Source organism: Pinus tabuliformis, chromosome X (genome assembly GCF_031772625.1).
Source record: "Pinus tabuliformis cultivar Carrire ecotype Pingquan chromosome X, CPIR1, whole genome shotgun sequence".
Lineage (NCBI taxonomy): Eukaryota > Viridiplantae > Streptophyta > Pinopsida > Pinales > Pinaceae > Pinus > Pinus tabuliformis.
The window spans coordinates 983,263,512-983,335,600 of NC_142308.1; the positions used below are offsets into that span (position 1 = coordinate 983,263,512).

Consider the following 72,089-nt stretch of genomic DNA (forward strand, 5'->3'; position numbering starts at 1 on the left):
CTTGGTATTTTTTTTTCTTTCTTAGCCAACATATTTGCTTCTACTCCTATATCATTAATCTACATTGCCTCCAAGGTAGAAGGATTACTCCCTTTGAGTTGACAAGCTAGTTCAACATAAAAACTATTGGGATAGTCCAACAAAGCTAAACCAAGGGGGGTTTATTTCAGAAAGGATCAAATTGTAAACACTATTGAACCTTTCTATGAATTCTTGAGCTGTCTCCCCTGGGTTCCTTTTTACATTCTCATATTCAGCTAATATTTGCAAAGGATTTTTGTTCACTTTCCACCTAACGAGGGTTCTTCAAGCTGTTGGAAATTAGTAATGCTTGATGTTGCTAAAGCTCTAAATTGTTTCTTAGCATACCCTGATAGTCTTTGTCCAGAAATTCTAAATTTAAAATTCTCATGATCTGCCTCCTCTAGATCAATGAAATTGTTCATCTTGTCTACATGTTGTTGAACTATGAAGGGTCATGTGCCATAAAATTTAAGTAAATGTTTTCTGTAGTTCAAAATAATATCATGTAGTAGGGATGGAAGATTAAGAGTGGAATGTATAACAACCATAGTTGTGCGAGATGAGATTAAACTGACAATATGGATTTGGAAAGAAGATGTCAATGGTAATGAAGTTATTGTTGTGATAGTTGATGAGATAGGAGTATGAAATCCCATAGGAACTAGAGGACTAGTTGAGGCAGAGAATGATTGAATAAAAAGTGGAAAATTTGGGGATTTGGATGCAGCTATCTAAATTTCATGAACTACATTTTCGAATTTTTGGTTTTGCAACCAAATTTCTTGATCTTCTGGAAACAAATATAGTTCTTGACTAATAGAACTAAAAATAAAAGTTTCAAATTTGGTCTCATCAAATACAATATCTGAAAGATTAACATCAGACTTAGATCTAAATATAGTTTGTTCAAATTTGGTGTTAAACTTTATATCGTCAACAGATTCAACCTTTTTAGGTAGTGCATATGACCTCTCTAAATGAACCATACCTGATTTTTTGTGAACAAATTCTTCTTATTAACTACCTCTCCAGACTTGACAAATTTTGTGGTTGATTTGGATCAAGGTTTCTTCGAGTGAAACACATATATGGGCCATAATTTTTTTAATAGGATCACCTTAAATATCAAACTGGAGTCCCCAAAGAAAAAATATTGCAACCAAAACTGAAGTCCAAATCTTCATTTTCCCTTAGAGATATGATATAAATAATAAAATGGTTCGGGGAGAATGTATCCTTCGATGTCCCTGACAATGGTGCTAAGAATTTTATCACTTAGAGAAAACCCAAGTTGTAAGGGAAAAAAATCTATGGTAACCTCTAACCAATCTTTTGAATTGAAAGCCAACCCTTTCAATTCAAAGGAGGATTCCTTCTATAACTTAGTTAAATTTGAATGGTTATGTACTTAGAACAATGGTTATATCAAATTAGATCATATGAAATTGTTTTGGAAAAGAAAGGTAAGACCATTGGGCATGGAGTCTATGATACAAATACACTAGCTACAGGTCGCACAAATCAGTCTAACAAAGGCAAGATAGTTGCAGGTTTCTTAGAACAATGATGAATGAGATATGGTAGGAGACGGTAGAAGTAAACATAAAAAATAGATAAACCATGTGAATTATACAATTGACATTTAAGTTTAAAAACATGTAAGAAATATTAATAACCTAAAACATAGCATTTACACAGAATTCTATATCATAACCTTTATTCAAATTTATTGAAGATCAATGGATTCAAGTTTTAACGAAGAAAGAGGAAAAATACAATAGTAAACTGACTAGAAACTTTCAACACGTGAATCTCTGAAATTATGCAATATATCTTTCAATGAGTTCTATTAATAAAAAAAATAATATACACCAAGTCTGATTTTCAAAAAAATATCGAACCCTTCTTCCTTCTACAAAGCTTGTCTTTATAGAAAAGATTACAAACTAACAACATGTTTCTTGTATGCAATTAATTACAAATCTCTAAAGATAAAGAGATAAATAGTATACGTTGAATACATGCATATGAGACATAATTTTATAAATATATGTATCTAAAGATAAGACAATATATTGGAATCTTGACCAAAAACTAGGATCAAAAGCATTGACTAATATCAAGCCTAAGGATGTGGACCTAATTTCCATATTTTGATTTGATGCCCAAGTCGAATATAATGAGTTGGATCTCCAACTAAAAGTAGATTAGGCATTTTTTAAATATAGAAAAAAATAATTTTAGCGAATTCTTGACAATAGGCTACAAATATCCATTCGAATCTCTCAAACAATTATATGTGTAAACATTGAGAGAGGTTTTTCTTAATGGGTTTGCTTTCGACAAAAGCCTCTTTTAGAGTTGGAAAACTCATTTCCATTTGTTCATAAACTATGCCTGAAGTTATTGTATTTTACATGAAAAAACAGAGGAACACTGAGTCTTTCGTTGACATCTTCTTAGTCAACTCTCATTTGATAGATGGTTGTTCATTTTCTAACGTGTGGTCCATCACCACATATTTTTTACATAAGATAAAAAAAAATGAATTTATGCTTTTGGTACTGATACCCTAAATGTCAGTGCATTATTTTTTTTGTTTTATATTAGAACATAAAATAGCATTGATACTCCCATTGTCAGTACTTTAACCTTGTTTATTTCAAATTCGCGGTGAAACTACCATTTTTTGCACTTTAAAATTTATAGACTAAACATGTGAGAACATGAATGATCAATTCTCATAACTGTTATGGGTTGTTTTATAGTTTTTATTGAACAAAACCCCTCCTATGTTTCCCAACAGCATCCTGAATTTTATTATGAAAAATAAATCCAAATTGTTCCTCTGAAATGGAATTAGATAGTGTTTTTTTTATTTTGTTTCCAATGGAATTTGATAAAATATTGTAGATAAGATTGCAATGGGATATGGTTATGAAATCATTGAAGGTGAAAGTTCATTAATTTTTGAATTAAGTGTTATAAAATCCCCTAATATATTTCCACATATTCTTCCTTACTAAATCACCCCAATAAACTTATCCTACAAGAAGTTGTGGAATCATAAGAAGAATTCCACAATCCAAAAATCAACGTGTGGAATTTTTGCCATCAGAAAAGTCTTGAGAATATGTTTTAATTCCTTTATTTTTCCTATAACTCTGTAAATTCATTCATCTCATCATTAAAGAATATAGGAAAAAATCTAACCATTTTCATAATCTCTCTTATATTAGCTACATCACTCTCCTTAAACAAGGATTGGAAGTGTTGTTTACTTACATGGGAAATATCCTTAAAGGATGAGACCTGTGAACCATATAGACCTATCAACTCCAAAATATGGTTAAATTTCCTTCTATAGGAAACATATTTTTGAAAAAACTTCATATTATTATCTCCTCAAAAAGATAGATAGATTTTAAATGTCCACTTAGTTTCTTCCATCTTGAAAACGAATTTCTTTTTACCTTGAAGGTATTTTAACCATTCATCCTCATTGTCATTGAAAATACCACTATTATTTTGGTCAAAAAAATCCTATGTCATTGCATCGACAACCTTCAAGTCTTCTTGGTATTCTTTCGCTTCTACCTTTTCCCAAACTGTGGCCACCTTCTTAACTCTAATAAAGTTGTTAGAGAATTTAAGAATTACTTAGAATTAAATGTCTAAATCTTTCCTCCAAGACACAAGAGTGATTAAACCTAAATGGAAATGAGGAATTTTTCACGCTAAGTATCCCTTGTATGTTCAATTATTTTCCTACCTTTAACTCCCTTTAGGCCTTCAATTTCTTTTTTAAGATATATGATTTTCTCCTCTTTGGATCCAGTTTATAATGCATCAAACCTAAAGCACCCTTCATCCTTCCTCCTTCATTTTCCAAGCTATATTTCCTATAGGAAAAATGAGATAGGAGATAAAAAAGTTAATTATTTAATTATCCACAACTTGCTCAAGATTATTGAGTGGCCACCCTTAATGCAACTCTAGAGATGCATTCAAAACCATATTCAAGGATCAATAGTTCTCCAACTTTCATTAATGAATTACCACTAGGTATAAAAACTATTTGAAGCTTGTTAGAAATCAATTAATGAAGCAATGAAACACAGAAAAATATTGCGGAAACATAAACACAGAAACACATATAACAAGAGAGACAAAGATATATGTGGTTTACCCAATTTGGGCTACATCCACGGAGAAACAACCAATCTTTCCTTTTATGTTATTGTTGTCACCAAAAAATGATCAATTATCTATTTCTATCTACGTGGATCGAAATACACCATGTCCATTTAACTTTACCATAGTAAAATCACTTTCACTCTAGAAAATAATTTAGTAAACCACTTATATTAAATTATTTTATGATTTAAATCAAAAAACCCCATGAGAATAATTAGATAAATTGTTATTTATTTAATTTTCTCTAGGAATTATTATTAAATCATTATTTAATAATTATTCCTTGTCACATTTGACTAAATCCCTTAGGAATATTTAAATAGATCATTAATTACTTGAATTTCCTTATTTCTGTTATTAGAATAATTATTAAATCACTATTTAATGATGATTTTGATTTCACACATTTCGTGTTTCTCCCAAAATAATTAATAAATCATTTTATTTGTTAATTATTTCTAAATAAAGGAATTTAACCATTTTAAATTCCTCTTCCCTCTCTAATAAATATAATAAAGTATTCCAAGTAGTTAGATATGAATCTAGTCAATATTATTTCATTATTCTCCATTTGCGAGATAAACTCTATACTTTGTTATATAAAGGAGGGCTTTTCATCCATTTTTCACCATGATCATTATCATCATCAACATTATCATCATTTTCTTGAGCTCCCATTTGAGTTCTTCACTATGTTTAGGTTTTTTGCACAATTGAGAGAGGGAATTCTATTTATGAAGCATCAAGGATATCAAAGGACCCATCCCACGAAGGGGGACTTACAGACCAATCTATAGATCTCCTTCGCCAAGTGTTATCAATAAAGATTTATTAATTTAAAATAGTTTTTCCACTTGGGTTATTGTTCTGGATACATTATTTTGTTGCAATTTGTTTTGGATCTTGTTTTCTTTTATTGCAGATTTTCCAATTGTATTGCAGATCTAGAATGACAACAACCATCCAATTTTTTTAGGGTAACTTGTTACCGAGTGACTTAAGTGAGGATTTTTGGTACACCTTCTACGAATTTTCACATTAACGGTTATCTAGAAAAATGAAGAAAAATAACACACAACCACAATAAAATTACCTCATATAAAACGATGGTTTCCTTCTATGGAAAAATACCCTAAATTAACATAACTTCTACTGTCATATCATCTACCTAATGAATGGCCCAGATCAACTACGAAATTACAATATTTTTCAAGGAAAGCTTAAATCTATTTTTAGTTGACAACAAACATACCAGTGTCGTTGCCGCCCCATTAGGAATAGGAATCCAATGCAGCTAAAACAAAAAAAACTTATGAATAATCGAGAAGATAATTAGGGTCCACACCCAACAAATATTCCCCTCACAAACCTCTCCTTTAGGTGATAAGGACTCTTCATTAAAAAAATTGAGGTTGTGAATCCAAATAAAGAGACTCATTTCCTTTATATGCACCAAATGAAGCTGAATCCTTATGGGACTCCCCATTTTTAGTTGAGAATTCTTGTCTCTAGTTGGGCGAGTTAGGTTGATGTCAACACCCTAAATGGGTGACATTCTTCCTTTTGTTTCTTCTTGATCCAATAGAGTCTAATCATTGAGGACATCTCATTTTCTAATCCACCACCTCCTCTTAGGCTACCATTAAGGTCTTCAGTTGCTACAGTCCCTCCACAAAGAGTCTTCTCAATGACATGTTAACTAATGAAACAATTATAGTAGTCTAATCATTAAATTAGTGATGATTCCCCCCTAAAAAAAATAATTTATGTTGACAACCTATCTATAAGATGAACTTAATGAGAACTTTATCCATTCATTTGTTAAAGGAGTTCTAGATATTTTCCTTAACCATATGAGACATGTTAGATTTCAAGCTACTGTGGAATTTTTTTGTAGCATGATCCAGATTACCCACAGTTTCTAGTTCATTCTGCCGACGTTTCAAACCCAAAAGGGGGTCCATCATCAGGACAAATCAGATAGAAAATGAATGAAAGATTATTGTTACGTCCAATTAGTTGTAAAACTACTTCATTCCATAATTCTAGTGTTATCCCAAGGATAAGCATTCAAACATGTTGTATACTCAATAGTTCATAATGGGGGTCAAACCCTAGCTTCCAACTATGCAGTACTAAAGTGGAAGGCCCCTACAACTAGTCATTTTTAAATATTATAGTATTATCCTTTGCTCTATTGAATTTGAAGGATATCCATCCCATGACCATCAACTTATATTGGGAGGAATATCCATGAATCTTTCACCATCTTGCTTCTAACCAAAGTATCAGAGTATTTTCTTTTAACAGTTTTCCACTTATCTTGATGATCAAGAGTTTCTTCATTAAGACTTCGACCCTATCCATACTACATCAAGTTTGAGCACTAGTTTCACCTTGTCCTTTCTATATCTAATACATTTTTTTCCTTTTCTAAGTGTTAATTCATATTGGATTGACTTTGTCTCTAAGATGCATGCTTTAGAATTGGACCTTAGCTCCATCCCTAATAACACCTCTCTCACTCCTTCCACAACTTGACTAGAGTTAAGGACTTTAAACTTTACAATATGATCTATACCCAAAATTATAGATATCAAAGGCTCTAACACTTGTAGTACATCAATCCCTACTTCAATGCCTTTATGGTTGGAGTGAGATGACCTTATCTCATGATCTCTATCATTGATCAATGGAATGTCTAGCTTGACCATTGGCTTGCCATCTGTCACTATATGTCTAGGAAATAAAGGCATCACCTAATAGACTAGATCCCCCTTAAAAACTTATGCGTTTCTCTAGATTTTAACCAAATAATTATGAATCTAAAAGAGGAATAACAAATTCCACGAGTCATCCTTCCAATTGACTACTGTGTCTAGATTTTGAGCCATGGGTTTCATGATAGAGTAGGCCAAAACTCTAGAGTTTAAATAGATAGCAAGTAAACAATCCAAAAACCCTAGGATGACCCATTACCTTCATTAGAAGACTCCAAACATATCCCTCAAGTATTTTATTCTTAAAATGGACACCATCATCTAATATAATATACCCATAAAGGATAACATAATAAATGATATAAAAATATATTTACTAACATATTAATGGATATAACATAATATTTACTATTAATGCAACATATATTATATCATTTAATACATTAATAATTTTTTAATTATATCTTTACTAAAGGCTCATAACTTTAGTTTTAATTATAATTTTAACATCGCCATTATATTATTAACAAGACAACTCTTTTTAGTGTTTTACAATTTATTGGTTTACTTAGTAAATGTAAGTGTCTTCCATCCCAACAATACATATAAGTGATTTGTTTATCAAATCCATTATCTTATTCTTTAACTCTCTTAATGATGAATCTTGGTATGGATTTGAAATGTGAAGACTATGGCTACCAATGTGAATAATTTAGAAGCTTTACATTATAAAACAACTCACCAAGAAAATAATAAAATACAACATTAAACAATAAATATTTTCAAAAATTGTGAAATTTTTGAAAAACAACATTGGATAAAAAGAATTATTGATACATTATGACTAAAAAGATTCTAAATATGAAAAGAATAAGTTGAAAAAATTGGTGATTTTAGAGTACCTCTTCTTAAACAAATACAAAACTAAAATCAATCAATAAATATGATATTTCATCTCAAAAATCAAGAATTCTAAAAACTTCCCATTAAATAAATATTTATGTATTCTCAACCTTTATATCTATATAATATATTTTTTTTCTAATGATTTTTCATATATTCTTATTCATATCAATTTTCATTTTCCAATTTTAATTTTATTAGTAAACTCAATTTTATTCTTCATTTCTAATTTAATAGGAAATATTTTGACAAAAATCCTTGTATTTAAAAAAAGAAAAAGAAAAAGTTTTGATGACATAAAATTTCACTTTAATATTCTTTATGTATATTGACAATGCTTGTTATGGGCAGAAGGAACTTGTTTGAAGAAGGCTTACCAACACAAAGGCTTGAAGTCAATTTATATAATAAGCGGTTATGGTAATGTTATATGGATTAGTATAGTGCACACACACCCAATATAAACTAACATATCTATAATAAAAACTTAGGTTTTTTATATTTTTTTTTATTCAAAACATTCTAAAAAGTTAATTATACAATTTACTTAAAAAGCTAAACTATAATTTAATAAAAGAAAGTACAACATTATAAAATAAAATCATTATAAATATTATTGTAAATATTTTTCCTATAATATTAAAATCTCAATTAACTAGAAGATATTTTTAGAAAAATATTTAAATTTATAATACACACTTCATACTTTATAAGCATTAATTACATCTATATACATGTTTATTTTGGAATATGGATTTCACAATTTTAGTTTAATTATCAATAATCATTAGTTAATCTTCATAGAATATTTATAGTAGTATACACCAATTAATTTTTTAAATTTATCTCCAAAGTAGTTATGTTATTTTCACTCTTTTAATTAAATTGATTAATTAAATCAAAATTTCATATGAACAAGTGTCATGTAGGACCAGTTATGGTATTTTAGGCATGTGTTATTGAAAAGTCACGATGTTTATTGAATTTAGGCTTTTGTGATCCATAACAAGTTTATTGAGAAGGTTTTCAGCGATAATCACATCAAAATTCATTTTTCGACGCGTTTCGAACTAGAAAGTGTGGTTCATTGTCAAAAAAATAAAGAGATTTGGCTCTTTATCTCGTCTTGACGGTGAACCACACTTGATGGCTTGAAAGACATTGACAAATGAATTTTGATGTGATTATCGCTGAAACCCTATGATATTGTAACAAAGTTTATTTACAAATTAAAAATCTCCATGGTAAATGTTTAACTTGCATATTAATTCATTTTATAATAATAATAATAAAGTTATAATTTAGTTAGGCTTTATTATTTTATTTATTTATTTTAACAATGTGAAATGTATCATGAAGTGTTATGATGCAAGCATTTTGCGGCTTATTATAGATTGATGTTTATCTATATTATTTAATTTATATGGCTGACTTAGTAATATATCAAAATTCATATGTCAATTTTTTTTTTTTTCTCAATTAGTCTACTCCTATATTCATACAAAAAAGTTACAGCGAGGCTGGCCTCAAGATTTCATGCCATGAGGTTGGCATATAGCAAAAAAACTTGACATCCTGACTGTAGAACCATCAAAATGACTTACATTAGTGAGAATAATTTCCAAGAACATTGAACATACCAGACAGACACAAAAAACTGACCCAAACAACGATATCGGACTGAGTGAAACACTGTTGTTTCAAGGATCGATTTTTACATAGATATAAGCATAAAAAGACCCTGACCTGTGTCATAAACAAAAGCCTGAGACAGGCATGAACCCTGTGGATCAAAAAGGAGGAGAGCTTTAACTTCGGAGGCAAAACCATAGAACCAGAGCTGCTGACTGTCTCAATCTTCATCTGAAGTGGATGGCTATTCCTCTAAAACTCTACAGCCAAAATGACCGGAGTCCATCGAGTCAGAGGAGCGGATTGCAGAGCTGGAAGGCTCTCCTCTCGTGCTTGGGCCGACGTTGGCCTTAGAGTGCGTGGTGGGCATGCTTCCGGTGCCTTGGCGTGGGGTGGCAGTTTGACTTGCCACCTTCTGTTCCTCCGTAGCCCTTTGATGAACAGCACCCGAACTCGAGTTGTGCTCACATCTTTCGATGGTCACAGATACGATGAAAGAGGAATTTGCCAGTGAACAGGGAATGCGATAGTGGGCAGTGGGATGCACATGATGCAGACAGGCTTCACCTCTATCCTGCCCTCGACCTCGGCCTCTGCCACTTCTGGTTGCTGGGTAGGCCGACGCATCTTCAGAGGGGTCCAGAGAGGTGGAGGTATGTTGGGCGGTGGCTCGACCACGTGAACCGCCGCGCCTGCTGATCATTCTCAGCCTTTCTTTCGGCATGATTATGGGATGGGAACAATTAAACGGAGGAGGGAAGGCAGATGATCGACTGAGGGACGAAATCACTGAGAGAGCAGGAAACTGAGCCCGTGAAAAGCAGAAAGCTTTAGGAATTGGAGCTGAAGGGAGTCCGGAGAAGATGAAGGCGTAAATAGCTCTGCAGAGCAAGACCAACCGGGAAGAATTCTCGGCATTCACCAGTGCCGAAAGGGAGCAGGCAGGCAGACTTTCGCTTGGAGAGAAGCCCAAGACCGCGACCTGGACTGAGCCGAAAGCAAACCAAAGAACAGCAGCAATGAGAATGAGACAGAGCGCCATCGTGCCTATGACCAAAAGCAGGGTAGGCAGAGTTAATGCTGCCTTAAATGCATATGTTCGAGGCCTGTCATCCATGCCAAGAGTCATACGCTTCACGCAGATGGGCTGCCACTTGCCCATCTTGTGCGCCTCCAACGTACCCTTGTAACTATCAATCACCCACATCCGAGAGTGAGTAGTCTTATTGCACCAGAGAAGTGCATTCATGTTTAAGTTGTTCATCATCTGAGTCGCCGAGAGGACCTGAGAAGTAAGGGATCTGTTGGTTAACCCCTTGATTGGCCAATCTATCTGCTACTCTGTTGGCACTGCGTCCTACATGCTTGAAGGTGATGCTTTGGGGGTTCCGAAGCCAATCCTCCAATAGTTCGAATCTGCTGAGTAGCCTCCAGCTAGAAGCTATCTTGGCTGCCGGGGTGCCTGCTTGAATCCTGATAGCTGCTGTTATTAGGATAAGGGAGTCTCCCTCGACCTCTAATGGGAAGAAGTTTTTTTGATCTGCTATGCAAATCCCTTTCCATAGTCCTTCCAATTCAGCAGCGTTGATGGTATCTTTGCCAATGGTTCCATAGTATACATGCAATGTTGCGCCCACATCATTCCTGAAGACCCCCCCAAAGCCCGTCGTCCCAGGATTGCCCTTGGCTACGCCATCGAAATTCAATTTGAAGGAGTTGGATGCTGGAGGAGACCAAGTGAGAGGAGAGGCAGAGCTAATTGGAGGATGAGCTTTGACATGGGCCAGAAAAGACAGATCCAAATTCCAGCCGTTCATGATGAGGCATTCCTGAGGTGATTCTGGCAGATCCGTGTCATGCCAATGTCTGATAGCTAGATTTTCTTGGAGATTTTGCTTCAGAAGAAGCCATAGAGTATCAATAGGCCTGCTGATATTGTTAAAAATTCGGTTGTTCCTTTCCTTCCAAAGAATCTAATAGAGAAAGCCCGGTATTAGAGTCCACAGAGAGTTTAAAAGATGGCTTTGAAAAGGGTTCATTGGCCTTTTTCTGATGGTATCTATTATATCTCCCATCCGTTCTCCCGATCTTCGATTGCATTGGTTAGTTTTCTCCCATAACTGAGTAGCTAGAGGACAGGTCTCCATGACATGCGTAATGGATTCAGAGTTGAGATTGCAGTTGGGACATCTCGATGGGCCAATGAATCCCCTTTTTTGCAAATTGTCCCAAGTGAGGATACACCTCTTTCTTAACAGCCAAAGAAAGGTGGAGATCTTAGGCCATATTCGTGGTTTCCAAATCTGTTCCCAGAGCTGATCCTTGTCTATCTGAATGGCTGAGTAGCGAAGCTGGTAAGCTTCCTTGGTGGTGAACATCCCCCTTGGTGTATGTCCCCATCTCAGTTTGTCCTGCTGATCTGAGCATTTGATTCTTCTATGGTTTAACTCCTGATCGATCTCGGTGAAGGTTTCCCCTTGCCAATTGGCTTGCCAAGTACTGGCGGGTTTCCAAAGGTGAAAGTCTTAGGGTGCTTGTTGCTGCCAGAATTGATGGACATGGGTAAGATTTGCTTGCTGCATCGAAACCTGCCAGATTGGCTTGTGGAAGAGAGAGGCTAGTTTTGGGAGTTGTTGCCAAGAGTCCTCCCAGAACCTAGCTGTGGTGCCTGAATGAATTTCCCAGAAGCTATGCTCTTGAATGAAGGCGTTGTGGAGCTTGGCAGCATTCCAGATCAAAGAGCCTAGGGTTGTAGTGCTAATTCTTATGAGGTCGTTCCCTTGGCTTCCTGGTGCATATTTTGCTTGCCATAGCCACGCCCAGGGTATTTGTGGTTTGGAGATCCAATTCCACCAAATGCGGGCACCCATTGTATTCTTGCTTTGGAGAGGATCCCTTAATCCAAGCCCTCCCTCTGATTTTGGCTGGCAGACCTCCTTCCAATTAACAAGAGCCCATTTCCTATTGAGACCAGAAGATCCCCACAGAAAGTTTCTCTGTAGATTGCGAATTTCCTTAAGGACCCATTTTGGTGCTGCCAAGATAGAGAAAAGATACAGAGGCATGGCTTGGAGAACAGATTTGATCAAAATGAGTCTGTCGGCTATATTGAGAGAGTGGTAAGTCCAGGATGAGAGCCTTGAATCCAATTTGTCGAGAAGAGTCCTCCAGGAGGCATGTTTTATGGCTGAGTCCAACAAAGGAGCTCCCAGGTATTTCGAGGGCAGCGCTACTGTAGATAATCCCAGAATACGAGCGATGTTCCTTTGAGTGGTGGTTGGGGTGTTAAAAAAGAAGAGTTTAGATTTGGAGGCATTGATAGAGGTACCTGAGGCTTCAGAGAAGAGAGAGAGCAGATTTTTGAAGGCTTTAGCCTCTTGAGAGGAGGGGTGGCCAAAAAGCATAGTATCGTCTACAAATTGTTGGTGGGATAAGGGATGAAGACCATGGAGAGAAATGCCTTTTAGATCTTGAGAGGAAACGGCAGAGTGAAGCAAACAACTGAGCCCTTCTGCCAGGAGGACAAAAAGGAAGGGGGATAGGGGATCCCCTTGACGAATACCATGTGAGGGGCCGAAGGGCGATGAGGGGGTGCCATTGAGCAGGACCGAGAAATAGGGAGAGGAGATGAGCAGGGAAAATTTTAAGAACCCCCCCTAAATTTATAAATATAATAAATGGGCGAATCTCCATGGTATATAGGAAAAATGGAAGGCGATTTTATCAATAATATAATATGTATATATAATTTTTTGGCGAATCTCTCACTAGGCATGGCGAATATTTTACTTAATTATAATATTGGCGAGTCTTTCACTAAATAATAAAACTTTGTAAAGTCCTAGTGAATCTTAGCATAGGCTACATGCTGGTTTAATTCCCCCATTTAAATAGGCTACATTCCAGGTGAATACCATGGGTCAATACCATGTGTCATTTTGGTGAATACCATGGGTCAATACCATGTGCCATTTTTATTTTTATTAATTCTAATCTTAGGGTTAATAATGGTTTTTTGCATGGTATGAATAACAATCTAGTCCATGGTATTTGTCCCATAGTATTTTGGCCATAGGTTTCACCTAAATATAACCCATCTTTTGAGTGTTCTTAAATATAAGGTTACTTATGGAGTAAATATAAAAAAATGTTTTATTTGTTTACCATACCTCTCGTTTATTTATATTTTTATTAATTTACCATACCTCTTTTACAAATATGGTATTTGGCCCATAGGATTCACTTAAATAAAACATCTTTCTTGAGCCTTCATAAATAAAACGAGGGTTATGGACTAAATATAAAAAGAGGTTTTATTTATTTACGATACGTCTAGTTTATTTATATTTTTATTTATTTACCATACCTTTTGAGTAAGTATAAAAAGACGTTTTATTTATTTACCATACCTCCACTTTACTTACATTTTTATTTGTTTACACCCTTACATGTATATAAGGTGACTTATGGAGTAAATATAAAAAATGGTTTATTTATTTACCATACCTCTCATTTATTTATATTTTTATTAATTTACCATACCTCTTTTATAAATATGGTATTTGGCCCATAGGATTCACTTAAATAAAACCTATTCTTGAAAATGGGCGAATGGATTCACTTAAATAAAACCTATTCTTGAAAATGGGCGAATGGAAGGTTGTAAGTCCTAATTTCAAGGGCTAAATTTACCTTTTTTACCCTCTCCCTTAAAATAAGGTGGGCTATTTGAGGTGATTTGTAAAAATGCACTATGATAAAAAATATTCGCCAACTAAAAATTTAAAACCCCTTAATTTCGCCAAAGGGCGAACATTCACCCCTAAAATTATCCTTAGAGATGAGGTTCATGATCCATCTTGTCCAGGTGGAATTGAAGCCAAATGCCAATAACATTTGATGAATATAGTTGCAGCTGAGTTTGTCAAAAGCTTTAGATAAATCAAGCTTTAGAATCATACCTGGCTTTTTCAGAATCTTCAGGAAATGGATTACCTCATTTGAAAGAATGATGCCGTCCATTATCTGACGCCCTTCTACTTATCCAGTCTGCTCCGGCGAGATGAGAAGAGGGAGGAGAGGTTTGAGCCTATTCACCAGTACTTTAGAGATGAGCTTGTCGATGACGTTGCATTATGCAATCGTCCTGTATTTGTCGGGCGTATATGGTTCATCCCCTTTAGGTACTAGCACTAAGAAAGTGGCATTTAGGGAGGGGAGAATCCAATGCATAGATCTTGATTCCTCCACTAATTCCCATACCTCTATCTTGATGAGCTCCCAAAACTCGTGAAAGAAATTGGCTATAAAACCATCAGGACCAGGTGCCTTACCATCCTTGAGTTGGGCCATCACAGCTTCCACTTCCTGCAGTGAAATAGATTGGAGCAGTTTATTGTTATGATCCTCCGTTATGATTTTAGGGATGTGCTGCATGATGGTTCTAATGGCTTGATCTCTGCTTCCTGGAGGCTCCCTGAGAATTTCCTGAAAGTAATCTTTAAATTCCTTTTCCATGTCTTCGTGCACTTCTAATCTTTCCCCTTGTTTGTTGTTGATGAATGCAATATTGTTGTGCATTCTTCTTTGGATGGCCGATCTATGGAAGAATTTTGTATTCTTCTCCCCTTCCTTGAGCCACCGGATTCTGGACTTTTGTCACCACAGAATTTCTTCTTGCTGCCTACAAGCCTCAATTTTAGTCCAAAGGTTCTGCTCCTGATGCACCTGCTCTTCTGTCCTGCCCTCCAAAATGATAGTCTGTTGAAGTGAGCTCATTTGTTGTTCCAACTTTTTTCGATTCTCGAAAATGTTGCCAAACTGAGTGCGGTTCCAAGCTTTGAGAACTTGTTTCAGGTTTTTTAGTTTCTGTTGGAATTGAAACATTTTGGCTCCTTCAGGTGGGATAAAGGATTGCCAGGCCTCATTGACCACTGTTTTGAAGTTAGGATTTGAGAACCAGAAGGCTTCAAATCGAAAAGGTCTGTTGCATCTTGTACCTGGCCGTGACCATTGTAACATAATGGGCCAGTGATCGGATCCTCCTTGGGGCAATATGGAAGCATGAAAGTCCCCTCCCAGGTGTATGGCATTGTCCGAGATGAGGAATCGATCTAGCTTGGAAGCAATATGTTGAGTACCCCTCCGCTTATTGGTCCAGGTATATACACCATTGGAAGTCTGAATATCCATTAATTGATTACTTTGAATAAATTCTTTGAAGCCGCTGCTATCACCTTCTAACCTTGATCTGCCGCCGTGTTTCTCCTCCAGCGACGTTATGATGTTGAAATCGCCACCACCAATCAAGAGGGGGAATTTCCTATTGGAATTTAGAATGGTGAGAGTATCCAATAGTTCCAGTTTTTGCTGTAAATTTTGTGGAAAATATACATTAGAGAGATGCCCATGAATGTTTGTTCCTATGAGATGGAAGGACGCTTGGATGAGGAAATGGGTAGCATGAAAGTCTTGAAGAGTGAGAACCTGCAGGTTCCACATAATTGCCAGTCCTCCAGAAGCCCCAGAGGCATCTACTGAAACTGAGCAGCTGCCTGACCAGACCTTATTGAGGATTCTTTCTATAGCAGTATTATTACTTTTCGTTTCTTGAAGAAAAACTAGTGATGGTTTTTCTTGCTGGATCAAGTTTTTTAACATTCTATGTTTTGAGGGGCTATTGAGCCCTCTCACATTCCAAGAGATGAGCTTCATGAGAAACAGTGGGGTTTGGGTTTGTAGAACTTTGTCAACTTAGGGAATCGCCCGGATTCCATAAGTATTTCTCCTACGATAATGGTCCTTTGCAAATCTGTTTTGCCCCCTCTTTTCTTCGTTTCTTTTAGAATTTTTTTTCCATCCTAGGGGCTTCCTGCTTGTATACCTAGACATTTATTGTGCTGATCTTTGGTGAGAACTCCTTCCAGCCTGTCGATTTTCCATGGGGGTATTGAATTGTATTCTTTCTTCTTGCTTGCCATTTCCAATTTGAGGATGTCCAAACCATCCAAGCTAATATTCTCTGGATCCTCAACCATTATTGTGGGAGTATTATGATCTTACATGTATGTGATATCATGTAGACTAAGAGCTAGAGCTGCATCTAGCTCCATTGAAGAAGACTGCTGACCTGACTTTGCAACAGTTTTCTCTAAGGTAGAGGGATTTAGGCTAGAATCTGGAACAGGTTTCTCCGAGTCAGAGGATATTAGTAAGCTGGAGGGATCGGAGGCGAAGGATGGCCAAGAAACTTTGATAATCTGGGAGGATGAGGGTGGGGAGGGGATTGCCTGAGGATCGGAGCTTTCATTCTCTAAGGGATCTTGAGAAGAGAGTAAAATGAATCTGTTCTGGGTCTCAGGCTTTTTGGGGCTTTCTGGGGCAGCAGGATTTTTCTTTGCATGCCTCCAGAGATTAGGGACTTTAATGAATCCTTCAGAGTCTTTGCTAGATTCATTAGCAGAGGTTTTGGGCTGGGAATTCAGAGGACAATCCCAGAAGATATGGTTGTGTTCATGGCATTTCGGACAACAAAAAGGGATATGCTAGTAGTCTAATGGTTGGATCCATTCAAAATCATCATGAAAGAGACTTACCGAGTCTGCAAGAGCTTTGGTCAAGTGCATCTGGACACAGATCCTGGCATATGAGGTGTATCGACGGGTTTTGGTTTCCTCAACAACTTTGATGAAGACCCCCAATTTGTTGCCGATGTCCGCTAGCGTTTCCTCTTTCCAGTGTTCCACAGGAAGGGAGTACATACGTATCCATACTGGAGCCCAACTGAAATCTTCCTTATCTGGGTTAAACCTAGCTTTCCAGTCCCAAAGGTATAGACCTGAGGAGTTAAAGAAGTATGGGCCGCCTTCAAATATGCAAGATTTGTCCTCCACACAGTGGAAAATGGCCGTGAAGAAGCCTTTGGGGCCCAGTTGCAGAGTGACTTGTCCTTTGGGCTTGCATTTTGAAACTATCCAACCCTACAAAACGTTTTCAGTTGGCCAAAATCCTAGGAATTTGCCTATGAGCGCGTGGTCCTACATAAATTGGATTTCGTTGTTGATTCGATGACTAGGGAGGTCGAATTTGATTCGTTCTGCTGCTTTCAGGATGCATGTTGCCAAGGTCGCCTTTGGCTGTGACGTTGGGGACTTTTGGTTCACGCCTTTGTCTTTGTCATCCGCTTCACGTGCTGCTGAGGGGTCAGCTTCATTGTTGACATGTTTGGATCCCTGATCTGTTTCTGGGAAACCGCCAGGAGGGGACATAGGTGCTGCAGGCTTTAAATGTCAGAGGCGGAAGCGTTGAAAGGAGGGGGGGCGGATCCTGCCCCTCTCGAGGGCACATCCATGGGAAAGAGGTCAGTAGGTGCGCTGTGGCGTGAGCTATGAAAACCAAAAGTATGCAGGGATTAGGGTTTTCTCGTTCTGAGCAGTGCGCGACATTCGCAGAGCCTCGTTCCATATGTCAACTTTTATCCTATTAGTTTTGAACTTAATATATAGAAGTTGTGCCTAACAATATTAGTCTCACTCACAAAGTCAACATTTTTGTACAATTAATAAGGTTAAAGATATGGTAACAAAAAAAACATAAAACAATAAAAAAATGTTATATGCTTTTACATATGTAGTACTTTAATTTTAAATATATTCATTCATAATACCTTTTTTTCATAACTATCAACTAGCACAACTGCACTAATAAAGTGGTTGATATACTTCCACAAATTTCATTTTCTATATGTCAATTGCCTTATGAAAATTAGAAAATGACACTAATTGGTGTATATCAACCACTTTATTAATGTGGTTATGTTAATTAACAACCAATATGTCTGGGTAAGATTAGTAAATCATGATTGAATGAGATTAAATATGATCAAACTAGATGACCTTTGACCATAATTAACTATAACTAATAAAAACTAAAATATAACAACAAATTATGATTGATGAGCATTGACCATAATAAACTATAATTAATAAAAAAAAACTATAATTAATAAACACTTGTATGCAAATTAATATGCAACTTTTATTCTATTGATTTTGAACTTAATATATTATAATAGTTCAAAAATTACATTCACAAAGTTAATCTTCTTACAAAATCAACAAAGTTAAAAGCATGATAGCTAAAATGAAATGCATTTTTAATTGAGTAAACATTAATTTTTAAATATACATTTAGAATATATTTTCTTTCCTAATGTTACAAATATCAACAAGTTTAAAGACACAATAATCAATGAAATGAAATTACTTAAACGATGAAAGGTTGGACATGTTTTCTTGGTGCCAACTACCCTACACTCAAAACATATTTTCCTTTTAGAAATGATGATTCAAGTATTGACATGTTTTCAGTGGATGCAAACTACCCTATACTCTCTATATTTTCATTTTATAAACTTTATGTATCTCATACACCAATTTCTACACCAATTTATCCAAGGGAAAAAATCCTTTCATGGGACCTTTTGTGAGTCGACGTATTTCAATTTGGTCGAGGTCGCTGGCGTCAATGAAAATATCGTCTATTGTGGCTACATTTCCTATAAAATGATCGGGCTGCTACTCCGCTTCTGTTTCAACAAGATCAGCATCTGTCATACCAAAGTTCATGTGCTGGAGTCATCTTCAGGAAGGGAATCATTTACAAATAGGTCACGCCATGACTTGAATCATTTGTAATTTCTTGAATATTACATGTTTTGAAGCGGTCATGATGTAGCCGAATAACAAGCTCCTCCTCATTGGGATAAATGTTTATGTGTTTAAGGTTGGACGAAGATAGGACACCCAAACTAATCTACAACTTTATCCACACTGCTTGATACCTTCAAAACATATTCTTACTGCATTATTAGTCTATCAATAAATATTTATGTTGGTATTAATACATATTCTTATAGCATTATTAGTCTATCAATAAATATTTATGTTGGCATTAATACATATCTGTTGAGATTCACTTTCTTTCTGGGAAGATTTCTCCATCCAACATCACCATGAAATGTATTTAGGCAGAATCATGTCTTATTTGCAATCTAGGCCCCGCAGTTGAGTGCTTCTTTTGAGTAGCAAGGAGATCTACCCATCTTGGATATTTTCTTTCTTTAAACCCTTAAAACTAACACCACAGTCCATGATCTCCTCTGCTTGGAACACGAATAGTATTGGCCTCGTCAATGGTCTTTCTAGGCCATTTAGTACATGTAAAAAACATTAGATTCATCCCGCCAAGGAGAACCTGGATGTCGGTGGTCCACCAGGGTGCAATGTAAGACACAGATTGTATTTGCAATTGTTTTCAATAATGAAAGAGCTCACGCAAGCTTCGGCAATAAAACCCAAAATATAAAATATTTTCACTCTCTAGGTTGAGATATTAATCTCACTGTTAGTTAGTTGTTGGTTAGGTGTTATTTTAATTGATTTTTTTGCCTGTTAGGTGTTATAAACAGTTTAGTCTTATTTCTTACTTCAGTTCTATTCCATAGATGTGAAATATGATGTCTAGTTTTACTTCAGTTATTTATGGAGTAGTCTACCTAGGCGGTAGAATGGCCCTTTTTCCGGCACCGGCCAGAAAATCGTCCGGCTCCGGCTACCGGAAATCTCTCCCTCTTCCGCCACCATCCCTCAGTTCCACCACCACCTTTCTCTGCCACCCTCCCTGACCGCCCTGACATTCCCTGACATCCCTGACCGATCGCCTGACATCCCTGATCGATCGGGGAGTAATTCCTGCGGGGAGTAATGAGCTGGAATTCATGCGGGGAGTAATTCCCTCCATTCGAAATGGTCACCCGCGCCCATTCAAGCTCTGATACTTCGAAATTTCAAGCTCTGCGCTTCAGCTGTGCTGGCTTACCCCTCTGCGAACTCCTTCCGCACTGCAGCTCGGAGTCCAGGTACTCCTCGTCGGTAAATCCTCAAGATTTAGGAGCAGTGTGGGATCGGCCTGTTTTGTCCAGCGCTGAGTAAAATTGGTGACCACATCGTAAGCAGCAGGGCCTTGGATCTTAGAATGGGCATCATGCCATGGCTCCCTAGGGCCTCCGTGCCGAAGATCTACTCCCTTGTAATTGATCTGATGAAAATCATCCTTGTAAACAGTATCCAGAGTCCTAAACAATGGATGGATCTCGTTATCATACCTTCCATCGCAGAGATCGATTCCTCCAACGAAGCTCACGACCTCGCGATTCTCAGAGCCATGGACGCGGGCATCCAAGCACACAGTCTTCTGGTGATGGGTAAACTCTGTAAAAATCTCCGCGGTTTGGAATGCACTCATCGAACGATCTTTGTATCTGGGACATTGAAAGCAGTAGACGTTGGTGCCCTTGAAATATTCAGATGTCTCGTCACAGTGGGTTTGCATGAGTCCCTGGTAACTGAGAAGCTCCACGGCTGTTATATCCTCCCAGATAAGGACCAGAACTCTTACTCCCTGATCCGCTTTCTTCTTCAAAAGTTCACCCAATGTCACAGTTTCTGCACCAGGGATCATCCTTTCCTTGTCCCTCACAAGCGTAATCTTGGTATTTACAGACCATCCAGCAATGTATATAAATTGCTCGGCTCCATCAATGTACTGGTACACTTCCTCCCACAGTCTCGGAGGCCTGTATAAGGCGCGCTCCTCGCCATGACCCAGCTCGATCCTGGGACGATAATTTTCTAATAAGTGAGAATTCTGATACAGATTGACTCTGCATCCTTTCCTCTGCTTGAAATACACATGCTGGACTCCTGGGAAGTTTCGATCTCGAATCCCGGAACCCCAGTACGGATCTTCTGAGACTTGTTTGAACTGGAGGCGGGCATGGATCTGAGATTTCTTTAGCTGTTCGGAAAAGTCTTCATTATATAAGTCATACCAGCCCTCGATGACCTTGCTGCTGAGGATTTCTGAGATTGGGATCTTGGCTCTTCCAACCACTTGTGCAGAGATTTCCAATCCCTTCTTAACGCTGATAACCAGAGAAGGCGATGTGTAGGCGCAGAGTATGTGAAAAGTTTCGTTCCAAATTGGGTTTGTAGGTTCACGGGACAGAACTCTGGTTCTTGCAATTCTAGCAATACCAATATCTATGGTGGCATATAATCCATTGTGCTCATCTAGATGGAGAAGCTCCTTAACTTCCTCCCCCACCTGCTCAACAAAAAATCATTAGTCCTACTTCAAAAGTTTTACAAAATGATATGCATTCTTAAACAAAAGACCAAACCTGGGCTTCAGCAAGGTCCTCACAATCATTAGTCCTACTTCAAAAATTTTACAAAACGATATGCATTCTTAAACAAAAGACCAAACCTGGGCTTCAGCAAGGTCCTCACAATCATTAGTCCTACTTCAAATTTTTTACAAAATGATATGCATTCTTAAACAAAAGATCAAACCTGGGCTTCAGCAAGGTCCTCACCTTGTAGAGAAACAAGAATCAATAAACCAAAACCAGGATCTTGGAAAATTCTCCACCTTGTTTCTCAACAAGATGTACTACTGTTCAGTAAACATCAAATACAAGATCCATAATCAAAGGTGGTTGACGTCATTACCTTTCTCAGCAACCTGGGTAAGCCTCCATGACTGAGGTGCCTAGCTTCAAATATAGTGGCAGTAAGTGTACCATGAACTACTTGGGATGCCATTGGAGACCTGTATTAGAAATCTGTAAATCACAAAAGTAATGCAATCCACTGACTATGGAGATGTTTCAAGCTACACAAATTTATAAGAGTACAGGGAATTTGAAGACCAGCAGGTTTTTAGACCACTGTTCAATGGAACATGTTTTTCTTGAACACTTTAGGTCTGTGAACATTCTGTCATATGGTATTGATACATGAAAACTAACTCTACTTTGGTAAGGAAAAAAATTATTTTGAATGATGTCTTCCACACATCTTGTGGATCAACAGGTATCTAGTGATAAATGGACTTCAAGTAGATTCTTTTGATTAGTTTCACTCCCTCCAATGTGTCGTGAATATCATCAATTGAGGGCTTGGGTACCTTCTGTTGTTTCTAGTCATTGCAAATAGATTTTGGATAAAAAATTATGCCAAGGAAACAAAATATGGGAATTTTGTTTTATAAAGGAGGTGGTGGCCTTTAGATTCAATAAAATTTGGAACCTTGTTTTTAAGCTTAATCAAAAGGGAAGGCCTTTGATTATGGCAGATCTCTTAGCTTAAGAAAATTGAAATAAGATACTAAGACTGTACTGAATAAATAATTTACTCAACTTGAATAAACTTTACTAATACAATACATGTAGAAAACGTTATTGCAATACTCCCAAAAGGTTTAACAAAACAAATTTATGAATAACCAGAATCATAGACAGTAATTCAAATACTTTGAGGAATGAAATTAGCAAATAGTAGAAATAAAATACTCATAAATATCATAACTCTATCATGGAAATAAGGGAGATTTATCCTCAATCTTTCCTCTCTAATAATTCTAGACAATCCTGCTTTGTACTGAAGAATAGAAAAGAATGACAGAAAACTACTCACAGATAAACACACACTGCCATGAACCAGTATGTGAAACCTTTGATTAAATCTCAAAATTGAGGCCTACAAAAAATATATATGAAAGTATTTTCTGATTACAAAATCCAACCCCTCTCTTGATTTGCTTCTTAAAATTTAAAAGTTTCCATAACAACAATTTGTTATGAAAAATTATAAAAATAGAATTAACCAATAGAAAATAAATAGTTTGTTACAAATTAAATCAAAAGCTCCGGTTATGTTTCTTTATTTGGAATTTTCTGTTGTAGTTAATAAATTTTAGGAAGGATTGCAACTATTTGTCGCAATTTTCACCAACTGCATAACTGAAAGATGTCATCTTCCTATAGGCTACATCCAAATCTGAGCATTTCTTATAAGTAAGAGAAACTGGAAACAGGTATTTGATCTAGCAATGGATGTAGAAATCATTCATTAACTTACTGATGAGTGTTTTACCATCTATCTCCTCTTTCAAATTTACAAATTTACTGTGATCCCCTTTTCATTCAATCAATATTTTTTAGTGGGCCTACCGGGAAATCAATTTATTTGGTGTTGTCCAGGATGTAGGTAGTCCTAATTCTCTCAAGATGTTAAATTTGGTGTGAAAATGATCCAAATCACTTTGAACTTCTCTGCATTTTTCTTATACATTCTTATGAAAATTATTTTTCTTTTTGGACTTTCTTAATCTTTATAATTAAACCAGTTCTATCTCTGATGCCTACTACCCTTATTCCATATGCAACAGAGAAGAACTAATTAACATAATCTACAAATGTAAATTGTCAAGCATACTTTCTGAGAAGAGAGGTCCAGAAAATCACTGAAAATGCTCCTCCATTTGAATCCTGCTTTCTGATATTAATATTGTGAAACGTTTCCTCCTGAAAGTAGATGAACAAGTGAACCAACGCTGACTGATATCTAAAATATATAAACATATCGAAATCTTCCAGTTGGTAATTTATAGCATTTGAAAGATACTGATTAAGTTGGAATATTGCAGAAGATCTTTTGACGGGAGAAACATAAGATAGGAACCCTAGAATACATTAATCAAATTCTAGTCATGGTCATAACATAACTGTGAGAAAATCATAGAAATAATTTGTCTGGATAGCTCTAGAAAAATACTTGATAAATATTGGGGGATTTTACTAGGGATTTCGTCTCTAGGGGTAAAGATAATTCTAAATTTTACTTTCTTTCATCATGAGAGAGATTGTGATATGTGGAATTTAGGATTTCATTAGTAAGAACCTAAACTTGTTTTCACTTTAGGTCTGTGAACAGCTGCAGTAACCTCCATGTAATTTTCAAGAAAAACATGTTCCAATGAACAGTGGTCTAAAAACCTGCTGGTCTTCAAATTCCCTGTACTCTTATAAATTTGTGTAGCTTGAAACATCTCCATAGTCAGTGGATTGCATTACTTTTGTGTTTTACAGATTTCTAATACAGGTCTCCAATGGCATCCCAAGTAGTTCATGGTACACTTACTGCCACTATATTTGAAGCTAGGCACCTCAGTCATGGAGGCTTACCCAGGTTGCTGAGAAAGGTAATGACGTCAACCACCTTTGATTATGGATCTTGTATTTGATGTTTACTGAACAGTAGTACATCTTGTTGAGAAACAAGGTGGAGAATTTTCCAAGATCCTGGTTTTGGTTTATTGATTCTTGTTTCTCTACAAGGTGAGGACCTTGCTGAAGCCCAGGTTTGATCTTTTGTTTAAGAATGCATATCATTTTGTAAAAATTTTGAAGTAGGACTAATGATTGTGAGGACCTTGCTGAAGCCCAGGTTTGGTCTTTTGTTTAAGAATGCATATCGTTTTGTAAAAATTTTGAAGTAGGACTAATGATTGTGAGGACCTTGCTGAAGCCCAGGTTTGGTCTTTTGTTTAAGAATGCATATCATTTTGTAAAAATTTTGAAGTAGGACTAATGATTTTTTGTTGAGCAGGTGGGGGAGGAAGTTAAGGAGCTTCTCCATCTAGATGAGCACATTGGATTATATGCCACCATAGATATTGGTATTGCTAGAATTGCAAGAACCAGAGTTCTGTCCCGTGAACCTACAAACCCAATTTGGAACGAAACTTTTCACATACTCTGCGCCTACACATCGCCTTCTCTGGTTATCAGCGTTAAGAAGGGATTGGAAATCTCTGCACAAGTGGTTGGAAGAGCCAAGATCCCAATCTCAGAAATCCTCAGCGGTAAGGTCATCGAGGGCTGGTATGACTTATATAATGAAGACTTTTCCGAACAGCTGAAGAAATCTCAGATCCATGCCCGCCTCCAGTTCAAACAAGTCTCAGAAGATCCATACTGGGGTTCCGGGATTCGAGATCGAAACTTCCTAGGAGTCCAGCATGTGTATTTCAAGCAGAGGAAAGGATGCAGAGTCAATCTGTATCAGAATTCTCACTTATCAGAAAATTATCGTCCCAGGATCGAGCTGGGTCATGGCGAGGAGCGTGCCTTATACAGGCCTCCGAGACTGTGGGAGGAAGTGTACCAGTACATTGATGGAGCCGAACAATTTATATACATTGCTGGATGGTCTGTAAATACCAAGATTACACTTGTGAGGGACAAGGAAAGGATGATCCCTGGTGCAGAAACTGTGACATTGGGTGAACTTTTGAAGAAGAAAGCGGATCAGGGAGTAAGAGTTCTGGTCCTTATCTGGGAGGATATAACGGCCGTGGAGCTTCTCAGTTACCAGGGACTCATGCAAACCAACTGTGATGAGACATCTGAATATTTCAAGGGCACCAACGTCTACTGCTTTCAATGTCCCAGATACGCAGATCGTTCGATGAGTGCATTCCAAACCGCGGAGATTTTTGCAGATTTTACCCATCACCAGAAGACTGTGTGCTTGGATGCCTGCGTCCATGGCTCTGAGAATCGCGAGGTCGTGAGCTTCGTTGGAGGAATCGATCTCTGCGATGGAAGGTATGATAACGAGATCCATCCATTGTTTAGGACTCTGGATACTGTTTACAGGGATGATTTTCATCACATAAATTACAAGGGAGCAGATCTTCGGCACGGAGGCCCTAGGGAGCCATGGCATGATGCCCATTCTAAGATCCAAGGCCCTGCTGCTTACAATGTGGTCACCAATTTTACTCAGCGCTGGACAAAACAGGCCGATCCCACACTGCTCCTAAATCTTGAGGATTTACCGGCGAGGAGTACCTGGCCTCCGAGCTGCAGTGCGGAAGGAGTTCGCAGAGGGGTAAGCCAGCACAGCTGAAGCGCAGAGCTTGAAATTTCGAAGTATCAGAGGTTGAATGGGCGCGGGTGACCATTTCGAATGGAGGGAATTACTCCCCGCATGAATTCCAGCTCATTACTCCCCGCAGGAATTACTCCCTGATCGATCAGGGATGTCAGGCGATCAGTCAGGGATGTCAGGGAATGTCAGGGCGGTCAGGGAGGGTGGCGGAGAAAGGTAGTGGTGGAGCTGAGGGATGGTGGCGGAAGAGGGAGAGATTTCCGGTAGCCGGAGCCGGACGATTTTCTGGCCGGTGCCGGAAAAAGGGCCATTCTACCGCCTAGGTAGACTACTCCGTTATTTATTATTGATATTTACAATATGACCTATTTAGTTATTCAGAATATTCAAAAAAACAATTTGAGTTCCACTTTCATTCTTGGTAAGTTATGGGTTAGCTCAAAAAAAAAACATATCGCTAAAAAACCTGCTTACAATGGAGGGTTAGCTCAAAAAGGAAGAAACATATCACTGAAAAACATGCGTACCCGGTGTCCATGTGGCGCATGGTTTTCAAAATTCAGATTTCAAATGCGATTTTTTGTGTTTAGAAGGCTTTAGCTGTGTTCGGTCGAACAATGGGAGAAAGTACAGATACAGTCTCTAAAGTAGAGTGAAAAGATACAAGGCGACATGAGCCTCCAGATTGCAAATTCTCAACCGTTTTCCGACTTCCGCAGCAGAATGGGTTTATCTTTTTATGTAAACGGGCTTAAACGGAAACATATAGGGCCCCATTAGCCACGTCAACAAGCTCAAGGAATGTGCAATTGTGATAAGCTTGGTGTTTCAGATCTACACGAAGTTCCTGCTTTAGCGCTGCATGGAAGCGACCTCAACTATGCGAATATAGGCGGAAGTGAGAGAAGAGCCATTCCCTTCGCAATAAAAGCCGATAGATTAGAATCTATTGGGAATTTTTGAATGGGAAAATAACAAAACCAATCAAGCAAATACCACAGAGCCAATGCTCTGTTCCATTTCTTCCAGGGCCTTTGGACAGGGAAGCTTTTAAAAACAAATGTACTCATAACAGTCCATTAAAACAGCATAAAACATTTTCTATTGCTTAAAAACAAAAACTGTTACAAACTCATCCTCTTCGCAGAGAGGGATTCACTGGAGAGACTCTGTCTCTCTCTCGCTTCTGGTCTTCCACTGCTGTGGGTATTACAAAAAAATTTCTTGCTGTTTCTTGGTTTTGCGCTGGGCAACCAATACAATACATCCCTGTTCTTTTTTTTAATTTTTCACACTGCTGTGTGTTCAATGCATTTCCATGAACAACCTCTGCGCGCGGGCTCAACACACAGTTTCATGCCATTCCCTGGTTTTGCAATGGCTAACAGACATTACAGTCCGCCTCTATTCTGTTTTCCGCACTGCAGTGCATTCTTTTCCCTGTTCTTCATACAATCCCGCGCGCAGGCACTCTCCACATTCTTTTCCTTGTTCTCATGAACAATCCTCTAGCGCGCAGGCTCCCTCAAATGTTATGTGGAAAACATACATATGTATATGAAAAACAATAAAACTTATGTGCCGTAAACAAAATTTAATAATTCACCTACATCTACGTACAGACATTAAATTCCATTCGCGGCGGTCAACAGAGAAAACCAAACACTCCACGCAAAATTTCGATTTGACGCAGGCGGAATGCACATTCGGGAAATCGACGGCTGAGGACGCGCGATCAAATCGTTGAGCTGATCCGATGAGGTTCGCAAGCCATCCTCGGGCAAACGAAACAGACTTTAACGTCCGGGGAGCAGGCGGTATGGCGGATGTACAGTGGACGCGTGGCGGCGTTTGATTGTGTCGGAGCCCCTCCTGCTGGTACAGCCATTTGCGAATGGCGGTGCGGGGAGACCGGGCGGTTTTCCAAAACCGCTGTGCAGTTGGAATTAATATTCCAACACTCCCCTTTAATTTCAACTGCTAGGCATTAGGACATACCCAAACACTTCCTCACATAGAGGGATTCCTCAGTACTGCTGTTACAAAGATATCTTCCTCACATAGAGGGATTCACCAACTGTTTCTGATGCAGTTCACAAACAAACAAAGTTGTCTTCCTCTTAATAGAGGGATTAACCTGAAACTGTGCTTAAGAGCACCTTCCTCATGACAGAGGGATTCACCATTACAATGTGCTGAAGAGCACCTTCCTCATGACAGAGGGATTCACCATGTGACTGTGCTTAAGAGTACCTTCCTCATGACAGAGGGATTCACCTGTTATAAAAAAACATCTTCCTCTTAACAGAGGGATTTACCAAACTATGCTAAAGAGCATCTTCCTCTCAACAGAGGGATTCACTAATGACTATGCTGAAAAGCATCATCCTCTTGATAGAGAGATTTACCATGTGTATGCTTGAGAGCATCTTCCTCTCACGGAGGGATCACTGCCAAACACTGCCTTAGATGCAGTTTCAAAACAATAAAAATTCATTGCACTGTTCTTTTTTTTGCTGCTGCATATTCACTGCTGTTGCATATGTTGTATTTTAGTTCAATGAACAATGCATTCATTACACATACATTTACTGCTGTAAAGAAAAAAATTCTTTTACCTGTGCTGCTGTCCATAACTTCTTGCTGCTGCATTTTTCATACTCACTGCTGTTCATACCCATAACCATAGACTGTCATCCCTGGGTTTTTATTTGCTGCTGCGTTGCCTCTGCAATTTGCACTGTGGCTGCCTTTTGTTTCATCATACTGCTGTGTGCCCATACACTAACTCCTGTTAACACGGGCTGCCCCTGTTCCTTTTTACACCCTTGCTTCACACAATCTTCATCTTCATTTTTTTTATTTTCATAATGCACAGTTGTGCAATTCCTTTCGATTTTCTGCTACCACACACATTCTCATTCACCCATGTGCATTAAAAATATGTTGTCCATGTTTTTCTTTATGCATTTCTTTGCATGTGCTCCATAAAAAAAATTTCAAACTGTTGTTTTGTGTTTTGTCCTCCCACTGCTGTGAGGGTCTCCATGCTTTGCATACTTTTCTTATTGTGCTGCTGCACTTCACATTTGAGGGCTGCCCCTTTTTCTTCTCTGCTTTTATGGCAGATTTAACTTCATATTTTTCCCTTATAAAAGGTCTTCATCAAAGAGTGACTATTAAGACAGTTCAGCAACAAAAAAATTACAAGCTCCCCTTTAATGTGTGCTTGTCTTCTTTTGGCAGACTCTTCTCAAAACAAATTTAGATCCACTGGAGAGTTCAAGGGGTTTTCAGATTGCCTTTCCTTCCTTCTCCATACTTGTGTAACTTTCTTCTTTTGCATGGGTCTAGCTTTTGTAAGATCCAATGTTAAGTTACAATCTCGTGCCATATGCCCAATGTTATGACACTTAAAACATTCTACATTTTTCATGAATGACATTTCATGATTTCTTCTAAAATTGTTTCTTGGAGGTTGTCGAAGACCACAACATTTATCTTTATGAAATGCTCTACAGTTTTTTGCCATATGACCAAAGTTTGAACATGAATAACAATAACCAAAAAATGAACTTTGGTACCTGGGAGATGGTGGTTTCATTGATGTACTTCTGAAGCCTTGCTGCCTTGAGATCCTTTGATGATCACCATTGCCTCTTGCCTTTTTTCCATCAGCTACATTTCTTCTTGGAGCTGGTTTTCTACTTGGAGGAGGATTTCTTCTATTGCAGCCTTCATTTTTCTCCTTGCCTTTGCTGGAACTAGGAGCATCACACCTTCTTTGTGGCTTCTTCACATCTCCTTTGCTTAAAGCATCCTCATGCTTGTTTGAGGGTTCACCTACATACCCAAGTCCTGATTTATCAGATGGAGATCTATGATAGCTAAGCATGTCATCCAATGCTTGAGAGCTCTTCATGATCTTGTTCATCCCTTCAACCTTCTTCCTGAGGAGGACAATCTCTTCATTACTTAAACGATGAAAGGTTGGACATGTTTTCTTGGTGCCAACTACCCTACACTCAAAACATATTTTCCTTTTAGAAATGATGATTCAAGTATTGACATGTTTTCAGTGGATGCAAACTACCCTATACTCTCTATATTTTCATTTTATAAACTTTATGTATCTCATACACCAATTTCTACACCAATTTATCCAAGGGAAAAAATCCTTTCATGGGACCTTTTGTGAGTCGACGTATTTCAATTTGGTCGAGGTCGCTGGCGTCAATGAAAATATCGTCTATTGTGGCTACATTTCCTATAAAATGATCGGGCTGCTACTCCGCTTCTGTTTCAAAAAGATCAGCATCTGTCATACCAAAGTTCATGTGCTGGAGTCATCTTCAGGAAGGGAATCATTTACAAATAGGTCACGCCATGACTTGAATCATTTGTAATTTCTTGAATATTACATGTTTTGAAGCGGTCATGATGTAGCCGAATAACAAGCTCCTCCTCATTGGGATAAATGTTTATGTGTTTAAGGTTGGACGAAGATAGGACACCCAAACTAATCTACAACTTTATCCACACTGCTTGATACCTCCAAAACATATTCTTACTGCATTATTAGTCTATCAATAAATATTTATGTTGGTATTAATACATATTCTTATAGCATTATTAGTCTATCAATAAATATTTATGTTAGCATTAATACATATCTGTTGAGATTCACTTTCTTTCTGGGAAGATTTCTCCATCCAACATCACCATGAAATGTATTTAGGCAGAATCATGTCTTATTTGCAATCTAGGCCCCGCAGTTGAGTGCTTCTTTTGAGTAGCAAGGAGATCTACCCATCTTGGATATTTTCTTTCTTTAAACCCTTAAAACTAACACCACAGTCCATGATCTCCTCTGCTTGGAACACGAATAGTATTGGCCTCGTCAATGGTCTTTCTAGGCCATTTAGTACATGTAAAAAACATTAGATTCATCCCGCCGAGGAGAACCTGGATGTCGGTGGTCCACCAGGGTGCAATGTAAGACACAGATTGTATTTGCAATTGTTTTCAATAATGAAAGAGCTCACGCAAGCTTCGGCAATAAAACCCAAAATATAAAATATTTTCACTCTCTAGGTTGAGATATTAATCTCACTGTTAGTTAGTTGTTGGTTAGGTGTTATTTTAATTGATTCTTTTGCCTGTTAGGTGTTATAAACAGTTTAGTCTTATTTCTTACTTCAGTTCTATTCCATAGATGTGAAATATGATGTCTAGTTTTACTTCAGTTATTTATGGAGTAGTCTACCTCGGTGGTAGAATGGCCCTTTTTCCGGCACCGGCCAGAAAATCGTCCGGCTCCGGCTACCGGAAATCTCTCCCTCTTCCGCCACCATCCCTCAGCTCCACCACCACCTTTCTCTGCCACCCTCCCTGACCGCCCTGACATTCCCTGACATCCCTGACCGATCGCCTGACATCCCTGATCGATCGGGGAGTAATTCCTGCGGGGAGTAATGAGCTGGAATTCATGCGGGGAGTAATTCCCTCCATTCGAAATGGTCACCCGCGCCCATTCAAGCTCTGATACTTCGAAATTTCAAGCTCTGCGCTTCAGCTGTGCTGGCTTACCCCTCTGCGAACTCCTTCCGCACTGCAGCTCGGAGGCCAGGTACTCCTCGCCGGTAAATCCTCAAGATTTAGGAGCAGTGTGGGATCGGCCTGTTTTGTCCAGCGCTGAGTAAAATTGGTGACCACATCGTAAGCAGCAGGGCCTTGGATCTTAGAATGGGCATCATGCCATGGCTCCCTAGGGCCTCCGTGCCGAAGATCTACTCCCTTGTAATTGATCTGATGAAAATCATCCCTGTAAACAGTATCCAGAGTCCTAAACAATGGATGGATCTCGTTATCATACCTTCCATCGCAGAGATCGATTCCTCCAACGAAGCTCACGACCTCGCGATTCTCAGAGCCATGGACGCGGGCATCCAAGCACACAGTCTTCTGGTGATGGGTAAACTCTGCAAAAATCTCCGCGGTTTGGAATGCACTCATCGAACGATCTGCGTATCTGGGACATTGAAAGCAGTAGACGTTGGTGCCCTTGAAATATTCAGATGTCTCGTCACAGTGGGTTTGCATGAGTCCCTGGTAACTGAGAAGCTCCACGGCCGTTATATCCTCCCAGATAAGGACCAGAACTCTTACTCCCTGATCCGCTTTCTTCTTCAAAAGTTCACCCAATGTCACAGTTTCTGCACCAGGGATCATCCTTTCCTTGTCCCTCACAAGCGTAATCTTGGTATTTACAGACCATCCAGCAATGTATATAAATTGCTCGGCTCCATCAATGTACTGGTACACTTCCTCCCACAGTCTCGGAGGCCTGTATAAGGCGCGCTCCTCGCCATGACCCAGCTCGATCCTGGGACGATAATTTTCTGATAAGTGAGAATTCTGATACAGATTGACTCTGCATCCTTTCCTCTGCTTGAAATACACATGCTGGACTCCTGGGAAGTTTCGATCTCGAATCCCGGAACCCCAGTATGGATCTTCTGAGACTTGTTTGAACTGGAGGCGGGCATGGATCTGAGATTTCTTTAGCTGTTCGGAAAATTCTTCATTATATAAGTCATACCAGCCCTCGATGACCTTGCTGCTGAGGATTTCTGAGATTGGGATCTTGGCTCTTCCAACCACTTGTGCAGAGATTTCCAATCCCTTCTTAACGCTGATAACCAGAGAAGGCGATGTGTAGGCGTAGAGTATGTGAAAAGTTTCGTTCCAAATTGGGTTTGTAGGTTCACGGGACAGAACTCTGGTTCTTGCAATTCTAGCAATACCAATATCTATGGTGGCATATAATCCAATGTGCTCATCTAGATGGAGAAGCTCCTTAACTTCCTCCCCCACCTGCTCAACAAAAAATCATTAGTCCTACTTCAAAAGTTTTACAAAATGATATGCATTCTTAAACAAAAGACCAAACCTGGGCTTCAGCAAGGTCCTCACAATCATTAGTCCTACTTCAAAATTTTTACAAAACGATATGCATTCTTAAACAAAAGACCAAACCTGGGCTTCAGCAAGGTCCTCACAATCATTAGTCCTACTTCAAATTTTTTACAAAATGATATGCATTCTTAAACAAAAGATCAAACCTGGGATTCAGCAAGGTCCTCACCTTGTAGAGAAACAAGAATCAATAAACCAAAACCAGGATCTTGGAAAATTCTCCACCTTGTTTCTCAACAAGATGTACTACTGTTCAGTAAACATCAAATACAAGATCCATAATCAAAGGTGGTTGACGTCATTACCTTTCTCAGCAACCTGGGTAAGCCTCCATGACTGAGGTGCCTAGCTTCAAATATAGTGGCAGTAAGTGTACCATGAACTACTTGGGATGCCATTGGAGACCTGTATTAGAAATCTGTAAATCACAAAAGTAATGCAATCCACTGACTATGGAGATGTTTCAAGCTACACAAATTTATAAGAGTACAGGGAATTTGAAGACCAGCAGGTTTTTAGACCACTGTTCATTGGAACATGTTTTTCTTGAACACTTTAGGTCTGTGAACATTCTGTCATATGGTATTGATACATGAAAACTAACTCTACTTTGGTAAGGAAAAAAATTATTTTGAATGATGTCTTCCACACATCTTGTGGATCAACAGGTATCTAGTGATAAATGGACTTCAAGTAGATTCTTTTGATTAGTTTCACTCCCTCCAATGTGTCGTGAATATCATCAATTGAGGGCTTGGGTACCTTCTGTTGTTTCTAGTCATTGCAAACAGATTTTGGATAAAAAATTATGCCAAGGAAACAAAATATGGGAATTTTGTTTTATAAAGGAGGTGGTGGCCTTTAGATTCAATAAAATTTGGAACCTTGTTTTTAAGCTTAATCAAAAGGGAAGGCCTTTGATTATGGCAGATCTCTTAGCTTAAGAAAATTGAAATAAGATACTAAGACTGTACTGAATAAATAATTTACTCAACTTGAATAAACTTTACTAATACAATACATGTAGAAAACGTTATTGCAATACTCCCAAAAGGTTTAACAAAACGAATTTATGAATAACCAGAATCATAGACAGTAATTCAAATACTTTGAGGAATGAAATTAGCAAATAGTAGAAATCAAATACTCATAAATATCATAACTCTATCATGGAAATAAGGGAGATTTATCCTCAATCTTTCCTCTCTAATAATTCTAGACAATCCTGCTTTGTACTGAAGAATAGAAAAGAATGACAGAAAACTACTCACAGATAAACACACACTGCCATGAACCAGTATGTGAAACCTTTGATTAAATCTCAAAATTGAGGCCTACAAAAAATATATATGAAAGTATTTTCTGATTACAAAATCCAACCCCTCTCTCGATTTGCTTCTTAAAATTTAAAAGTTTCCATAACAACAATTTGTTATGAAAAATTATAAAAATAGAATTAACCAATAGAAAATAAATAGTTTGTTACAAATTAAATCAAAAGCTCCGGTTATGTTTCTTTATTTGGAATTTTCTGTTGTAGTTAATAAATTTTAGGAAGGATTGCAACTATTTGTCGCAATTTTCACCAACTGGATAACTGAAAGATGTCATCTTCCTATAGGCTACATCCAAATCTGAGCATTTCTTATAAGTAAGAGAAACTGGAAACAGGTATTTGATCTAGCAATGGATGTAGAAATCATTCATTAACTTACTGATGAGTGTTTTACCATCTATCTCCTCTTTCAAATTTACAAATTTACTGTGATCCCCTTTTCATTCAATCAATATTTTTTAGTGGGCCTACCGGGAAATCAATTTATTTGGTGTTGTCCAGGATGTAGGTAGTCCTAATTCTCTCAAGATGTTAAATTTGGTGTGAAAATGATCCAAATCACTTTGAACTTCTCTGCATTTTTCTTATACATTCTTATGAAAATTATTTTTCTTTTTGGACTTTCTTAATCTTTATAATTAAACCAGTTCTATCTCTGATGCCTACTACCCTTATTCCATATGCAACAGAGAAGAACTAATTAACATAATCTACAAATGTAAATTGTCAAGCATACTTTCTGAGAAGAGAGGTCCAGAAAATCACTGAAAATGCTCCTCCATTTGAATCCTGCTTTCTGATATTAATATTGTGAAACGTTTCCTCCTGAAAGTAGATGAACAAGTGAACCAACGCTGACTGATATCTAAAATATATAAACATATCGAAATCTTCCAGTTGGTAATTTATAGCATTTGAAAGATACTGATTAAGTTGGAATATTGCAGAAGATCTTTTGATGGGAGAAACATAAGATAGGAACCCTAGAATACATTAATCAACTTCTAGTCATGGTCATAACATAACTGTGAGAAAATCATAGAAATAATTTGTCTGGATAGCTCTAGAAAAATACTTGATAAATATTGGGGGATTTTACTAGGGATTTCGTCTCTAGCGGTAAAGATAATTCTAAATTTTACTTTCTTTCATCATGAGAGAGATTGTGATATGTGGAATTTAGGATTTCATTAGTAAGAACCTAAACTTGTTTTCACTTTAGGTCTGTGAACAGCTGCAGTAACCTCCATGTAATTTTCAAGAAAAACATGTTCCAATGAACAGTGGTCTAAAAACCTGCTGGTCTTCAAATTCCCTGTACTCTTATAAATTTGTGTAGCTTGAAACATCTCCATAGTCAGTGGATTGCATTACTTTTGTGTTTTACAGATTTCTAATACAGGTCTCCAATGGCATCCCAAGTAGTTCATGGTACACTTACTGCCACTATATTTGAAGCTAGGCGCCTCAGTCATGGAGGCTTACCCAGGTTGCTGAGAAAGGTAATGACGTCAACCACCTTTGATTATGGATCTTGTATTTGATGTTTACTGAACAGTAGTACATCTTGTTGAGAAACAAGGTGGAGAATTTTCCAAGATCCTGGTTTTGGTTTATTGATTCTTGTTTCTCTACAAGGTGAGGACCTTGCTGAAGCCCAGGTTTGATCTTTTGTTTAAGAATGCATATCATTTTGTAAAAATTTTGAAGTAGGACTAATGATTGTGAGGACCTTGCTGAAGCCCAGGTTTGGTCTTTTGTTTAAGAATGCATATCGTTTTGTAAAAATTTTGAAGTAGGACTAATGATTGTGAGGACCTTGTTGAAGCCCAGGTTTGGTCTTTTGTTTAAGAATGCATATCATTTTGTAAAAATTTTGAAGTAGGACTAATGATTTTTTGTTGAGCAGGTGGGGGAGGAAGTTAAGGAGCTTCTCCATCTAGATGAGCACATTGGATTATATGCCACCATAGATATTGGTATTGCTAGAATTGCAAGAACCAGAGTTCTGTCCCGTGAACCTACAAACCCAATTTGGAACGAAACTTTTCACATACTCTGCGCCTACACATTGCCTTCTCTGGTTATCAGCGTTAAGAAGGGATTGGAAATCTCTGCACAAGTGGTTGGAAGAGCCAAGATCCCAATCTCAGAAATCCTCAGCGGCAAGGTCATCGAGGGCTGGTATGACTTATATAATGAAGACTTTTCCGAACAGCTGAAGAAATCTCAGATCCATGCCCGCCTCCAGTTCAAACAAGTCTCAGAAGATCCATACTGGGGTTCCGGGATTCGAGATCGAAACTTCCCAGGAGTCCAGCATGTGTATTTCAAGCAGAGGAAAGGATGCAGAGTCAATCTGTATCAGAATTCTCACTTATCAGAAAATTATCGTCCCAGGATCGAGCTGGGTCATGGCGAGGAGCGCGCCTTATACAGGCCTCCGAGACTGTGGGAGGAAGTGTACCAGTACATTGATGGAGCCGAGCAATTTATATACATTGCTGGATGGTCTGTAAATACCAAGATTACGCTTGTGAGGGACAAGGAAAGGATGATCCCTGGTGCAGAAACTGTGACATTGGGTGAACTTTTGAAGAAGAAAGCGGATCAGGGAGTAAGAGTTCTGGTCCTTATCTGGGAGGATATAACGGCCGTGGAGCTTCTCAGTTACCAGGGACTCATGCAAACCCACTGTGACGAGACATCTGAATATTTCAAGGGCACCAACGTCTACTGCTTTCAATGTCCCAGATACGCAGATCGTTCGATGAGTGCATTCCAAACCGCGGAGATTTTTGCAGAGTTTACCCATCACCAGAAGACTGTGTGCTTGGATGCCCGCGTCCATGGCTCTGAGAATCGCGAGGTCGTGAGCTTCGTTGGAGGAATCGATCTCTGCGATGGAAGGTATGATAACGAGATCCATCCATTGTTTAGGACTCTGGATACTGTTTACAGGGATGATTTTCATCAGATCAATTACAAGGGAGCAGATCTTCGGCACGGAGGCCCTAGGGAGCCATGGCATGATGCCCATTCTAAGATCCAAGGCCCTGCTGCTTACGATGTGGTCACCAATTTTACTCAGCGCTGGACAAAACAGGCCGATCCCACACTGCTCCTAAATCTTGAGGATTTACCGGCGAGGAGTACCTGGCCTCCGAGCTGCAGTGCGGAAGGAGTTCGCAGAGGGGTAAGCCAGCACAGCTGAAGCGCAGAGCTTGAAATTTCGAAGTATCAGAGGTTGAATGGGCGCGGGTGACCATTTCGAATGGAGGGAATTACTCCCCGCATGAATTCGAGCTCATTACTCCCCGCAGGAATTACTCCCCGATCGATCAGGGATGTCAGGCGATCGGTCAGGGATGTCAGGGAATGTCAGGGCGGTCAGGGAGGGTGGCGGAGAAAGGTGGTGGTGGAGCTGAGGGATGGTGGCGGAAGAGGGAGAGATTTCCGGTAGCCGGAGCCGGACGATTTTCCGGCCGGTGCCGGAAAAAGGGCCATTCTACCGCCTAGGTAGACTACTCCGTTATTTATTATTGATATTTACAATATGACCTATTTAGTTATTCAGAATATTCAAAAAAACAATTTGAGTTCCACTTTCATTCTTGGTAAGTTATGGGTTAGCTCAAAAAAAAAACATATCGCTAAAAAACCTGCTTACAATGGAGGGTTAGCTCAAAAAGGAAGAAACATATCACTGAAAAACATGCGTACCCGGTGTCCATGTGGCGCATGGTTTTCAAAATTCAGATTTCAAATGCGATTTTTTGTGTTTAGAAGGCTTTAGCTGTGTTCGGTCGAACAATGGGAGAAAGTACAGATACAGTCTCTAAAGTAGAGTGAAAAGATACAAGGCGACATGAGCCTCCAGATTGCAAATTCTCAACCGTTTTCCGACTTCCGCAGCAGAATGGGTTTATCTTTTTATGTAAACGGGCTTAAACGGAAACATATAGGGCCCCATTAGCCACGTCAACAAGCTCAAGGAATGTGCAATTGTGATAAGCTTGGTGTTTCAGATCTACACGAAGTTCCTGCTTTAGCGCTGCATGGAAGCGACCTCAACTATGCGAATATAGGCGGAAGTGAGAGAAGAGCCATTCCCTTCGCAATAAAAGCCGATAGATTAGAATCTATTGGGAATTTTTGAATGGGAAAATAACAAAACCAATCAAGCAAATACCACAGAGCCAATGCTCTGTTCCATTTCTTCCAGGGCCTTTGGACAGGGAAGCTTTTAAAAACAAATGTACTCATAACAGTCCATTAAAACAGCATAAAACATTTTCTATTGCTTAAAAACAAAAACTGTTACAAACTCATCCTCTTCGCAGAGAGGGATTCACTGGAGAGACTCTGTCTCTCTCTCGCTTCTGGTCTTCCACTGCTGTGGGTATTACAAAAAAATTTCTTGCTGTTTCTTGGTTTTGCGCTGGGCAACCAATACAATACATCCCTGTTCTTTTTTTTAATTTTTCACACTGCTGTCTGTTCAATGCATTTCCATGAACAACCTCTGCGCGCGGGCTCAACACACAGTTTCATGCCATTCCCTGGTTTTGCAATGGCTAACAGACATTACAGTCCGCCTCTATTCTGTTTTCTGCACTGCAGTGCATTCTTTTCCCTGTTCTTCATACAATCCCGCGCGCAGGCACTCTCCACATTCTTTTCCTTGTTCTCATGAACAATCCTCTAGCGCGCAGGCTCCCTCAAATGTTATGTGGAAAACATACATATGTATATGAAAAACAATAAAACTTATGTGCCGTAAACAAAATTTAATAATTCACCTACATCTACGTACAGACATTAAATTCCATTCGCGGCGGTCAACAGAGAAAACCAAACACTCCACGCAAAATTTCGATTTGACGCAGGCGGAATGCACATTCGGGAAATCGACGGCTGAGGACGCGCGATCAAATCGTTGAGCTGATCCGACGAGGTTCGCAAGCCATCCTCGGGCAAACGAAACAGACTTTAACGTCCGGGGAGCAGGCGGTATGGCGGATGTACAGTGGACGCGTGGCGGAGTTTGATTGTGTCGGAGCCCCTCCTGCTGGTACAGCCATTTGCGAATGGCGGTGCGGGGAGACCGGGCGGTTTTCCAAAACCGCTGTGCAGTTGGAATTAATATTCCAACACTCCCCTTTAATTTCAACTGCTAGGCATTAGGACATACCCAAACACTTCCTCACATAGAGGGATTCCTCAGTACTGCTGTTACAAAGATATCTTCCTCACATAGAGGGATTCACCAACTGTTTCTAATGCAGTTCACAAACAAACAAAGTTGTCTTCCTCTTAATAGAGGGATTAACCTGAAACTGTGCTTAAGAGCACCTTCCTCATGACAGAGGGATTCACCATTACAATGTGTTGAAGAGCACCTTCCTCATGACAGAGGGATTCACCATGTGACTGTGCTTAAGAGTACCTTCCTCATGACAGAGGGATTCACCTGTTATAAAAAAACATCTTCCTCTTAACAGAGGGATTTACCAAACTATGCTAAAGAGCATCTTCCTCTCAACAGAGGGATTCACTAATGACTATGCTGAAAAGCATCATCCTCTTGATAGAGAGATTTACCATGTGTATGCTTGAGAGCATCTTCCTCTCACGGAGGGATCACTGCCAAACACTGCCTTAGATGCAGTTTCAAAACAATAAAAATTCATTGCATTGTTCTTTTTTTTGCTGCTGCATATTCACTGCTGTTGCATATGTTGTATTTTAGTTCAATGAACAATGCATTCATTACACATACATTTACTGTTGTAAAGAAAAAAATTCTTTTACCTGTGCTGCTGTCCATAACTTCTTGCTGCTGCATTTTTCATACTCACTGCTGTCCATACCCATAACCATAGACTGTCATCCCTGGGTTTTTATTTGCTGCTGCGTTGCCTCTGCAATTTGCACTGTGGCTGCCTTTTGTTTCATCATACTGCTGTGTGCCCATACACTAACTCATGTTAACACGGGCTGCCCCTGTTCCTTTTTACACCCTTGCTTCACACAATCTTCATCTTCATTTTTTTTATTTTCATAATGCACTGTTGTGCAATTCCTTTCGATTTTCTGCTACCACACACATTCTCATTCACCCATGTGCATTAAAAATCTGATGTCCATGTTTTTCTTTATGCATTTCTTTGCATGTGCTCCATAAAAAAAATTTCAAACTGTTGTTTTGTGTTTTGTCCTCCCACTGCTGTGAGGGTCTCCATGCTTTGCATACTTTTCTTATTGTGCTGCTGCACTTCACATTTGAGGGTTGCCCCTTTTTCTTCTCTGCTTTTATGGCAGATTTAACTTCATATTTTTCCCTTATAAAAGGTCTTCATCAAAGAGTGACTATTAAGACAGTTCAGCAACAAAAAAATTACAAGCTCCCCTTTAATGTGTGCTTGTCTTCTTTTGGCAGACTCTTCTCAAAACAAATTTAGATCCACTGCAGAGTTCAAGGGGTTTTCAGATTGCCTTTCCTTCCTTCACCATACTTGTGTAACTTTCTTCTTTTGCATGGGTCTAGCTTTTGTAAGATCCAATGTTAAGTTACAATCTCGTGCCATATGCCCAATGTTATGACACTTAAAACATTCTACATTTTTCATGAATGACATTTCATGATTTCTTCTAAAATTGTTTCTTGGAGGTTGTCGAAGACCACAACATTTATCTTTATGAAATGCTCTACACTTTTTTGCCATATGACCAAAGTTTGAACATGAATAACAATAACCAAAAAATGAACTTTGGTACCTGGGAGATGGTGGTTTCATTGATGTACTTCTGAAGCCTTGCTGCCTTGAGATCCTTTGATGATCACCATTGCCTCTTGCCTTTTTTCCATCAGCTACATTTCTTCTTGGAGCTGGTTTTCTACTTGGAGGAGGATTTCTTCTATTGCAGCCTTCATTTTTCTCCTTGCCTTTGCTGGAACTAGGAGCATCACACCTTCTTTGTGGCTTCTTCACATCTCCTTTGCTTAAAGCATCCTCATGCTTGTTTGAGGGTTCACCTACATACCCAAGTCCTGATTTATCAGATGGAGATCTATGATAGCTAAGCATGTCATCCAATGCTTGAGAGCTCTTCATGATCTTGTTCATCCCTTCAACCTTCTTCCTGAGGAGGACAATCTCTTCTTCTAACTTTTCACATTCATTACTTTTCTTTGCTAGTTGTTCCTCAGTTTCTTCCTTGCTACGAGTAGCTTCAGCTGCTACTATTTTGAAGGAGATAATATCTGTCTTCATTTTGGAGATTTCTTGATCTTTTGCTTGACTACTCTTCATTTTCTTTTCAGCTCCTTGTGCCTGCTTCTTGGCTTCTTGTAGTTCAGACTTAAGGGAGGAGACCTCTACCTTATACTGTCCAATCTCTTCCACAAGCTTATTCACTCTCTTGTGTCTTTGTTCAAGTTGACTTGTCAAGACATCTGCCTGCATCTTTGCACTATTCAGCTGATTTGTCATGGATATGACTTCTTCATGATGTTTCTTCTTGCATTGGTCAAGCTCCTTCTTAAGCTTGGCAAGTTCTTCATTCCTTTCTTTTACTTGAAGCTTGATGAGGTCAAGCTTTTCATTCTCAGCTTCTATGATGGGTTCATAAGTCTCTTCTTGACTCATTGTCATGGTCAGTGCTCCCTTTGCATGAAGATCATGCAGTCTGTCCCATATATCCTTTTCTGATGTATATTTTCTTAGATTCCTCTTCACTGAATCAGGGAGTCCATCCAAGATAGTCTTTGTTGCTTGTGCATCATACTCCATGGATTCTTTATCCATCTTGCTGTCATCAATCACTGACTCCCAGACTTCAATCCCTTCAGACTTTAAGAAAGCCCTCATCTTTATTTCCCATACATCAAAGTTTCCATCAAACTTTGGAACTTCAAATAGAATGTATTCTAATGGATTGCCTTCTAGTTTAGTAGAGGAGGGAGACACATTTTTAGCAGGCTTGGAGGCTTTCTTCTTTGACCTTGCCATTCTTATCTAGGCTTTAAATACATGACTGTTTTTTTTTTAAATCACTGACTGTTTCTATAACAGTAACACAAAGGAAAGCTTGAGGAATACCTTAATCCTTTTCGCTGAGGCTTCACACTGCTGGAGAGGTTTGACTGTTGCAACAACACCTTCCTTCAGCTTCTTTGAGTCTTCAAAGAGCCTGGACTAGCTCTGATACCACTGTTGGGAATTTTTGAATGGGAAAATACCAAAACCAATCAAGCAAATACCACAGAGCCAATGCTCTGTTCCATTTCTTCCAGGACCTTTGGACAGGGAAGCTTTTAAAAACAAATGTACTCATAACAGTCCATTACAATAGCATAAAACATTTTCTATTGCTTAAAAACAAAAACTGTTACAAACTCATCCTCTTCGCAGAGAGGGATTCACTGGAGAGACTCTGTCTCTCTCTCGCTTCTGGTCTTCCACTGCTGTGGGTATTACAAAAAAATTTCTTGCTGTTTCTTGGTTTTGTGCTGGGCAACCAATACAATACATCCATGTTTTTTTTTTTAATTTTTCGCACTACTGTGCGTTCAATGCATTTCCATGAACAACCTCTGCACGCGGGCTCAACACACAGTTTCATGCCATTCCCTGGTTTTGCAATGGCTAACAGACATTACAGTCCGCCTCTATTCTGTTTTCCGCACTGCAGTGCATTCTTTTCCCTGTTCTTCATACAATCCCGCGCGCAGGCACTCTCCACATTCTTTTCCTTGTTCTCATGAACAATCCTCCAGCGCGCAGGCTCCCTCAAATGTTATGTGGAAAACATACATATGTATATGAAAAACAATAAAACTTATGTGCCGTAAACAAAATTTAATAATTTACCTACATCTACGTACAGACATTAATTCCATTCGCGGCGGTCAACAGAGAAAACCAAACACTCCACGCAAAATTTCGATTTGATGCAGGCGGAATGCACATTCGGGAAATCGACGGCTCAGGATGCGCGATCAAATCGCTGAGTTGATCCGACGAGGTTTGCAAGCCATCCTCGGGCAAACGAAATGGACTTTAACGTCCGGGGAGCAGGCGGTATGGCGGATGTACAGTGGACGCGTGGCGGCATTTGATTGTGTCGGAGCCCCTCCTGCTGGTACAGCCATTTGCGAATGGCGGTGCGGGGAGACCGGGCGGTTTTCCAAAACCGCTGTGCAGTTGGAATTAATATTCCAACACTCCCCTTTAATTTCAACTGCTAGGCATTAGGACATACCCAAACACTTCCTCACATAGAGGGATTCCTCAGTACTTCTGTTACAAAGATATCTTCCTCACATAGAGGGATTCACCAACTGTTTCTGATGCAGTTCACAAACAAACAAAGTTGTCTTCCTCTTAATAGAGGGATTAACCTGAAACTGTGCTTAAGAGCACCTTCCTCATGACAGAGGGATTCACCATTACAATGTGCTGAAGAGCACCTTCCTCATGACAGAGGGATTCACCATGTGACTGTGCTTAAGAGTACCTTCCTCATGACAGAGGGATTCGCCTGTTATAAAAAAACATCTTCCTCTTAACAGAGGGATTTACCAAACTATGCTAAAGAGCATCTTCCTCTCAACAGAGGGATTCACTAATGACTATGCTGAAAAGCATCATCCTCTTGATAGAGAGATTTACCATGTGTATGCTTGAGAGCATCTTCCTCTCACGGAGGGATCACTGCCAAACACTGCCTTAGATGCAGTTTCAAAACAATAAAAATTCATTGCACTGTTCTTTTTTTTGCTGCTGCATATTCATTGCTGTTGCATATGTTGTATTTCAGTTCAATGAACAACGCATTCATTACACATACATTTACTGCTGTAAAGAAAAAAAATCTTTTACCTGTGCTGCTGTCCATAACTTCTTGCTGCTGCATTTTTCATACTCACTGCTGTCCATACCCATAACCATAGACTGTCATCCCTGGGTTTTTATTTGTTGCTGCGTTGCCTCTGCAATTTGCACTGTGGCTGCCTTTTGTTTCATCATACTGCTGTGTGCCCATACACTAACTCCTGTTAACACGGGCTGCCCCTGTTCCTTTTTACACCCGTGCTTCACACAATCTTCATCTTCATTTTTTTTATTTTCATAATGCACTGTTGTGCAATTCCTTTCGATTTTCTGCTACCACACACATTCTCATTCACCCATGTGCATTAAAAATCTGTTGTCCATGTTTTTCTTTATGCATTTCTTTGCATGTGCTCCATAAAAAAAATTTCAAACTGTTGTTTTGTGTTTTGTCCTCCCACTGCTGTGAGGGTCTCCATGCTTTGCATACTTTTCTTATTGTGCTGCTGCACTTCACATTTGAGGGTTGCCCCTTTTTCTTCTCTGCTTTTATGGCAGATTTAACTTCATATTTTTCCCTTATAAAAGGTCTTCATCAAAGAGTGACTATTAAGACAGTTCAGCAACAAAAAAATTACAAGCTCCCCTTTAATGTGTGCTTGTCTTCTTTTGGCAGACTCTTCTCAAAACAAATTTAGATCCACTGGAGAGTTCAAGGGGTTTTCAGATTGCCTTTCCTTCCTTCTCCATACTTGTGTAACTTTCTTCTTTTGCATGGGTCTAGCTTTCGTAAGATCCAATGTTAAGTTACAATCTCGTGCCATATGCCCAATGTTATGACACTTAAAACATTCTACATTTTTCATGAATGACATTTCATGATTTCTTCTAAAATTGTTTCTTGGAGGTTGTCGAAGACCACAACATTTATCTTTATGAAATGCTCTACAGTTTTTTGCCATATGACCAAAGTTTGAACATGAATAACAATAACCAAAAAATGAACTTTGGTACCTGGGAGATGGTGGTTTCATTGATGTACTTCTGAAGCCTTGCTGCCTTGAGATCCTTTGATGATCACCATTGCCTCTTGCCTTTTTGCCATCAGCTACATTTCTTCTTGGAGCTGGTTTTCTACTTGGAGGAGGATTTCTTCTATTGCAGCCTTCATTTTTCTCCTTGCCTTTGCTAGAACTAGGAGCATCACACCTTCTTTGTGGCTTCTTCACATCTCCTTTGCTTAAAGCATCCTCATACTTTTTTGAGGGTTCACCTACATACCCAAGTCCTGATTTATCAGATGGAGATCTATGATAGCTAAGCATGTCATCCAATGCTTGAGAGCTCTTCATGATCTTGTTCATCCCTTCAACCTTCTTCCTGAGGAGGACAATCTCTTCTTCTAACTTTTCACATTCATTACTTTTCTTTGCTAGTTGTTCCTCAGTTTCTTCCTTGCTACGAGTAGCTTCAGCTGCTACTATTTTGAAGGAGATAATATCTGTCTTCATTTTGGAGATTTCTTCATCTTTTGCTTGACTGCTCTTCATTTTCTTTTCAGCTCCTTGTGCCTGCTTCTTGGCTTCTTGTAGTTCAGACTTAAGGGAGGAGACCTCTACCTTATACTGTCCAATCTCTTCCACAAGCTTATTCACTCTCTTGTGTCTTTGTTCAAGTTGACTTGTCAAGACATCTGCCTGCTTCTTTGCACTATTCAACTGATTTGTCATGGATATGACTTCTTCATGATGTTTCTTCTTGCATTGGTCAAGCTCCTTCTTAAGCTTGGCAAGTTCTTCATTCCTTTCTTTTACTTGAAGCTTGATGAGGTCAAGCTTTTCATTCTCAGCTTCTATGATGGGTTCATAAGTCTCTTCTTGACTCATTGTCATGGTCAGTGCTCCCTTTGCATGAAGATCATGCAGTCTGTCCCATATATCCTTTGCTGATGTATATTTTCTTAGATTCCTCTTCACTGAATCAGGGAGTCCATCCAAGATAGTCTTTGTTGCTTGTGCATCATACTCCATGGATTCTTTATCCATCTTGCTGTCATCAATCACTGACTCCCAGACTTCAATCCCTTCAGACTTTAAGAAAGCCCTCATCTTTATTTCCCATACATCAAAGTTTCCATCAAACTTTGGAACTTCAAATAGAATGTATTCTAATGGATTGCCTTCTAGTTTAGTAGAGGAGGGAGACACATTTTTAGCAGGCTTGGAGGCTTTCTTCTTTGACCTTGCCATTCTTATCTAGGCTTTAAATACTTGACTGTTTTTTTTTAAATCACTGACTGTTTCTATAACAGTAACACAAAGGAAAGCTTGAGGAATACCTTAATCCTTTTCGCTGAGGCTTCACACTGCTGGAGAGGTTTGACTGTTGCAACAACACCTTCCTTCAGCTTCTTTGAGTCTTCAAAGAGCCTGGACTAGCTCTGATACCACTGTTGGGAATTTTTGAATGGGAAAATACCAAAACCAATCAAGCAAATACCACAGAGCCAATGCTCTGTTCCATTTCTTCCAGGACCTTTGGACAGGGAAGCTTTTAAAAACAAATGTACTCATAACAGTCCATTACAATAGCATAAAACATTTTCTATTGCTTAAAAACAAAAACTGTTACAAACTCATCCTCTTCGCAGAGAGGGATTCACTGGAGAGACTCTGTCTCTCTCTCGCTTCTGGTCTTCCACTGCTGTGGGTATTACAAAAAAATTTCTTGCTGTTTCTTGGTTTTGTGCTGGGCAACCAATACAATACATCCATGTTCTTTTTTTTAATTTTTTGCACTACTGTGCGTTCAATGCATTTCCATGAACAACCTCTGCACGCGGGCTCAACACACAGTTTCATGCCATTCCCTAGTTTTGCAATGGCTAACAGACATTACAGTCCGCCTCTATTCTGTTTTCCGCATTGCAGTGCATTCTTTTCCCTGTTCTTCATACAATCCCGCGCGCAGGCACTCTCCACATTCTTTTCCTTGTTCTCATGAACAATCCTCCAGTGCGCAAGCTCCCTCAAATGTTATGTGGAAAACATACATATGTATATGAAAAACAATAAAACTTATGTGCCGTAAACAAAATTTAATAATTCACCTACATCTACGTACAGACATTAATTCCATTCGCGGCGGTCAACAGAGAAAACCAAACACTCCACGCAAAATTTCGATTTGATGCAGGCGGAATGCACATTCGGGAAATCGACGGCTCAGGATGCGCGATCAAATCGCTGAGTTGATCCGACGAGGTTCGCAAGCCATCCTCGGGCAAACGAAACGGACTTTAACGTCCGGGGAGCAGGCGGTATGGCGGATGTACAGTGGACGCGTGGCGGCATTTGATTGTGTCGGAGCCCCTCCTGCTGGTACAGCCATTTGCGAATGGCGGTGCGGGGAGACCGGGCGGTTTTCCAAAACCGCTGTGCAGTTGGAATTAATATTCCAACAGAATCTCGTTGGGGAGATACATTTTTCATTTTAATTTATTTTACACATGGTGAATCTTTTTTACACATGGTGAATTGGTAATTTCTGAGTTTAATTTATGAGATACATTTCCTATTTTATGGGTAGATACATTTTTCATTCTATTTTTTTGACACGTGGTGAATAGGTAACTGCCAAACCTAATCTATAAAATATATTTCCCACTCTATAGCAAACAAAATTACCTCCTACAGGCTAAATTAGATTTCAATAATATAGTGATCTGAGGAAAAAGAATGTACAATGAGAGATGCTATGCATCCAAGAGAAATAGTCCAGTGTCTGCCAATATCAAAATCAGAGAGAAACACGCCTAGGAGTGGGGTAAAGTTCATCGCTCCTGCTCACACGTTAAGAACGTATGATGCCCTCGCATTTGGCTTGTGGAATTGTTTTGTTAAGTAGAAAATCAAGTTCAATAACAAACCCAGAGTTGCCAAATTCAAGCATCGTTTCCTGCAATTTCAAAATTGACGAATTCGTAAGTTTGCAATTTTTATGTAGATTTGTTCTTCAATATACCTATGTATGAATGATGTTTTTATGTCCATTTATTGTCCCTCAAAAACAACAAATAAATGAAATAATAGAGGAAAAATATTGACAAAGTCAATTCCCTTTACTTAAGAATAATTTTTTGATTCTAGGCAAACATTGTATTTTTTTTTGCATATAACTTCTTCTTAAACACTTTTTTTTTTAATGGGCTTTCTTCAATATGGCCATTCTACTAGATTCTTAGCCTCATTTTTGTCTATGGCTACCATTTGTTCAATCATGGCTTTTTTTCTAGAGTTTTCCATCCTATGAATTCACTACCTCCCTAAGAGTGCTAGGATCATCACAAATAACAAAGAAATCAAGATTTGAACTGAAATCAAGTGGAGTAAACATTTGTGTGTTCCTTCATTCTTGAATTGACCTTCTCCACACCTTATTATATGGTTTTTCTTCTTATTTATGTTCTTTTGTAGAATCTAATTCATCATCCTTCATTTCAATTTTTTTTGTTTTTTTTTTCTATTGGTATGATTTCATATTTGAAAACATACTTGATTTATCTAAATACTACACCTTGACTACACACAACCTTTTCAGCTGCTAGGTTACAAACATTATAACCTTTTACACCATATTTATATCCAATAAAGATATAATTTTAATTTTTCTTATTATATTACCCATATTCTCTTTGCAATGTGTATGTAAGTGCCACAGTGAAATAACATGAGATATTTTGGAGAGGATTTCTTACCAATCCATGCCTCATGTGGAGTCTTATCATCCAACGTTGACGAGGGCAATCTAATTACCAAGTAACATGCAATATCCATTATCTCTAGCAAGAATTCCTATCCTAACCTAGCAGAACTGAGAATGTTTCTTTCTTTCCCCATTCGCATCATGTTCATTCTTTCCACATCTCGGTATTGTTGAGGAGTGTATGGAGTAGCCTTCAACCTTTCCATACAACATTTCCTACATAAATATTCAAATCCATTCCCTAAAAATTCTTCCCCATTATTTGTCCTTGGCACCTTAATTTTCTTCTTTGTCTTATTTTCCACAAGATACTTAATTTTTTTGAATTTCAAAGACTTCAAATCTTTTTCTAAGAAAATAAATGCATTTATTCCTTGAGAACTCATTTATAAATGATACATAGTACATATATGTACCTAGTGATGTAATGGACACAGGTCCAAACACATCATTGTACACCAACTATAATATGCCCTCTACCCTCATAGCACCAGAGGAGAATCTTACTTGATTCTGCTTCACATATAAATAATGCTCATAGAATTCAAAATTTGGACAGCAATTACACATACCTTTTACCATGCCATTGCCAAGTAGTACATAAAATCCCTTCTCACTGGTATGTCATGTTCTTTAGTACACAACATAGCCTTTTTTCCTTCATTAGCTCCACTCTTAGAAGAAATGGAATTGTTGCACCCATCACTAGCAATGCTTTTAGAAGCTTATACAAAGTTCCAATATGAGTCTCTTCAACAATACCATTGCTTCTCAAACCATATTGCATTTATCATTTTTTAACACTATTATTACACTTGCATCACTCATCTTTCTTATAGAAATAATTTTTTTTACCAATCATGGGATATGCAAAACATAAAGGATTGTTATAATCCTTCCACCATTTAGCTTCAACATGACTTTTCTTGTTCCTATGATTGTATTTATTGAGTCATCTCTTAGGAAAACATCATTGACATCATATAATTTTCACTCGCAAGACCACTCCCTTTGATGAGTCATGTGAAAGGATGCCCTTGAGTCAACCACCCATGCCTCATGATCTACATGTGTATTTAAAGAATGCAAATACATATCCTTCTTTTATTTGAGGAGGTTTTTTCTTTTGTAGAATGAGCATCATCAAATCCCTTCCATTTCTCAACAATTTTGGATATAATTATTTCTTGTAACACCATTCTTTTCCACATATCAAACGTATATTTACAATTTTTCCTAGATATTTAGATCATTGTCTAGATTTAGACCTTACACTTTAGGAGTTAAATTTATTTCTATTATGGGACCATCCTCATACATACAACACATATGTATTATTAATTACCATGTTTCTCCATCTCATCCCCTCCTACAAAAAGGATGAGACTATTACATCAAAACATATAATAGTCACATTACTAGTTATTAAATAATGAGATATCCAATGGTTCTAATGAACAAAAAAACAAATTGATACACTAATCTCCACCTACAATCTTGATAACAATATATAATAGCTAAATGACAATAGTATTGAAGGAATTCAGATGCTTTTTCATCGAGTATCCATCCTTCATCCTTACGTTATACATTATTTTCTATCGGAAAAAATTGTTCACTAGAGACATAAACTAATACAAAGTTCCTAAATTGTTCCACAATTCCTCCATATTAGCTTCTCCGAAAATATTCAGTAATATTGTACTCTTTACCTTTGGATACAACTTGGACCAATCTTTTGTTGATGTTTCTATTTGTGTAGTGCTTGGATCCATAATGATATGTTAATCATTTTCCACTAATAGAAATTCCATTTTGGCTTCCATAACTCAAAAATTTACCTTAAATTTATCTATCTCTATTTTTGAAATTCCCACATTGCTCTGATACCAAATATAGGTTTCAACCCTATAAAGTTAATAGTAACAAATATATTATTAATAAAATAGAAATGATTCAATGGAAAATGCACACATCAACAAATATACTTTACCCTAGATACCCAAACCAAGGAAACTAGAAAAAAATTGTGAATATATTCTTCTTTACAATATTACAATATATATATATATATATATATATATATATATATATATATATATATATATATATATATATCCTACAAAATCCATATATCATCAATCCATTTACCCTATATTAGAGTACAATCATAGTTCCTTAACCAAAATTAGAAAATCGTGGGCCAAACCACTATGTGGTACAAAATTGCTAAAAAGAGGACTCGTGTGTTGAAAACTGCCAAAAACAAATGCAATAAACTACCCAAAACATTTTACAGAGGCATTTTCCTACAAGCCTCATGGTGACAGGAATCCACCCCCTTACAACACCCCCATTACACTCAATGCAACATACAACATGTGGGATTAATCATGAAAATAACATAAAACATACCCAAAAATGATATTTCCATCCCATGTGGGCATAGCTCCTCACCTAGTGTCACTGAAATCTAGAAGAGCATCAATGGAAAACAACAATTATACCCAAATTAAAAGCATCTCTAATATGTACTAAAAACATATGAAAAAGCTCGCAAGTAGGGATCATTTTAATTCATCATACTTGAGTATGTGTTACATGAAATGAATAAGTAGCTTTTGTTGCAACATCAGTGACGAAAACTAGCACAGATGCATTTCTTTGGGTGGGGGGAGTGTTCTCACTGTAAAGAATCTATAAATAACATATAATTAGATATATGAAGGAAACACACAACAACCTATATATAATGATTAAACCAAAAGAGGCCACATGGAAGCTAATTTGGGCCTCATAGATGTACCAACAATAGAAAAACATGCTACGAACCAATGGAGGTTGAAAGATAAGAGAGTTTTATGTTGGGGCTTATTGTCTTAACCATCTCAATATAATTGGCTCCATAAAACTATTGTTTTCTAGCCTCCCTTAGCTCATAGTAAGTATGTCTATAACTAGTACATCTATGAGTCCCACACAAGCCTCGATGTGTCCTCAATTGGTTAAACCATGCTATATAATCTAATGGTACAACCCATCCCACAACATTACTTAATGGTCACTCTTGGCATGATGAAGCTACCAAGGAGCCATGATGCACTAGGGTGCGAGACAATGTGGCTATTATGATCTGAGTTTCAACAATGCTATATACTACTAGAGAAGGTTTGGAAAGGGGGTTTGCCCTTTGTATAGGTGGACGATGACCTATTGTTGGGTTGCACCCATCATTCTCTCTCTCTTTCACAGACCCACAACCCACCCCCTTAAATTCTCCCATGTCAAAGTAGTTGACATGGAGTACTAGTCAAAACTCGACTCATAATTTTCTCAAGAAATATAGAAATGTCTCCCTATTATTACAAGGAGTTTTATCAAAAATAGTGAACCATGTATCCATCAAATGGACTCAAAGTGGTTGTTAGGTGCACTATTCCATACAAGTATGTTTCATGTTGATTCATATTTGTTGGTTGTTTCTTAGGCCAATGAATAATGATAACATATCTAGATAGAGATTGTTCAAGTCTCTATTTTGGTTTTTATTTAGACACGTTTTATAGTATTCATGAATCCTAACCCTATAATCAAAAAGTACTAGTTAATAGGCCTTGGGCATTACAAATAGATTATACGATTGAATTTAGTGAACTTACTAAAGACAAATGTGAGGGCTCTTGGTGTTTTGTGAACACTGTATGAGTACCCTCAAAGTAGTCAATGATAAATTGATTTTGACATTGGGATTTCTTTGGCCTAGGTTGGAGTTTGGTTGTTCTATGTTGGTGTTTGATGATGGTGTGTTTGGGTTCCCATTATGTTCCATGGTAACAAAGTCTCTTGTAATTCAATAATATGCTTATGTTTATGGCATCATTTAAGGTTTTATCCAACTTTAAACCAAATTTTCAAAAAACATAAAAACAACCAAAGAACCTCAATTTGAGTGCTTACCTGAAATATAAATAAGATAAAACTTGTTGATTTGGAACTCAATGTAGCCGAGGGAGGAAATATAAGCTCAATGGGACTCAAAAAACATGTTGTGTCATCCAAAATGAGGAAAAAAAAGTGGTGCAAGTGTATATAAAATATGTTGCACTAGGAATGCATGCATGTTCCTGAGGCATGCATACTTGGAACCATATATAGTGTCCTAGTTGGTGGTTTGGCATTTGTCAAGCCTTGGTTCCCAAGAATGTATATGCATTCCTATAAGTGTGCGTTCATGATGGCCTCATTGTCAATTTTGGGGCCTTCATTATTGTTGAAGAACTTGTCCATAAATCCTCCATGTAGTCATCAATCAACATTCCAAGACACGTTCTTGTAGCATCAAACGTGGGTGTTGTATCATGTAAAGGGTTTCTTCAAATAAAATTACAAGTTAGCCCTCCAATAACCCAACCATTTAAAAGCACAAAGGTTATTTCTGGATTACAACTCAACATGTGAGGCCCTAAAATAAGCCCTCTTAGTCACCTTTATAATTTCAAAATAATTATAGGCCAGATCTAAATGACCCTTTTTTCTAATGCCATATATTTTCCACACAATATAAGATACACTCATGATTTACTTTATTGTTTCTGTTGTGTATAATTTCGGAGTTGTGGTATTTTATATGAGTGCCATTTTTCCTATCTTCTATAATTTTGTTTATCATTAATTCTACATGGATTCTACGTCCATTTCATGTGGACTAGGTATTATCTAACATGAGTAATATTATGTTCTTGTAAGAAACATGACATTATTTTATAGGTGCTATAGTTAGTTCAATTTTTATTATGAAGAGGTCTAAAATTTGGTCTAGAACAAATCTAAATAGAGTGTGCTTGGTTTCTTATGGTGATTCTACTATCATAAGACAAACTATACTCCACTTTCTTCATCTATTTGCCATCAAACCAAAATTGTCTCCATAGGTCTTGCATATTTGGCTTGCTCAAGTGCTTTAAGAGAACTTAAAGACCTCTTCATTATTACCCAACAAGATTTTACGTAGTAGGCCACACGAACACAACCCTTTACATGACTATATTTAATATTATTTTTGGTGTCTCTCATTGACTATCACCAATTTGGAGCCTTGGCCACCTTACATAATGAATCCTCATAATTCATAGCATTAGTGATATTTGAGTTTTAATAAAACTAAAAGACATGAGAATGAGCTTTATTCTAATTATTTGTGCATAGATCATGAGACCATTTAATAAAATATTTCTTCCATAACTTTAATTTAAATCTTCATATCAATTGAACCTTATGAGATGATAACCTTTCGCCATTAGATTCAACCTCCTATAAAAATAATAAATAAATAGTTCAAATTTGATAAAGAAATAGCACATCCATATAAATTAAATGACTCGGAAACATGGAAACACTTACTTCACCATAAAGCTCAAATTGTAGATATTTAGAAAAGTTCATAAAATTCAACTAAATCATAATTTTATTATCCATTAAATTCAACCTCCTATAAAGTAGTTCTTCACTCTACCCCTTTGGTTTTGAACTTGTGACTTCGTAGAAGGAAACGCATGCTCTTCACCATTAGGCTCACTTATGTATGTATAATAGCATTGTTAACCATGGATATTTACTCCCACTTTACTGAAGAAATTTTCAAAACATTCAAAACATAAATAGATTTTGTTATAATACTATGAGCCTTTATTAAGACTTATCAGTACCACATACTAAGAAAATCACCACTCATTTTACAGCACACTTATTCATATAAAATTTTTTAATTAATTAATTTAATTAACATAAAATATAAAATATAACTACTTTAAAAATAAATATTTAAATTTTTGTATGAAAATATTATTAAAAATATTTTATAAATATTAAATTTATTATTCATTTAGTAATTATTAATAATTAAAATAAAAAAATTAAAATTCTATTAAAAATATATATAGATTTATTCAAAAACTGTTAACTTAAAAAATTTACTTTTAAAACTGATGATCTACACAACGATTATTCGTTATAAAATTACTTAAAGCCTAAGAAAATGAATAGGGAAAAAAATTATTATTATGTTGCAAATTAAAAAAAACTGAGATTGTTTTCTAAAATTAAAACTAACATGTATATGACAATATTATTGTAATGATAAGGTGACAGATTCTTCCGAGACTTTCAAGCGCAGAGCTTGGAATGGATAGTGACATATGCTTTAAAGCTTTACATAGTCAAATGGATAGTGATAGATGCTTCGAAGACTTTTACGCCGTACATGTTTGATAAGGCATTAAGCATAATTTTAACAAGTCATGCAATATTGGTAACATGTACATAGTCCATAAAACATTAATAGCATAATTTTAACACGTCATGCAATCTTTGTAACATGCACATAGTCCATAAAACATTAATAGCATCATTTTAACAAATCATGGAATGTAGAAGATTTATAACAGTTAATTGTAGTTGAAAATTCAAACTTGTTGAGTTTATAGAGTTATTTTACAGTATAATATTAAGGTAGTCTAGTATGGTCTAGTATTAGGGAGATATGTAGTTTGGTTGTGCTTATTTTAGAGTGGATATTTGGTTTTTTTAAATTTAAAAATAATATATTTAAAAAAATGTTAGATATAATAAAAACAAAAAATATATATTTGTTGGTTTTGTTTAAGATATCAATAATCTCATAGCTGACCATAACAAAAATTCACTCAACCACTAATAAAATATTTAGATATTCATATGAAACAACACAATCTTATAACAGAAGCAATTAAAAGTAATAAACAATAAGTTATATATACATTATATAGAGTAATTGAAAAAAAAAAAATTATGCTTAATTTTTTTAAACAATTTCACTATTTTATCCTCAAGTAAATTCTGAATTTTATATAGTTAAAAATATAACTTAAACGAGGAAAATTTTATATATATATAAAGATCTAACAAGTTTCAAGAGATCAAATTTGAAATATAAACATTTTATTCATTTTTTGTACTCTAAAATAGATTTGATCTTTCTATACTCTTACTAAATTTATGGTTAAAATAAATCTATACTAGTTATTCAAACAAACCTTTACCAATTAAATAAATAAAAAAATTGCCAAAAACACTTCAGCAAGGTATAGACAGAGTAAATCTACATCAGATTATGTGCCAATTAAACTAAAAAATATGCCCAAAATTTCCATAACCTCTAACAAACAAGCTAAAACGAAAAAAAATGCAAAAAAACTTCCGTAACATATAGATAGAGTAAATCCCTATCAGATTTTGTGCCAATTAAACTAAAAAATATGCCCAAAACTTCCCTAACCTATAACAAATAGGCTAAGACAAAAAAATATGCATATGTAACCTACTACGAAGGAAAGATTTGATTGCCTTCTCCCATAATGGATGTCTACGCTATTTAATCGTTGACGGTAGCTTTATATATGTACCAGCGAGAAATGATGATGAAATATAGCATATTCACAGTGCCATATCCTGCTATTAACCAGTAAAAGTTATCGAGCTTCGCCTTGTTCAGATTCTGCACTATGTTGGAAGTTTGACAACGAATTACGTAAATATGAGTAATAATTGTATTACTTACTACTAGTTAGTTTTATACCGAAACAACAGTTATGTAATGGAGGAGGCTTGTATAAAACTAGTGAATGCCCAAGAAATGTAATCGTGGAGAATCGTTGTTGAATTAATAGAGATTCCAATCCCTTACCCAGTGGATGTTTCCTTGACACCCTGTCAAGGTTTTACCACGTAAATCCTATGTGTTTATTTGTGTGTTTGGTTTTAGTTTTCAAGTCAATTATGAATCTTTCTTAGTCTATGTATAACTGAATGTTTATTTTCTTTCTTCATTTCCCCTATTCGAACTACAATTGGTATCAGAGCTTATGCGTTGAGTTGAGTCCTACGTGAAGAAGAGGTTCAGAAATCTGCATGTGCGTGAGGGAGAACTCATTGCTTGAGAAATCCTTTTGCGTCTGTGTGAAAAGTGACTAGTTTGCTGCGTGGAGAAGCCCATCTGCCTGCGTGAAGGAGAGGAGGACAAGCCTGCCTGCAAACATCATTGTTGGAAGACCAGAGCTGACCATTGCTGCGTGTTATGTGACCACTATGCATGTTGTTCGGAGTCCCCTCTGCGTGTTGGTTGGGTGAGAAGTGTGGAGCAGTCCAAACCCTCTGTGTGTTGTCCCCTCTGCGTGTTGGTTAGGTGAGAAACGTGGAGCAGTTGCAGCCACCAGACCCTCTACGTGTGAAATTACTCTGCTCTGCTTAGCGTGAAGAGGAGGCACCGACCTCCATAAAGAGAAAGGAGGACGCAGGAACCAAAAAAACCATCTGCTGCCCTGCGTGTGAAGTTACAACTGCATCAAGGAAGGCACCACTATTGCGTGCCCATCTGCTGCCCTGCGTGAAGGAGAGGAGGAGACACTGGTGACAGCTTAAAGCAGCGAAACCCTATCTCCGCGTGTATTGCCACTACGGAGAAAAAAAAAATATGCTGGGAGACCATGCGCTCTGCGTGTTGGTCGAGGAAGTCTGCTGCTACCCAGAAGAAGACGTTGTCTAGAATAAAACGCTGGTGAAAGCTTGCGTGGACCCTCTGCCTGATTGATGAGATGCTGTGTGGACCACTGCTCTCTGCGTGGATTGGCAAGGAGGCACGTTTGCTGCTTACGAAGAGGTTGTGTTCTCTGCGTACTAGTTGAAGAAGCCAGAGCCACTGCTAGTAGTGCATTGTCTAGAGCTCGAAGAGTAGTTTGCAAGAAAGAAGACGCTGGTCAAAACTGCGTGAAAGGCCAAGAAATTTTTTTTCCCAACAATTGTTGAATAAATTCAAGGTTTGTTAAAGGGTTTTCTTTGAATCGAAAAAAAAAAAAGGTTTTTCCTTTCAGGAAACTGAAATTAACAAAAGGAATTTTCAGAAAAATGTTGTAGGTTTTCTAAGTCAATTTGTGAAATTTTTTCAAGAAAATTGAAGTAGGAAGCATTAAAAACTTGGAAATCCTTTATTGGAATTGGAAATCCTTTGTTGGAAGAAAACAATTAAAATATTTTTTCTTAAGAAATCCTAGTTGAAAGAATGAAACCCTAGGAGGAAAGAAATGGCCAAGATGTCGAATGTAAAATTCAAGGTGGAGAAATTCACCGGCAAGAGCAATTTTGCTCTTTGAAAAATGAAAGTTAGGGATCTACTTGTGCAACAAGGGTTGCACAAGGCATTGGATGGGGCAACTGAGAAACCTGCAACTATGACTGATTCGGACTGGGAGGACTTGGATGCCCGAGCTCTCAGTACCATCAGGTTATGCCTGGCGGATAAGATTCTCTTCAACATTGTTGAAGAGAGTACAACTTCAAGATTGTGGGAAAAACTGGAAAATCTCTATATGACAAAGTCATTAACCAATAGAATTTATCTGAAAAGACAGTTGTACAATGTTCAAATGAAAGAAGGTTCAAAAGTTGTAGAACATTTGAATGTTTTTAATACACTTATATGCTAATTAACAGATATGGAAGTTAAAATTTAGGAAGAAGATAAATCCATAACCTTGTTGTGTTCTCTACCCGAATCATGGGATCACTTCGTAACTTCAATCATCTTGAGCACTGCTGATTCTTTGAAGTTTGAATCAGTCGTGGGACCTCGCTTATCTGAAGAAGTACGAAGGAAATCCAGTACTGAAACAACTGCATCAGAAGCCATGGTAGCTAGAGGACGCTCAAAGGAAAGAGGAGAAAAACCGAGTGTGTCTTCCAAATCTAAATCGAAGGGAAAGAAATGTAAGGCAAAATGTTGGCATTGCAATAAAATTGGACACTTGAAGAAAGACTGTTGGAAACGAAAAGAATTTGATAACCCAAAGAAGGAAGCGAATCAGGTCGATTCAGGTATGATAGACAAAGTTTTATCTACTGAAGGATTATGTATGATAGATGAAATTTCACCTGAATGTAATGTCTCTTAGGGTTTAGAAAGCTGGTTGTTAGACCTTGGTGCTTCTCATCACATGTGTCCACAAAGAAATTGGTTTATTTCGTATGAAAATGTAAATGGTAGTTCTATGTTTATGGGTAATAATGTGTCATGTCAGACTGTTGGGATGGGGAATATCATGATTAAGATGTATGATAACACAGTTAGAACATTAACTAGTGTTAGACATGTACCTGATTTGAAGAAAAAATTGATTCCTTTGGGAGTGTTGGATTTAGATGGTTATAAGTTTATAGGTCAGGATGGCATCTTAAAATTCTTTAAAGGAGCCCTAGTGGTTATGAAAATAGAAAAGGTCGGAAATTTTTACAGGTTAAAAGGAAGTACTCAGGTCAGTGAAGCAGCGGTTGCGTCAGAAAAGGAAGAAGCAGGTACCTGTCTGTGGCATCAACGATTAGGTCATATGAGCGAGAAAGGTCTTCAAATACTGATGAAATGTAAATCTCTTCCCGATCTGAAATCCTTGAAGTTAGATTTCTGTAAACATTGTGTGTATGGAAAACAGTGTAAATAGAGATTTAAAGTTGGAAATCATAATAGTAAATATATTTTAGACTATATTCATTTTGATCTGTGGGGACCATCCCCTGTTGTATCATATGGAGGTGCTCTATATTTTTTAACGTTTATTGATGATTTCTCCCGTAAAGTTTGGGTCTTTATGCTAAAAAAGAACGCTGATGTATTCAATGTTTTTAAACAATTTAAAGCAATGGTAGAGAAAAGAACAGGCAAATCTATTAAATGTTTAAGAATTGACAATGGTGGTGAGTTCACTTCAATTGAATTTGAACAATACTGTAAGGATGAGGGAATTATTAGATACAAAACTATTGTTTATACTCCTCAACAAAATGGTGTTGTTGAGCGTATGAATCAAACTTTTATGGAAAGAGTCAGAAGCATGATCAGCAATACTAACTTGCAAAAGGAGTTGTGGGCAGAAGTAGTATCTACTGCTTGTTATTTAGTTAACAGATCACCTTCAGTAGCAATTAATTGTAAAATTCCTGAAGAAGTTTGGACAGGTCAGTGTTGTGATTATTCACATTTGAAGATATTTGGCTGTGATGCTTATTCACTTATTCCTAAAAATCAGTGTTCAAAATTAGATCCAAAATCGAAATGTTATGTCTTTGTTGGGTATGACTATGCAGTGAAAGGATACAGGTTGTGGGATCCTACATTGCGGAATATAGTCATTAGTAGAGATGTAACATTTGATGAATCTTCTCTTTTAAAATCAAATATTGAAAGAATTGAACAGGAATAGGTATCACCAAATCAACAAGTTCAGTTGGAGGCTAGACCTTGCGGTGACAGTCAAAAGGAAGGAGAGACTTCTGGAGAAAAAGGTGTTGAAGACACAAAGGAAGCCATTGAAGCTTCTAAACCAGTTCAAGTTTTTGAACCAGTTCAGCAACCAGATGCTCTAACAAGGTCTACAAGGGAAAGGAAAACTCCCAAAAAGTATGAAGATTTTGCTTCATCTTTTGCTTTGATTACTGAATATGGGGAACCTTCTTGTTATCAGGAAGCAGTAGATGATACAGATAGCGAAAAATGGAAAACGACTATGGAAGAAGAAATGGATTCCTTAGCCAAGAACAATACCTAGGATCTTGTAGAGCTTCCTGAAGGGAGAAGTGTTGTTGGATGCAAGTGGGTCTTCAAACTGAAACAGAAAGTTGATGGAAGTATTGAAAGGTATAAGGCGAGACTGGTAGCGAAAGGGTATTCCCAAGTTGAAGGTATAGACTTTCATGAGATCTTTTCTCCAATTGTAAAACTTGTTTCTATTCGTACTGTGTTGGCACTAACTGCGTTACTTAATCTTGAGTTAGAATGGTTAGATGTTAAAACAACTTCTCTACATGGTGATTTGAATGAAGAGATATATATGGAACAGCCAGAAGGTTTTGTACAAGGTCGCAACAGAAGATTAGTTTGCAAGCTCAGGAAATCATTGTATGGTCTAAAGCAATCTGCCAGACAATGGTACAAGAAGTTTGATTCCTTCATGGTGAGCCAAAACCTTATGAGTATGATCATTGTGTATACTTCAAAAGTTTCAATAGAATATTCATTATCTTAGCTTTGTATATTGACGATATGCTTATTGCAAGCAAAAGCATGGAAGAGATCAACAGGTTAAAGGCTCAGCTCTCTACGACGTTTGATATGAAGGATCTTGGAGCAGCAAAACATATCTTGGGCATGGAGATACACAGAGACAGGAAAAGTGGTAAGCTTTGGTTATCACAGCAGAAGTATGTGGAGAAAGTACTTGAAACATTCTGTATGAACAATGTGAAACCTGTTAATGTTCCACTAGCTTCCCATTTTAAGCTTTCTTCGGTTTTGAGTCTTAGAACTGATGAAGAAAAGTAGTATATGTCTTATGTACCATATGCAAATGTTGTAGGCAACTTAATGTATGCAATGGTATCTACAAGACCTGACATTTCACATGCAGTTGGAGTTGTCAGCAGGCTCATGGCAAATCCGGGTGAAGAACATTGGCGAGCAGTGAAATGGGTGCTTCGATATCTAATAGGCACAAGTGACCATTGCATCATCTGTAGTGGTAGTGAAGGATCAGTCTGCGGATATGTAGATGTTGATTATGCAGGTGATTTGGACAAAAGAAGATCTACTACAGGTTATGTCTTTAGTCTTGTAGGTGGAGCAATTAGTTGGATGTCAAAGCTTCAAGAAACAGTAGCATTGTCCACTACCGAAGTAGAATATATCGCTGCTTCAGATGCCAGTAAAGAAGCAATCTGGTTAAAGGGTTTGCTTGATGAGATTGGAAGGACGCAGGAGAGAGTGAATGTACTTTGTGACAGTCAAAGTGCTATTCACTTGGCTACAAATCCTGCTTATCACAACAGAACCAAGCACATTGATGTAAGGTATCATTTTCTGAGACATGTGATCGATAACGGAAAAAAAGCTCTTCAAAAGGTCCATACGAGAAAGAATTGTTCAGTCGATACGAGAAAGAATTGTTCAGACATATTCACAAAGTCAGTGACAGTAGAGAAGTTGCGATGGTGTTTAGTTTCTCTTGGCCTGCAGAAAGCATGATGAATGGGCATGGGCAAGGGATTAGGAAAATTGTTGTCAAGGTGGAGTTTGTTGGAAGTTTGACAACGAATTATGTAAATATGAGTAATAATTGTATTAGCTACTACTAGTTAGTTTTATACGGAAACAACGGTTATGTAACGGAGGAGGCTTGTATAAAATTAGTCAATGCCTGAGATTAACGGAGGAGGCTTGTATAAAACTAGTGAATGCCCTAGAAATGTAATCGTGGAGAATCATTGTTGAATTAATAGAGATTCCAATCCCTTGCCCCGTGGATGTTTCCTTAACACCTTGTCAAGGTTTTACCACGTAAATCCTATGTGTTTATTTGTGTGTTTGGTTTCAATTTTCAAATCAGTTATAAATCTTTCTTGGTCTATGTATAACTGAATGTTTATTTTCTTTCTTCATTTCCCCTATTCGAACTACATGCTACCCAGTGATGGTGAGCGTGGCCACCTGTGGTGTTATGCACAATGCTGACGATGAGAATGCTTAGATAATTACCCAAACCCATGGACACGAGGGCACTCGCTATACTCCTCATATTATCGGAGAATTGACCGTACAGAAATTCGATCTGTCCGATTGCACTGAAAGCCTCTACCAGACCGTCCACAGAATACCGAGAAACCAGCCACAGTGCTGACATCGGAATCACATCCACCGGTTTATCCATGAAACCGTGGCTTAACGCCAAGTTCCGCCGCTTCGTTTCTACTGCAGCGGCAAAGGCCAGTGCCAAGATAGCGAGGACTAATCCGACCCCCATTCTTTGTAAGAGTGTTATGCCTTTGCCTTCCTTGGTCATTCGCCTGGAGAATGGTATGATAAATCTGTCGTAGATGGGCAAAAACAAGGCAAGCGCCAGCATCGTGAAGATTCCAAATGATCCTGCAGGGATCTGGAAGTGCTTGCCCACGTGTCTGACCATTGTCAATGATTGCAGAATCGAGAATGTGTTTAGCTGTGTCAGACACACGAAGATGTCAATCGTGGTTGACCATACGGGCAGTATTCTAATCACCGTTTTCAGTTTTTCCACTTGCTGGAGGCTGCACAGTCTCCATGGAAGGGCAACAGAGCCGTCTTCCTTGAAATCTTGTGGGGTTTTTATAGAGGCCTTGTTCAGAAACCTGAAAAATATTTACCCAATAATTCCGTCAATTGAACTATTCATAATGAAGAACAGGGATTATTGTTTTATATATTTTATGAAAAATTAACCAGAGCGAACACGAACACTTCACGTGTACTGCTAAATCCATCATACTTTTGGTTATGTGAACTCACATGAATTGGTCTATAACAGAAATCCTCGATTCGACAACTCCGTTCTGTGGAGGGTCATAGTACTCGGATGTCGTTTTCTTGCTGCACTAACCATTACTTGCAGGAAGCTGGTGAATGAGCTTCCCTTCGGTGGAACACGAATGTAGAGCTTTGAGCCCAGGAGGAAGATCGTGACAGAAACAAACATCAGAATGGTGGGGATACCCAAACCCCAACTCCAGCTAACATTATCTTGAATGTATACTATGATAGTGACAGCAACCATCATCGATATGGCGAATGAAAAGTAATACCAGTTGAAAAAGCTCTGCATTGTTTTCTTCCCCTTTTCGCTAGTGGAATCGAATTGATCTGCTCCAAATGCTACAAAGCACAATCTAATACCACCTGCTCCTATGGCCGTCATTGTAAAGGAGGAATAGAGCAAGGCATTTTGACCTGCTGTTGCAAGTCTGCACTGGTTTCCTGCATTAGTGCTGCATGGAGGTAGCCTCAACTGTGAAAATATGGACGTAAGTGAGAGAAGAGCCATTCCTTTCACAATAAAAGCCGATAGATTAGAAGGCCGTTGGGGAGACATAACATTTCCCACTTTATGGCACACTGACTGAGTTACTGCCTGCAGTCTCAGCTTGTACTGTTATTAAAAAGGAAAACAGCTTAAAATATGCATTTCCAATTACTCAATATTGGCTAAAATGGATTTCCAGAATATAGTGATCCAAGGAAAACGCAACGTACAATGAGAGATGCTATGCAGCCCAGAGAAATAGTCCAGTATCTGCCAACATAAGAATCAGAGAGAAACGCGCCCAGAAGCGGAGTAAAATTCGTGGTTCCGCCCCACACGTTAAGAACATATGAAGCCATCACATTTGGCATGTGGAATTGTTTTGTTAGGTAGACAATCATGTTCGAAGACAAATCCAGAGTTGCCAAATTGTCACATGCCTCGTTTCCTGCCATTTCAAAATGGACGAATTCGTAAGTTAAATTTCTATTACCAGCCATTTTCAAAATTATATCTAGATACATCCCACAAAAATGGGACTCTGGCTTCAAGTTCACACAAAGAAAGGTAGAGTACAATGTCGTCCCCAAAACATCCAACAAAAGGTCCAAAAAGGAGTGTAACTATCCCGGGCCAAAAACATATTAGAAACTTGTAGCAAGACAACAAGAGAAAGCATGAGAAGTCTAACAAGGTCATTGGTTTTGAATCTTGTGCACTAGTTCCAGCCCGGCTTGATATATTTCCCTCACATTGGAAGTGACTCTCTACGACTCTCTAGGTGTGCTAGATAAACATACAATCTTTTTCGAGCAATGTTTTGGTTCTCCGGAATCCTCCTAATATTATTGAGAAATCAAATTATGTCGTATGTCTTCCTTTTTTTTCCTTCAGAGCTCGGCCAGGTAAATCCTCCTAATATCATTGAGAAATGAAATTATGTCGTTATGTCTTCTCTTTTTTCCTTCAGAACTCGGCCAAGTAAAGTCTTCATCTCCCAATGCAAACTAAAAGAATGGAGATATTGGTTCCTTCATTCCTGATTTTCCCAATGTCTGGAAGCCAATTGGATAGTTTAGCAGAAAACGTTGTCTCATAATAAGCTTGACATTCACATGCCACCTTGGACTCTAACTGTCAAATGCCTGCTTTGGTGTCGAGGGAAGTTGATGTGTGATAATGGGGGGCTGCCTCTTGTGCACAGAGCCTACCAGCAGAATTACGACCACCTCGCCCAGACGGACCATGTCAATAGCACATAGGTTGCCTAGTCATTGCAAAAGGAGGAAACTAGAGGCAACACCCGCTCACGCACACAATAACCAGAAGAGATCTTTCATCCGACAAAATCTCAAGCCAAACACCAGAACACAACCACAACCACAAAGTAAAATGGAGGTTTCTACGACACAGTGCCCTGGACAATACCCAGAGTCCCACACCGTACAAACTAGACCAGGGGTTTCTCACAACCAAGGCTTGCAGAGACTCCCAATATAATCTCTTCGAGGAGCAAAAGAGTGATAATTGCCTAGCAGAAATCGGCAGGCTTCTTACATACATAAAGCGCAACAAGGTAATGGGCCACAGAAAGAGCAAACAATGACCCTGAGAGGACAACCAGAATAAAGTCCAGGAGGGGGCCACTACCGAAGGTTGAGAAACAAAACTCTGTGACTCAATACAACAACCCAAACTCGTAACAACACTCTAAACTGACCTTGCCAATGCCAAAAGATCACTAGAATAGGCTCGTCCCACCAATAAGTCTCCCAAAAAAAACCAGATAAACCAAAACTGCCAGCAATGGAACAAAAGACCTCTAACAACCTGAAGCTGAGACAATGAAACTCTAATAGAAAGGAATACAATGGCTTCCAAAATAAATAGACTACCAAGATACCAAATAATGCAAGATGCAAAAGTTCAAAACACGAATTCAATTCTTATCATAAAAATATACGGCCAAATTGATAGCATATATACGTAAATAGCTAATAAAACAAAGCCTGCTATCAGAAAAAAAACGCCCCTGCTTGTCCGAGGGTGGATCGGACTCTTAATAATGAAATTTAGGGATATCCAAAAGCAAATAATCATGGAATAACTTGGGACTAAAATAATCACGGAATAACTTGGGGACTAAAACGGATTGTAGTAATACAGTGATACGTAGTTTAACAATAAGTTTTGCCAGTGAAATTAATTAAATGTCACTTCAAATTGAGTATATGATGGTTATGATTTTGGCTCAAGGAGTAGACTCTCCTTATTCATAAGTCTCTACAGACATCTTTTACATTAGTCTAAAGAATTAACCATTCGCTAACAAAACTTGATAATAGTAGTTGAGTCTCTAGATTAGTCCAAAGAAAAGAATTGCCCATTGGCAGTGGTTTAAAAAAAAGCTGATAATATTAGTTGAGTCTAGGATGACATACCCAAGATTAGTCTCAAAAATTACCTATTCACCATGGTTTAAAAAGAACATAATAGTAATTCACCTAGACTCACATCCCCTAGATTAGTCCAAAAAATTACCTACCCACTATAGTTTAAAAAAAATAAAAAACAATAATTCACTGACTCCAAAAAAATTGCCTATTCACCATGATTAAAAAAAAAAAAAAAAAAAAACTTGATACTAGTAATTCACCTATAATAAAAGGCATAGTTTTCCACCGTCCTTTGTTTCTGTGATGGAAGGAACCCTCCTCATCTTTCTCACCTTTCGTTGAGTCTAGGATGACATACCAAAAAACTGATAATAGTAGTTGAGTCTAGGATGACATACCCTAGATTAGTCTCAAAAATTACCTATTCACCATGGTTTAAAAAGAACATAATAGTAATTCACCTAGACTCACATCCCCTAGATTAGTCCAAAAAATTACCTACCCACTATAGTTTAAAAAAAAAATAATAATAATAATTCACTGACTCCAAAAAAATTGCCTATTCACCATGATTAAAAAAATAAAAAATAAAAATTGATACTAGTAATTCACCTATAATAAAAGGCATAGTTTTCCACCCTCCTTTGTTTCTGTGATGGAAGGAAGCCTCCTCATCTTTCTCGCCTTTTGTTGAGTCTAGGATGACATACTCTGGATTAGTCTGAAAAATTACCTATTCACCATGGTTTAAAAAGAACATAATAGTAATTCACCTAGGCTCACATCCCTTAGATTAGTCCAAAAAATTACCTACTCACTATAGTTTAAAATAATAATAATAATAATAATTCACTGAATCCAAAAAAATTACCTATTCAACATGATTAAAAAAAATTAAAAAAAAAAAATCTGATACCAGTAATTCACCTATGATAAAAGGCATAGTTTTCCACCCTCCTTTGTTTCTGTGATGGAAGGAACCCTCCTCATCTTTCTCGCCTTTCATGGACCTTTGGGCATTGGTTGGCGCTGGGCTGTCATAACGAACACACCAAAAGCTCTTGAGGTTGCAGGGCAAGAAGGCCAAGATCGATACCATCGACACTCTGGTTCTGCATCGATCACTTGCGAAATCGTCACCGTCCTCAACATTGTTACCATCATTTTTATGACGCCTTGGATCATGTAATTGTGTTACTGAACCCAAGTCTTGCTGGTTCAGGGCAGCCATGACTCTACAAACTGGTGAGCAATGCGTTGATGTGGAAGACACCACAATAGCTCAACCACATAAATAGCTTGGTCTGGGTGGGCCAATCCATTTTAGTGAAGTCTTGGAAGTGGACTCATGAAACTAATAAAGCATGTCAAGACAATTGAAGTCAATAATTATTGAGATTGGGTCAAGCAAAGTCAATGGTCATGATTTCGTAGAATTGTCATCAATCTAAACGACACGAAAATCCACGTGCTTGTGACGTACTTAACAAGTAAGTCAAGTCAACTTTGATTTCTCAATACAAAAGTTTACCTCCCACTAACGCGTTTTTCTAATCAGTCAAGTCAATTTTGATCTCTGGAGTAGGGAGGAGGCTACACATTGACTTTGACTAAATTCCCTGCTAAGCAAGGTAAATGGATAAATTCAACGAACCATATCAGTTTTGTATTGATATACATTATCATTATCTTTGAGTATTTAGGTATGTCCCTTTCATACGTAAGTGGAGGTTTGAAAGTGTAACATTTACATGAAAATGCTTAAATAACACACTTTTTTAATTAACTATGGTACAATAAGCAAGATAAATGGATCAATTCAGCGAACCATATCAGTTTTGTATTGGTACACATTATTATTATCTTTGAGTATTTAGGTATGTCCCTTTCATACGTAAGTGGAGGTTTGAAAGTGTAACATTTACATGAAAATTCTTAAATAACACACTTTTTTATTCACTATTGTACATTCCCATCACTAATTACAGTGAAATTAAATTAAATATTAAATTAATATTTAAAAAAAGAATTTTTATTAATATGAAAGTTGTTTACATATTCGTAATTGCTATAATATATCATAAATTTAATTTCTAAATTATAGCACACTAAATAGGTAGCCATTCACTACAATGTGAGTTAGCAAACCCCGAGCATAAAACTGAAGAAAAAAGGTCCAAACCCTACAAACTAAAAAACCGCCAAAAGATGCTCTCACCGGCTTGGACGCCATTAGAGATGCTCTGCCAGGCCTCATCATACCTAACATGCAAAAACGTCAAAAACTACAGCTTAAAGAATGTTCTCACTGGCTTGAATGCTTCTAGAGATGCTTCGACAAGCCCCATCACAAACATAAGCGCAAGAAAAATCCACTGAGGCAGAAACCTTGAAAAAAAAAATAACGTGGTGTTTCCTGTGGTGATATGTACAATGTTGATAATGAGACCACTGAGATAATTAAACAAACCCGTGGAAAGGAAGAAGAGCACAATCGCTATAATCTTCATATTTTCAGGGAATTGACTATACATAAATTCGATTTGTCTGATTGCATTGAATGCCTCTGCCATATCAGCCACAGAATACTTAGGAACCAACCATAGTGCTGACATCAAAATCACATCTCTCGATTTCTCCATGAAATTGTGGCTTAACATCACATTTCGTCACTTCATTTCTACAACAGCCGCTAAGGCCATTTCCAGGATGGCGAGAACTAATACGACCCCCATTCTTTGCAAGAGTGTTATGCCTTCGCCTTCCTTGGTCATCCGCCTAGAGAATGGCACGATAATTGTCTCGTAGATGGGAAAAAACAAGGTAAGCGATAGCATCGTATTCAAGTATGTCCCTTTCACATATAAGTCGAGGTTTGAAATTGTAACATGCTTAAATAAAACACCTTTTTATCACCTAATCTACTTTCCAATCACTAATCATTGGAACCAATTATAATGTTAAAATTAAACTAAATACTAAATTAATATTTGAAACTCTTTATATTTTTCTCAAAGACAAAAAACTAATAGGTTTCTATTAATATAAAAGTTATTTACATATGTATAATTACCAAAATATATCTCAAATCTAATGTCTGAATCATGAAATACGAGAAATATAATAGAAGGGCACACAAACCTACCCAATATCCTTACAGTGAGCTGCTAAAGTCGCCCAACAAATAGATATCCATTCATTATCATGTGGGTCAGTAGATCCCAACATAAAATTGAAGAAAAATGACGTGAAGCCTGCAAAATGAAAAAACACAAGAAGATTCTTTGACCGGCTTGGACGTGCATGGAGATGCTCTAACAGGCTTCATCATACATATACATGTAAAAAGGTCAAAAACTATAGCTATAAGAATGCTCTCACTGGCTTGAATCCATATGGAGATGCGCCGACGGGCACCATCACACAAATAGGTGTAAGAAAAATCCACCAGTGGTGAAATCCCAAAAAACGATAGTCCAAAACTATGCAACATAATAATGAGCTCAACAGGGTGCGCAGGCCTGCTGACAAGTCCTAGAGGGAGCACAAAATATGTGCAAAACAATGAGCCACACACATGTTACATTATGAGTTTCATAACCCTAGCATCAAACTTGAAAATGAAAGGTGCAAGGCTTGCAGGTAGATCCCATCAAGGGTTTCGAACGATCCATTGTCAAAAACCTTAGACAGGGCAGGCGTTGATCCATAAGCCACAACTAAAACCTAAAATTCGGAAATTTGAAAAATGAACCACAAAGCTTGAGGTAGACCTGTAGAGGCACCAATAACTGAAACTATAAACATGGTGGTGACTAGCGAATCCCCACATAGAGAATAGGCCATGAGGCCCAACGAGAAACCAATGATAACCCTTGACCCTAAAGAAACACAACGACAAACCAAACCAAATGACAATGTTGAGAGAAACAAAGGTGCTCAAAACCCTAATCCCATAGAAGGCCTGAAGCACCCTGTAAAAGCATTGCATAAATAGGACCTGCAAAAAACATCTACGCCCACCAAGGAACAAGAAGAAAGCCACTCACTTCATGGAGAAGGAGGCATGATCCAGGGGAGCCAAGGCTATTAGGGTACCAATTGCCTCTTTCCCAACTATGCTCATCTCTATTCTGAGTTGGTTTGAAATCCCCTATCTATAAAATCAAATGCATTATTCATAGAAGAATTTGACCACTCATATAATATTATATAGTAAAGAATTATTATCAATTTTATTATAAAAAATTTTCAAATTCTTTAAAAAAAACACATTTAATATAATATAGTAAAAAATTATAATCATTTTTTTTTTAAATTTTAATATTCTTTTAAGAAACACAATTAATATATTATTTTAGATTAGTTAAATTTTAATATTAATATATTATATTAAAATTTTAAAAATATCTTTTTATATTTTCATATATATTAAATAATAAAAATAAAATATCAAAATCTAAATATAAACAAAACAATAATTAATATTAAAATAATTGATTATTAAGTTGTTGATTACATACAATTTTATGAAATAAAAAATTAAGTATATAAATAATTTTCCACGTAAATCATTGAGAACTGGTAGAGATATATAATGTCCCTCGCCACTTAGGAAGCATATGACGAAGTTCGCTAACTTAACATGGTTCCCTAGGGTAAAACAAGGAAAACGGAAGCATATGACGAAGTTCGCTAACTTAACATGGTTCCCTAGGGTAAAACAAGGAAAACTTAATAAGGGGACTTATTTCAACTAGGGAAAAATTATAAGAGTCTAAAAGGTGAAAATGGGGACACTACTACATAAGTGAAGAGTTACTTTAATTTTATAAAGTGACTTTATAAAATTTAAAATGGTAAAATGGTGGAAAAAGTGGTCACAAGTTTATAAAAGAGAATAGTGAGGAGACTCTCTCAATTATTTCACTTGCATTTTGAGAATATGAGTTGTTGGAGAGTTTTTGAAAATATGCTTAGGGTTTGAGAAACCCTAGCTACGATAGCTAACTTCAGTGTTGAAATTAGACACCCTAGTTGGTTAAAAAGAGTTAGATCACTAAGTTTTCACCATTATTTTTTAACGAAATAAAGGATTTGTAGAAGCTATTGAGGTAAAATGGGTCTTATCAAATGATTTTATCTTCTGATAATGTGTTTCCTATATATTTTCTCTCAGAAGTGACAACCATCGCCAAATCTTGAGATTTATCTTGTTGGAAGAGTTCCCTTCAAGAAGAATGCATTTCCTATTCTATTTGCTCGTGTGTTTGAGTAGCAAATGGGTCCAAATCTCTCTTCTTGAAGTTGTTTGAGTTCCATAGAAAAAAGAACATAGCATAGGTTGCTAGCTTCTTTTGGCACAATTTTCCCAACTTAAGGAGGACAAATCACTTGGTATTTTTGTTTGTCAAAGTTTATGTCATTAGAGAATTTTGAGGTAAAAAATGAGTCTCAAAACAAAAATGTACAACAAAAACCAACTTTATAAGAACCAATAGGATTCAATATGATGATGTCAACCATGGAGGAAGATTCACCATTTTTGGAGTAAAAAGGTAAAAAGAAAACAAAAACTACTTTTTTCAACTCGTA

General features: G+C 37.5%; 4 protein-coding genes and 1 pseudogene across 4 annotated transcripts; 1 reads left to right on the forward strand and 4 right to left on the reverse strand.

Annotated features, from left to right (window-relative positions):
* Positions 1 to 15,134: 15,134 nt before the first annotated feature.
* LOC149143011 (uncharacterized) lies at positions 15,135 to 15,977 on the reverse strand. The gene has a single exon (XM_089451650.1). It carries the CDS (start codon positions 15,975 to 15,977, stop codon positions 15,135 to 15,137), a length of 843 nt encoding a protein of 280 aa, XP_089307776.1.
* A 4,054-nt stretch (positions 15,978 to 20,031) lies between these two features.
* LOC149143012 (phospholipase D alpha 1-like) lies at positions 20,032 to 22,299 on the reverse strand. Its single transcript, XM_089451651.1, has 3 exons — positions 22,049 to 22,299; positions 20,355 to 21,641; positions 20,032 to 20,244 (listed from the first exon to the last, which is right to left on the reverse strand). The coding sequence occupies exons 1-3, from the start codon at positions 22,139 to 22,141 to the stop codon at positions 20,032 to 20,034; spliced, it is 1,593 nt and encodes a 530-aa protein (XP_089307777.1). The 5' UTR covers positions 22,142 to 22,299.
* Positions 22,300 to 24,473: 2,174 nt separating this feature from the next.
* LOC149143013 (phospholipase D alpha 1-like) lies at positions 24,474 to 37,803 on the forward strand. Its single transcript, XM_089451652.1, has 3 exons — positions 24,474 to 24,568; positions 36,061 to 36,091; positions 36,499 to 37,803. Exons 1-3 carry the CDS (start codon positions 24,489 to 24,491, stop codon positions 37,801 to 37,803), a joined length of 1,416 nt encoding a protein of 471 aa, XP_089307778.1. The 5' UTR covers positions 24,474 to 24,488.
* On the reverse strand, positions 31,518 to 33,793 carry LOC149143014 (phospholipase D alpha 1-like). The gene is made up of 3 exons (XM_089448575.1): positions 33,559 to 33,793; positions 31,865 to 33,151; positions 31,518 to 31,754 (listed from the first exon to the last, which is right to left on the reverse strand). Exons 1-3 carry the CDS (start codon positions 33,649 to 33,651, stop codon positions 31,518 to 31,520), a joined length of 1,617 nt encoding a protein of 538 aa, XP_089304701.1. The 5' UTR covers positions 33,652 to 33,793.
* An 18,797-nt stretch (positions 37,804 to 56,600) lies between the features above and the next one.
* LOC149143015 (protein NRT1/ PTR FAMILY 2.9-like) lies at positions 56,601 to 67,725 on the reverse strand (annotated as a pseudogene).
* Between the last annotated feature and the right edge of the window lie 4,364 nt (positions 67,726 to 72,089).

Bases quoted from the DNA above. Each gene is read 5' to 3' on its own strand.
- LOC149143011 (XM_089451650.1), bottom strand. From the start codon at position 15,977: ATGTGGAACCTGCAGGTTCTCACTCTTCAAGACTTTCATGCTACCCAT.
- LOC149143012 (XM_089451651.1), bottom strand. From the start codon at position 22,141: ATGGCATCCCAAGTAGTTCATGGTACACTTACTGCCACTATATTTGAA. The intron at 21,642-22,048 runs GTAATGACGTCA...TTTGTTGAGCAG, and splicing joins TACCCAGGTTGCTGAGAAAG to GTGGGGGAGGAAGTTAAGGA. The intron at 20,245-20,354 runs GTAAGCCAGCAC...CATGAATTCCAG, and splicing joins CGGAAGGAGTTCGCAGAGGG to CTCATTACTCCCCGCAGGAA.
- LOC149143013 (XM_089451652.1), top strand. From the start codon at position 24,489: ATGGCATCCCAAGTAGTTCATGGTACACTTACTGCCACTATATTTGAA. The intron at 24,569-36,060 runs GTTGCTGAGAAA...TAGGCGCCTCAG, and splicing joins AGTCATGGAGGCTTACCCAG to TCATGGAGGCTTACCCAGGT. The intron at 36,092-36,498 runs GTAATGACGTCA...TTTGTTGAGCAG, and splicing joins TACCCAGGTTGCTGAGAAAG to GTGGGGGAGGAAGTTAAGGA.
- LOC149143014 (XM_089448575.1), bottom strand. From the start codon at position 33,651: ATGGCATCCCAAGTAGTTCATGGTACACTTACTGCCACTATATTTGAA. The intron at 33,152-33,558 runs GTAATGACGTCA...TTTGTTGAGCAG, and splicing joins TACCCAGGTTGCTGAGAAAG to GTGGGGGAGGAAGTTAAGGA. The intron at 31,755-31,864 runs GTAAGCCAGCAC...CATGAATTCCAG, and splicing joins CGGAAGGAGTTCGCAGAGGG to CTCATTACTCCCCGCAGGAA.